Genomic DNA, 68,197 nt, shown 5'->3' on the forward strand with positions numbered 1-68,197 from the left:
AACAGGGCCCTGTGAAACCCCATAGCCTAGCTGCCAAGGCACAGGGCCAGAACCCCCCAGCGCTGTCTGCTGGCTATCTAAGTAGGAGCAGGACCTCAGCAGCACTGCTCCCAAACCAAACAACTTATCCAGAAAGACACCATGGCTGACGGTACCAAAAGCTGAGAGGTCCTGGGGAATCAAGAGAGCCACCCTCTCCCTGTCCCACTTCTGGGAAAGGTCATCCCACAAGATGACCAAGTCAGTTTCCTTTCCAAAACCAGGCCTGAAGTCTGACTAAGGGCCACCTGCTCCAGCACTTAGTATTTTTATTTCTTTATTTATTGCATTTATATACCAGCCCAACAGCCCAAAGGGCTCTCTAGACAGTTTACAAACATAAAACCCCCATATACAACCAAAATTAAAAAGCCAGATAAAACACAAAAACACTAAACTCAACACTAAAAAAGCAACCAGCAATCATTTTATATAAGAAATGTTCCACAATTCAGCAGTAGCAATACAATATTAAAATATAAATGAATAACATTTTCCAATTATTAATTTTTTAAATATCTGGTGAATAAAAAGGTTTTTGCCTGGTGCTGAAATGATAATAAAGATAGCGTCAGGCATGCCTCTTTGGGGAGCGTATTCTAGAGATGGGTGCCACCACTGAAAAGGCCTTTCTCCTGTTTAGCCCCCCTCCCCTTCACTTCTTTAGGGAGAGGTTCTCTGAGAAGATTCTCTGTAGCTGATCTTAGTCCAGGAAGGGTATGTTGGCTAGTGGTTTATAGTCGTTAACACAGCTTTTCTGGAGCAGCCTAATTATCACCTCTTTTAACGAGCTGGCACCACTCTCTCTCTCTCTCTCTCTCTCTGAGACCCAGACAGAAGTCGTTTCCTTCTCACAAAGGGCAAGGGTCAGGCACACAGATGGCTAGTCAGACTTGGCCAAGTCCTCTGCCCGCATCCTTGGCCTTCCACGACTGTCACTCCTTGGGAACTGGACCAGACAGTGCTCTGGGCATCTTTACTAATGGAACTACACTAATTCCAGTGTCCAATTCCTGACTATATCAACGTGCCATGGAAACCTGCCACAGCACGTCACCAGGGATTCTGGCTTCCTCTCCCTGGCCCAGAAGGCTGCAGGACATGAACCACTCGGCCCTGGAGGCCACAGTGACCTCATTTCATGATTAAATAATTCTCTTTTTAATTCACCCAATATCCAAAGTTTCTTGGTTATATAAACCTAAAAATGAATGGATAATCTCAGGCTGGGCCAATGTAACTCAGGGCTATATGCGGTCATTAGCACTGCTCATTGCTTCACAGCCGACTTTATAATATTGACATGGATCATAGGGAAATGAAGAAGATGATTATCTTGTGAATTAAGTTTAAGATGTTAGTTTTGATTGGAAGGACTATCTGTTGACCAGATACATATTTGGCAGTCCCAGTGGGTGAACCCAATGCAGCCTGAATTAAGATGTGCTTACGCAACGGGATCTCCCCTCTCTCTCCAGCGGTGTAAGCCTCTTTTGCTTCCTGGCATTTTCTGCCTGAAAAGGCAGCCACGCTTTCCTACTAATCAAAACCTGGCTCCAATGTCGGTTGGACCACACCTTCTATGCTTCAGGCAGGAGACCTTTTCTTAATTACTGCAAAAATTGCTGGCACACCAAAATTCTCCTTCCATTGGTAACCTGATTAAAGTCACAGTGCATCCAACAAGACAGCACGGTGTAGCACCCCTTCCCCCTACCTCAGGGGATGTGTGAAAAATTTAACAATAGAGGTGGTGCCCCCAGGTTTCATTGGACCTCATTCTGCATGGAGAAGAGGTTTAAATGTTTCTCCTCAGCTTCAGTCCCTACAAAATTGTCCCAGGACTGCAGTTAGTTTAGGAAGGGGAAGCTGCAATTGGTGCCAGTGGGAGTTCTTTTCTGAAGTTATTTCTCACACTGGGAAAGCAAATGCACTTTTTTGGTCAAAATAATGGTTAGGGTAGGAAAGGCCAACACTTTTCCTCCTCTACGCTGCACTCCCTGTTAAAAACAGGGCGTTTAAAAAGGTCAGACTTCATTACTAGCTATGCATTCTGGGTAATATCCAGTTTGACAGAGATATTTCTACATGAGATTGTTAATCAACTGTATCTAGTTTCTGTTTCATTTCAGAATTTTGAGCCAAGCACTACATGAAGTGTTTCCTTTCTTGCTTTTCATGACAGCACCACCAAGTCTAGGTGGCACTGCGGAATAATGCAAATATATAAATTTTAAAAGTGGTTTCTTTTATTTTTACAGTACATACTGCATTTTTCCTGCTTAAAAAAGCTTTCCAAAAGAGCTCTTTAGACACAGAAGAGGAACTGGCAGGTCATGATTGTTTTTTAAAATATTTTTTATTTTTTAAATACAAACAACTGTTTAAAGAACGCATAAGCATAAGCAGGAAGGGAAGAGTGCATAATAGATGCCTCATGTGCAAAAGCCCTCAGGCACGCTTCAGCTAAACTGAGCTCAGAAATTCCCAGCCTGCTGCTGCAATTCAGTGCACGATCATTAGTGAGGTTCATGCATTTCTTCCGGTTAGCGATAGCTACCTGATCGTTCTGATTTGGAATATTATTTAAAATAAGTCTATGCAGATTTAAGTTGCACAGGTTTAAGTGCAGAGTGTATCCATCTATTTCACATAAAGTAGAGACACAGAAACAGAGCAAGTCAGAAGGAGTCTCCCGGGCCATCTAGTCTGACCCCTGGCTGCAGCTGGCTCCACTCACAACATGCCCACCATATGCATGTCTAGCCTATCCTTGAACACCCTCACCATTGGGACCTCAACCACCTCCCATGGAACCCTATTGCATACCCTCGGGGTCTTAACTGTCAGGAAGTACTGCCTGGCATCTAAATTAAACCTTGGTTCCTTGAGCGTCATTCCAGCTTTCACTCTAGCCTGATCCTGGTGGTTCACTCCAATGGATTCTGTCCCGGTCCTTTCTGTCTCAAGGAATTTCTTAAGCCCTCCAGATGTTGCTGGACTCTGGCTCCTGTCAGCGCCAGCCTCCAGTCCCTGCCTTTGCTCCCAGATAGGAAGGATGATGTTATGGGGAGTACGTGATTCCCTGGTTACGGCTACTTCACTGCCTACCTGTTTGCTTCCTGACAGAATTCAAAGTGCTACTTATGACAGATAAAGCTCTTTATGGTCTGGAAGACCAGCTTTTCCCATCCCTGAAAGACCATGTTTTCCCTTACCAGCCTGCCAGGTCTTTAAGATCTTCTACAGAGGTCCTTCTTTTGAGACCATCTCCATCAGAAGTGTGTTTGGTGGCACTGTAAGAGAGGGCCTTTTTGGTGGCTGCTCCCAGGTTGTGGATCTCCCTCCCAAAGGAGACTAGGTTTGTTCCCCCTCTGCTACCTTTCCAAAGGCAGGGAAAGTCTGCTTTATTCAGGAAGGGCTTTGGCCTGTGAGTCAGTCTGTCACATCAATGCCTTTTTATTTTGCAATGTTATCTTTTTATACCATTTTAATGTGTTTTATGGTTTTAATCTATTTTAAGATGCCATGTTCAGCATTTTTTGGTAGAAAGGTATTAATCAGACAAATAAAATCCATGACTTAGTAAATAAATGTGAGTTATCATTCAGAGGGCTCTATGCTGGGGAAGGCTGGCTTAATGTATATGCAGAAAGTTGGTGGGAATTAATGCATTATATCTGATGTTTGCCTATATAGCTATTCATTTCAATAGGCCTGCTCTAAGTCTAAGTAATATTGGCTATAACCCAATAGCCAACCAGGCAGCACTCTGCACACTCTCAGAGTGACATACTCTGTTGTTAGTGCCTTACTTATGCATCCGCTCACCTTCACCTCTTTCTCCCCTTTCGCTTCCTTCCTCTGTCTCTTGCTTGTCATCATCCCTGCCTCCCCTTCCTCTGCTGCAAGCTATTGACAACTTTTAGATTGTAAACTCTTTGGGGCAGGGACCAGTCTTTGTGCTTATATGAGAAAGTACAACAAGAACAATTCAGCCCAGTGTGAACTTCATGACTTCCCTGCCCCATTGCTTCCAGAAGGGAAGACTTAAGCAAGTGCAGAAATCCATGGGGTGAAAAAGCACTTGACTTTGGATGGATCCTGCCCAGCAAACATTGATAGATCTATTGCAGTAATGCCAACCAGAATCTTTATTAAGGAAGGGCTGATCCCAATCTATCCACTGAGTAATAAATGGAGCACTTCTAATCCCCACTGAAGGCCCACGGAGTGGGTTGGAATGGGATGGAAGAACCTTCAGTTGGCCCCAGGGGGTTCCACCGCTGCAACAGCACAGCCACCCCTGGAGGCTTCACAAGGGTAGGAGTCCTGCTGGAGTTTCTGCTAAGAGACCAGATACAAAGTCCCATTGCTCCCCCAAACAATGCCCGATCCAGACTGAGAGAGGTATTTTCCATTGCCCCACACGTGCATACATGCACATGAAAGAAATGTTGGAAAGCAATAGGGAAAAACACACCTTTTGCTTCCCTCTGCCTGTAATAAGTGCTGCATTGTTCAGCACAAAACTTCACCCTCTGGCCACCAGCTTATATGGGGGAACCTATTTCTCCAGGGGATAGGAGGGGAAAGCAACTTTGTTTAAAGGAGACACACCTATGTGACAACAAGAGTCAACCTTAGAAGACTCAGGCCTCTCTCTCTCTCTCTCACTCTCTCTCTCTCTCTCTCTCTCTCTCTCTCTCTCTCTCTCACACACACACACACACACACACACATGGAAATACCTCTTCTAAGACAATTCCAGCCGTCTGCTCAGTTTTCAATAAGTTTTTCTGTTAGAAATAATTTCAAAATAACTTTAAAATCTGCTGTGCCTTTCACTCAGGGCATTGTTTACTTGATCATAATGCTTTAAGCAATTAATTGAATCATTTGATAGTTGAAGGGCTGCAGCTACAACATTGGTGCGGTCGTTCCTGGTATTAAAAGCAGAACTTGTCCCAGAGCCCCTGTTAATCCAGCTCAAATTATCAGTTTAATCTCTCTTTTCCTATGCATGTGGGTCTGTATTTCTCTATTTATTGTACCCAATCAAAACCGGCAATCAACTTGAAGCATGCACTGCATGGGTCAAACACAATTGCATAGATTCAAGCATGCCAAGCTGCTTTTCCATTACAGGGTATTTCACAAAAGAATTGATTGCATTTTTCTTCTACAAAATAATGAGACTCCTGTTTTTCAGTATATCAGTATTCCTGCCTAAATCAGAACAAGAACCCTTTTTAATACATGCCAGAATATAAAGGGGAAAATCTTACCTGTGCACATTAAACTCTCTTCTTGATGCTTTAAGTCGCTGGAGACTCATCCCCTTTGTGAATTCTTTGCTTTTCATCAGATGATGACTCTCTTGAAAGTATGTGGCTGTTGTCCAGACTTGCTTAAGGTCTGTATAAAGAAAGGACTGGAATTAGATTGTTCCTGCATTTTCAGAGAGCTTCAAACGACTCCTCCAGGTTTCTCAGCCAGCACTGTAATACTGGAAGTACATATTCACTGTTTAGAATCATATAATTAACTTTGGAAAATTAAACCATAGTAATACTGGAGAGATGGAGACCAAAGCAACAATTGTTCATAAATCCCTGGGAGATGGGAAATGTCATGGGGATGGGTCCTATCGAGTCCGTGAGCAGTATCTGAATTACTTGCTACTAATGATTGCCATTGGATTATCAGTATGGACCATGCTTTATAACAGGTGTGTATAACCTATACTCATCCTCTGGTGGTATCCAGGCTTTTGTGCCCTTTCCCCCCAATTGCAGAATATTAAAAAGCATCTCCTACAGTTGAACGATTAGCGATAAGAGATTAAAATACAAATATACTGGTATGTTGACCCCACCCTCTTTTCCCCTTTTGCCTTTGGCTTTACCCTCTAAGGGAGGGCAGCCTCCGAGATCTTCTCCAAAATGTAATTTGGTTCTGTAGCGGAAAAATCAGTTCCCCTGCTGCAGATGGGCATAAAACTGTTGTTTTAAAAGGCATATCTTTGTCCCGGGATGCTGATTATGTGTGTGGCATTTGTACCCTAGGGCAGTAGCAAGTAAACGTCGGGCCTGTGGGATCACTTTAAAGATTACTCTTTTAGTAGGACTCTCAGATTCAGTCATGAGAGCCTGTTAGGGTCCTAGGCTGGACATCACCCCCATGATCCCAGACTGCTAGCCACACATCCGCTTGGAAAGCAGCTCTTAAAGGGTTCCAGGGCACAATCCTATGCACATTTGGCCAGATAAAAGCCCCATGCATGCCCAATTCAAGAAAATGTGGCATACTTACCACCAGCTACTAGATGCAGGAAACAAACAAACAAACAGGGGGTGGTTAAGGCTACACACCCTGGTTATAGGCCACTCCCAGCGTTAACAGCATCTGGTGCTTTGGGACAAGTCAGGGTGAGGCGTACACAGTTCACCCCATGCCAGGCAGCCAAGTCTGCATGCTGACATGCCAAATTTCCCACAAGGCCCCACATACAGGGACCTGACCTTGCCAACCAATAGCTGGCTTCTAGAGAGCAACCTGAGCAAGCGTGCAGGTGTTTGCTAAATGCACTGTAATTCCATTTACATGTATTGATTTGTGTTTTTATTACATTTATACACTGCCTTTTATCCTCTTGCAAGAAACACAGTCTGGCTTTAAAGAGTTCCTTCCTTTTCATTTTATGCCCAAAACAACAACCCTGTGAGGTAGGTTGTTGCTCAGTGAGCTTCATGGCCAAACACAGGACTAGAAACTCTATCTCCCACTCTTAGCACTCTAACCACTACACCACATTGACTCTATTACCATTTAATGATAGCAATTATTTCTAAATTGGCACCGATAGATGTAAATTAGGATATAGATATTTCATTAAAATCTAAGATTAGACCTTGTTCTTGAGTCTGCAGATCCAGTCAGGAGCATGAACTACACAAAAACATATTTATCTTAAATTTTTGTATCCTGCCCTTTACAGTGTCTCAGGATGGCGATAACATAGATAAATAAGATACAGTATCACAATAAACTTGGCCAATACAGAGTAGAAATATATCCTTGTCTATGATTTTACAGTAAAGCTGGTGCAGCCTTTTCCAGTCTGTTTCTTTCAGATGTTTTGGATTTGCCTTCCTGACCATCAGCCTGGCATTGATGGGAGTTGAGATTCAAGATTTCTGGAGGGCAGCCAATCAGGACAGGCTTCTGTAGAGCACAGATAATCCCAAAAGTGTGAAAATGTTCCTGTTTTGTGTGCTGGTTCCCACCCTTTGGGCTGGGCAAGTTATTATCCAAACAGGAACTTTGAAAATAAGCTCTCCTCCCACACAGAGAAATCAAGAGAAAGGATTAGCTGGATCACTCAGTTAGGAAATCTTTTTTGATTGGCACTTGGCTACTGTGTAGGATGAGGCTGCAGAAGCAAAGTTGCCACACCTTATAAAACATTTCTTCATATGCCAAGGAAAATGTTTTCCTGCATACAAAATGGCTTCTTCAGTGAACTTTATATGGCGTCTAATGCTAGGTGCTTGGTCTTGGTTCTCCATGAAAAAATTATGTATTTTGGAAGGTAGCCTCCAGCTAAGCAATGGAAAAGGCATTTTATATTATAAGACCAGACTATTATTTCATTACAAGAATTAGATTATGGGAAATTGTTATGTGCTATTATGCTGATTAGCTGTTGAGTGACTGGCCTTGAAATAGTAAATAGCACACAGTCTGTCAACATATTGCTAAAACTTGCAAATTGCTCCGTTCAGATTATCAGAGCACCAGAGTGATGAGCTGTCAGTTTTGTAGCTGCCTTGGGATTATCTTGTTTTCTTTCTTCACTTTGCAGTGCTGAAAATGGATGTCCTTGTTTTTGTAATATTATTTCCCAGAATACATTTATGGAGTTTTAAATTTTTCTTCTCCGCACTTACTATTATTCTTATGAAACCAAATATAAGGATCATTTTTGAAAATACCCACAGGGTCCACCAAACATCTATCTGACATACCTTATACGTAAATGTATCTAGACATACATATCCCACCAGATGCCCCTAAGCCTGAGTTGGGCAACCTGGATACCTTTCTTGGTGATTGTCAAAATTCCTCAGCCTTCCTATTACTTTTTTAAAAGTAAATATATTTCCCTGCTGCCAGTTGGGATTCCTGTGAATCTGTTCTCTGTTGATGCTGAAAACTGTGGCTTCAAAGGAGTTGCTTAGTATGCTGGAGCTCAGTTTCCACCTCTGCCTTGTATTCAGCTGTGCTGGTTGTTTACCACTGGTTCCAGAGCAGCCATTTTGTGGTGGTGCCCAGAACAGTTTCTTAAATAGCCAAATGTGCCCATGGCCCAAAGGTTTACCTATGCTTGCTTTAAGCAAGCCACACTGGATGCATCCACGTCATGCTAGCCTCAACCTGGCAATAAGCCAGTGTTGTGCAAATGACTGAATTCATCACGGCTTGTACTCCCTCTCCCTCCTTCTGCAGAGATAACTCTATGGGAGGTCTGAGTTATCTCCACCCTCCTCACCGGAACTGTAAGCCATTTTCACCTTGCCCTTTTGTTTACCCTTTTTCCAGAGATCACATAAGCCACCTTGAGAGTGGTCTTTTGTGATCCCTGATTTGATAGCCACTAGTAGGCCCTACAAATTGCTCTAGCTGCACCAGGGAGGGGCTGTGAGAACCTTTAAAAATGCACAAAGTTTTATTTATTATTTTTAGTTGCACTTGTCTAACTACAACAGTTTGCAGGTCCCGCAAGTGGGGTCATTTGAAGCCGTGCTGATCCTGAAATAAGTTGTGGGGGAACCCAGTGCTAGCTGTCCTGACGTGCCACTTGGGCTCTTTGGAGGCAGCTTGTACCTGTGTTTGCCTGGGAGCCACAAGGCAAGAGTAAATTTGCTCCTGCTAAGCAGCTCTGCAGCTAATTCTCTGTACCCATGATAGGGCTGGTTGCCCGGGTTAGGATGACATGACGAGCCATTATACCTATAACATGACAAGCCACGGGCCTACGCAAGCCTGTGGGTTGTTGCACATGAACAAGTCACCTTGATGAAATTGGCCCGGATTCACACAACCCCATTACACACGACAACCCACTATGGGTTGTTCTATCATGCTAAGCCATGGCTCTGTTTCAATCCTCCTTCCCCAGTACAGAGACCATAATTTTACTTAGTCACTTCTGAATAAGCATATGAATTTTCAGAAACGGGGAATGTTCCATTACTTATTTGTTGTGCCTTCCCAGTTACCCTTGGAAGGGTCCCAGTGTAAGCTGAAACCGTATCAGTACCTCATAGAGCTAATTTTAATGTCTGCAGCACCCTTTCCATTCCATTCTCAAGGCTGTAACAAATGGTAGATTCCAGAGCCTTAAGATCAGCTGCATTTTTGTGCTTTGTTTACCATCTTGCCCCGAGTGTTCTGGTGAAGTTGAAAGTTCAGACAGTATTTTGTGACCTTTGAGTTAGCCTAATGAAAGTATTACATTAATGAAGATTTTAGCATTTTCCTTTCATCCAACATTGCTACTTTCATTTTTTATTCATTCATTCGTCATTAATTCATCTGCCTTACAGTCATTGTAAGGATTATTGAAATAATATACACAATGTGATCTAAACACACCATAAGAACTGTATAAATGTTAAATATTACCAGGAAGCAGGAAGTCTGCAATCTGTGGCAGTTCATCTGTCAAGGAAGAGTGGAAGCAGAAAGCCAACATGGCATGTCTTAATAGGAAATGAAACTTGACCTTTCAGAGAATTTTTCAGGGCTTCTGAAGGGTAAATGTTAGATCTATATATAAAAACCAACAAGTATATTAGCTGCATTTAAAATTGAGAGTTGAAACACACTGTTCAGTATTCCTTGCCACAATTTGAAATATTCAAGCGTATTTGTTAGGTGGAAAATGTTCTGCTTCAAGATGAAGCACTGCTGTCAGAAGAGCTGTCTAGGCCACACAGATTGCCTTAGCGAGGTGGCACAAGGTCCTGTGGGCTGAACGGGGAGATTCCAGGGACTGGATTCAGTGGCTCCAGCCCCAGTTTAGAAGCATGGTCAACTTCAAACCCAGGTGGAACTGTTCTGGCCAAGGCTGCCCACTGTGTGCAGAAAATATCCTGATAATTTTGGCTTTGGAGAACCATCAGGCTTGAGGCTTTACTGAGAAATGCACAAAAGTAGGTCTGTAGTGAGTTTGAATCCACAGTTACAACATGTTGAGAAGAACTTAATAGGTAGTACAGGTTGGTGAACAAGTTTGTGACAATGTGAAATTGTCAAAGGGCTGAGATACCAGTATAACAAGAAATAATGTGGGTATGGTTTTTAAATGCATTATATAGTTGTACATATGAATGTACTTGGGAGGTGGAGACTGTTGCACTAATAAAGTCGCTTTCATTTCTTAAATTCAAGTTTCTACCCCTTATAACCACCTATGATACCATGTTTCATAAGAATGTGTAACCAACATCTGCTGAAAGCTCAAAGGCCAAACTGATGGCATTTAAGTTGTCAAGATGACACTTTAGATTCCCACATGGCTCTTTTCTGTGTTCAAGAGAAGCAAAATACAGAGTATCAACACTGATGCTAATATAGAAATATACCCAAGTAGCTCTTAGCCAATAAAAAAGGTCCAGTATTTACATGCACATAGTAAATAACTTTAATTAGAAACACAACAGTTCAACAATATAAAAATAACCCTCTTCTAAAGTATTTGCACAATTTTAAATGTTTAAATCCAGTTGCAAAACTAAAAAAAAACCACTTTGAAACATAGATTTGTGCACATAAAATTTCCACTGAAGACATACAACTGAAATGTGGTTGAAAATCTTGCTCCCGGAGTGCTGATGGAGCAAGCCAATGATAAAGAATGCAAAACCTCCACACTTTACTCTTCCAGTGTCTGCTGCCTGGAGCTCTTGCTGCTTGGATCTGACAGAGAACAAAGTCCTTTTGAAACCAAGACTGGATGGCTCAGTGCTGTTCCCACGTGGCCACTGCCATCTCAAGGCCCCTCACAAATAGAAGAGCTTGTCCACAAGTTCCAGGCTTGGCTCATGGTGGATGCTCTGGCCCACAAGAAATGTCAGCTTACTGGCATACTGGCATGGTGCTGGGACTCGGATTAGGCCCTGGAAGACAAAAACCAGGAGATCAAAAAGCCTGCCCTGCCACGATTTGCTGAAGGCAGCAGCAGCCGTGCCTCAAAATCCCATGACAGCCTAAGAGATTCTGGGAACTATAGTCCTACAAGCACTAGGTTAAGGAAGACATTTTTAAGATCCTGGAAGTGCTCTTTCCTTGGCCAGTGGGATTTGGCTGTTTTCACACTTCCAGGCTAGCCACAAAGGCTGGTTGCTTATGAATTCCCTGCAAGATTACACGTTTGGCATGGAGAACTGAAACAGGCCTTGCTAGATTTAAAACAACTTTTGCAACTTGGCACCTCCCAGATGTGTTGGCCAGTAGCGCCCATCATCACCAGCCAGCAGAGCCAATGCCTGGAGACCCAGCAGGGCAGCTGCATGGTTAGACCCAGGCCTGAACAGTCTTCCATTTCTCCCCACCAAACCACACCCTCTGTAGGCAGCCATGTGCATTTGTTCTTCTATCAACCACTTGCAGTGAGAGAGAAAAATGATCATTGCGATTTCAACTTCATACCACTTATGACTTAAGCAGTTCTGTTCAGCAAAAGATTTTGCTGGGTTTGAGCCACTTAAGAGAAGATCTGATGGGTGTCTGCCTGCATTTTATTGCCAGCCCTTCAAACTCACTCTTGACTGAAACCAAGCTTGGCAAACAAGCCTTCAACTGTTACTAGCCCAATAAAAAAGAGTTTACAAGTCTGGCTGCCAAACTATGTTGGACACTAATGGCATGACAATGGCTTGAAAGGGGAGGAGTTAACAAAAGAATAAAATATCTCCCATTTTGAGGCAGTTTGCAAGACTGTACTCTATAACCTGAGCCTCCTGGTTATGCTAGCTGGGGATGCTGGAGGTGGTTGTCCAGCACATCTGGAGGGTGCCAGGTTGAAGAAAGCTGAAATAGGCCATTCTTCGCTGGACCTCATGGAGAGCGGGGAACCTGCCCGTTCATGCTGCTGCTAACAGTGTTCCTTACAGGCCAGTTGTAGTACAGGTGGCACATCTTGTATGTCAGGCGCTGCATATGGTCTGGCTTTAATCCACTGTCGTCATAGATCACGTTGTAATAGGTGGGGTTGACAGTCACCTGGCGAGCAACTTGGCTAATCAAGAAAAAGTCATACCTGTGGGGCAAGTTAGTGAGAAAACACCTGTGTAACATCAACTAATCAACAGCAATGCCAAAGGCACTCGTTTATCTATATTATGAGAAGCATATACCACCACCACCACCGCATTTTTATCCTGCCCTTTTCCCTCTTGTGAGGAGCCTAAGGTGGCTTACATAACTCCATGTTATCCTAACAACAATCCTGTGAGGTAGGTTAGGCTAAGAGTGAGCACAAGCCCAAAGTTACCCAGTGAACTGCATGGCCGAGTGGGGACTAGAGCCTGAATCTCCTGGGTCTTCAGCAATCACAACATTACTGCTTAATGAAAACACACTTGCTTTCCATCCTTTTCCAAAGGAAACATACATGGTCCCATCCTATCTGACTTTATCCTTACACCGATGGAGCTTAAGGGCCGAGTGGGGATTCGAGTCTGGGTCTACGAAATTCAAGTCTACCACTGTAACCACTACCCCATGCAGGCTCTCTCACACTCTTCTGGTGTCTGGAGCCAAGTATCTGCTGCAATGGGCTTTGTGTGTTCATTTGAATGCAAAGGAAAGTCAATGCTGAGCTGTGGCTTTTTTCAGTGATAGCCCCGTAAATTTTCAACTCTCAACCAAGTTAGCTATCCTTTTATTTATTCCTTGCATGTATATCCCAGCCTTCCTCTTTATGCTCACAACAGTCCAGTGAGGTAGGATAGGTGGAGTGTGTTTGACTGGCTAAAGGTCACCCAAAGACAGAGAGTCAAACCTCGTCTTTGAAGTCCAGCAATTTAACTGGTAGAGCACACTGGCTATTGACTGTAACCTAAATTGTTATATCCATCTCAACTAAGGTGCGGAAATGTTTTGTACATTCCAGTGTAGGTGGGATTCTAATCTCTGTTAGTGATAGTGCGTGTACATACACAACATTATTCTAGATTAATGCAGAATATATAGGGTATGATCATATGCTGGTAGCCAAAGGGATAGGGGAGCAGGGAGAGGTTCTCTCTTTGGTCACCAGTGATTTAAAAAGAGTGCTCTTCTTTCATTACACCATGCACAGTTAAAAGGTGACATTTTAATAAAAAATTTGGAAAAGGGTTTTGCTTTTTGCATAAGTCATTTGGGTGTTCACTGTCTGCACACTTCACCACTGCAATTCTTGCTGATAAAAAGGACCTACTAAGGACCCTCTTGTCTATCCCCTTCCCTTCAAATGCCTGCCACACAAAGCTTCAGAGCAACGCTCATTAAGAGAACTCCCACTGCATCATTGTACAGGGTAAGAAACCTCTGGCATAGGAGCTAAATCCAGCTGGCTAGAGTTCTAGGGACTGGCATATTGCTCTAACTTCTTTCTTCCAACTAACAATCACTAGACGGTTCCTGGATTTCGTGGGGTTTCCCTCACCCTCATTAAAAGGTTCAAAGACCTTCTCTTAAGGTTAAAGATAGGAAGAGTTAGTTTTAGGGTGACATATGCTAGCAATCTGGCCTCACCCCTTTTGCCATTGGCTGGCACCACCACTGGAATGTGGTCCCCAAGAGCTTTGCCAAAATTAAATGTTGCCTTGGCATGAAAAAGTTTCCCCACCCATCATGACATCTGGTTATCCACTTGTAGTCCAGAAAATCAAGCCATTATGATAATCGCAGATATTACGCGCTCCAACGGAGCAAAGCTCAGGGAACCAAGGTTCCATTTAGATGCCAGGAAGCACTTCCTGACAGGACCCTGAGGGTGTGGAATGGGCTTCCACGAGAGGTGGTTGAGGCCCCATCGGTGAGGGTATTCAAAGATAGGCTGGACGTGCACATGGTGGGCATGTCGTGAGTGGAGCCGGCTGGAGTCGGGGGTCAGACTAGAAGGCCCCGGGAGGCCCCTTCTGACTCGCTCTGTTTCTATGTTACTCTGAGCAAGCAAAGCAAAGCACCATGGAACAAGTCTTGAAGGGAAGGTTTTTTCAGGATTGGAACTGAAGGAAAACACCTGTTTAGTAAGGTTAAGTTCCCCTGTTCAGTTCATCTTGTGGCCGGAATGAAACTTCACTGTGTATGTTTATCCAAGTAAGTAGATTTAATAAGGCATGAACACCAGCAATTGCAAGAGAGAAACAGAAGCCCTTTGCTTATATACCAATCCTTGGTTATAGAGGGAAACAGAAGCCTATCCAATTACTGTGGATGTAAATTACAACCTGCACAATGCAGGAATTAACACATACTTTCCTTATCTCCTTGCTTTGATGTTGATTTACAACAGGCATAGACTCCATCTCGCATCGAAACAAAGTGTGAGATGTAACAGACACAGACTCCATTCTGGGTTATCACAGGTGTGATTTATTACATTCTGAGTCTTCTCAAGAATGTGTACTAATTGCCATTCACAACAGATACAGAGTTACTTTCCCATCTAGCTGACCAGAAAATATTCAAAGCCCGAACATCTTCTACTTTTACAAGCTTAACCTGTCCTCTCCACGAAGACAGCATCCTTTGGTCCTGCTCTTACAGCATAGTATACTTGCCATTCCGGTCGAGTGGCTTCAGTATCGACAACAGTCCCAAGGGGAGGATTTTGCAGGCTCCTGTAGGCTTCAGTGAAGAAGCGACATGGGCACCTCTTTTTTACTATAATCACAGACAGTTTGGGTCGACTGCTATGCAATGAAAGACAATTTTAAAAGGGAAACAAGACATGGCTTACCAGTGCTCTGCACTGCCACAATTGGGTTTATGGAAATGGGAGGACATGGCATCAGAGAGGAATGACATAAATGTAACATGGCCAGCAGATAATATGTATATGTTATTTTCATTAAAAACATGCATATATTAACCTTTTCTCAGAAGTGTTCTAGATGGCCATCAGGGAGTGTACCTATACCCTCAGAGGGCCCGGTGGGGGGCACTTCACCCCCACCCACCCAGAAAACATTCTGCACCCAATTTGCAAGGCTGCAAAATGCGGGCAAAGCACGGCCAGCGAAAAGGCTTGCACAAACAAGTGAAGCACTATGTATGAGTATCTCTGAAATACAACAGGAGGAGGAAGAATTCATGTGCAAGGGTGGAGGAGGAGGAAGAGGAAGAAGCTTGCAGGGCACTGACAGTTTCAGACACTGGGTGTGCACTGGGAAGTGGGACAAGGAAGTACGGATAACATTTTGGTTAGGCAAATGGTAGAGCGGGATCTATTTACCTGAAACTTCCACAGCATTCATCAAGCACAACTAGTAACTGTGGGACCTCATAATCCACCACCAGCTTGAGCTGCCCGTCCCCAACTCCATCACGATAGACGATGATGCGTGTAGGGAGCTGCCCATTACAACTTAGCCATTTGCTTAAAGCTCCTACAGAATTGCATGAAAGGAATATAGCAGGGCTTCGTGTAAATGAGCTTATCACGGCAAAGCTCCCATCATATTGAAAGGTGGTGCTTCCACGTGAGTTTTACTTTACTTCCACTCAGAAAGGATTCCCTATCACCGTCAATGAAACTTTGAACACTAACCAAATCGCTTGGGAAAATGGGAAGTCTCCTGATGACACTGAAAAAAGTAGGAGGCAGAGAGACCATTCAACAGTAAAGATGGCATGATCAAGGCATTCTTGACCATGCTTTGTACCATGGATGTGCACCTTTGGGCAAAACTCCCTGGAGAAGACAATCGTGCTGGCAGAAGTCAAAGGCAGGAGAAGAAAAAGGCCAGTGATGAGATGGACTAGATCCATAGAGGAAGCCACAGCCTTGACTAAGAAGAGCTGAGCAGGGCTGTCATGGACAGGTCACTCTGGAGGGCTTTCATTCACAGGGTGGCACAAGTCAGAGATGACTTGACAGCACATGACAACAGCAGCAGCAACACCTTTGTGAGGTCTGGGTGGGTGCCACTTTTGGCCCCAGACTCTCCCCCTTCCCACAGGTTGCACTGTGCAAAAGCACAAAGAAAAAAAAGGCAAGCAAAGTCCAACCCTTCTGATGCTCTGTAGCTGCTATGGATGGCACTTTTGTTATTGTTTTTTTTAAATAATTTGCCTCCCCCCCCCCCCCCGGAGACAGTGGATGCTCTATTGGGAGGTGGTGGAGGCAGCATGTGACTACGTGTCTGTTACCCACCCCAGGTTCAACCCACCATGACAAATGCAACTCAACAACCCTAAGTTGCAGCCCAGCTAAAAAATAAAGAGGAAATTCAAGGACGTGGCAGGCCACAGCATGTGGCTTCGGGGACTGTGCTTGATTCAGCAAGCCTGGTGTATACTGTGGACAAACAGAGCTCCAAAGCTACCCAGTCTGTTTCTGAGCCCAATTCAGAAAGTTGGTACTTACTTTGAAAATCCTACAAACTTTGGGACCTGGGTATCTGAGGGTCCTCCTACTGCCATATGAATCTGCCTGGTCCCTTAGAGTTATCTACCTAAATCCTGCTCCAGTTACCCCACATTTTCTGAAGTGAGGCAGGTGGTGATGGATCTTCAGAATTTTCTCTCTCAGAAGGCTCATCTGATGCCTTTTACCAAGAGTGAAAAAAAAAGCATTTTCACAGGCTTTGTGATCTGGTCTGTTTATAGCATTCACAATGATTTATGCTCATGGAAAATGCCTTAGAGAGTGATACTTTAGGAAAGCATCCAAGGGACCAAAATAATTTCAGTATTCCTCCTGTGAGACCATACACACCATTACGACCTAGGGAATGGAACTCCAAGCAGGAATCATTGCTCCCTCACCTGGGGTCGAAGCTCTGACCTCGACTGAGGATGCAAATCAGGGCGCAGGGAGAGGAGGCACCAGGGATATACTTGAATCCTCCCTGCTTCCACTAGAGGTGCTCAACAGTGCACCTGGTGAAAAACGGGACAGAAAGGAAGCACAGAGAAGAGACCATCTGCCCTGCCGCTGCTCTTGCTTTGGCGGGAGCCTGCCAGAATGCAGTAACAATGGAGCACCCCTTCCAAAGGCTCAGAGTTGCTCTGTTAATGTTATATGTGTGGTTTATTTTCCGTGTTTTACGCTCTCAGTTTTTACTTCGATGCAACCTTTAGTTTGATGAAATACCTTTCAGGCAGACCTTCAAACAATCTGCAGTGCTTGCTTCTGAACGCTGCAAAATGCAACGAGAATACCACCTGCACAGCAAAGGAAAGGAAAGGAGTTACAAGGCAATCAATACCATTCCAACAATGCAGGCTGACAAGGCTCCTTCTATCCCTTTTGTTCAGGTTCTGTACCTTCCTACATTATCCAGAACAGCCTTTCCAAATCTATTGCCTTCCATGTGTGCTAGACTACAACCCCCATGATCCTCAGGTAGCACAGTCAATAAGTGTTGATGGAAGTGCAGGCCCACACATCTGGAAGGCACCAGGTTGAAGAAGACTACTCCAGGGGAACTACCAGTAGGTCAGGGCTCTGCTAGCTCGGAGCTGTGAGAAATACTAACGGGCAGCAAATTATCACCCAGTGCATCCACAGAGCGGGAGAGGGTTGTGCAGGAACGGCCTTTTGGGACTGCGCAGCCACCAAGCTGCAGCTGCAATATCTGACATGCAGAAATCTTCCAGTAGTATCCAGTTTGTAAACAAAGAATCTTACCTAGTCATTGAGATGTTTGTGCTGGCCACGAACCCAACCACAGAGCTTCCTTTGGCCACCACATCCTTGTTGACATCAATGCCAACCACCATAAGTAACTTCAGCTGTTGAGAAAACAACAAACTCAGTCAGAGGCTCAAGGCAGGCCATCCGGGAGCCTGTAGGGAGCTGCCTTTCCTGCTCCCAGAAGAAACCTGAAACCAGCACATCACCTGCTACATCTGTGGAGACCCTCCCCCATCTGTCCTGTTTCAAAGGGTGATAGCAAAGAGACCTAGTCTGCACTCAGCTGCTGGCAGGTCATAAATCAAGAGCTGAGATCAGGGAAGAAGCACATACTGTGAAGGAGCTGAGGTCAGTGCCATAAAGCTGCCACTGAGAGGCAAGTATAAAGCAGGTGCAGAGTCAGTGAACAGAAGCCAAATGTTTCAAAGATGCCAAATAGGAGCACTGAGCCTGGAGGTGGGGACACAGAGTTGTCCAGTGTCAGTTCTCCTTTGAAACAAGCCTTTCATGCAGGGTTAGCTAAGCCATGCTCCTACCCCACAAGGCTCCTACCCCGCAAGGCTGCTTGCAATAACCTGAGCCCTTTATTTTTCTGGGTCTCTGGCTTACGGGAGAACATGCTGCCTGTGAGAAAGTGGCCGGTTTTCCAGTTAAGCAGGCCATCTCTGTCTAGGGCTGCAAGGAGTTACTCTTCCGGCTCTGACTGAAAGCTCTCCCGAGACAAGGGAGGATGTTGAGGGCCTGCTCTGGGGGGTGGGGGGGGGGGTCCTGAGGCCAGTGCTGCTGTCCAGTGAGTTCCGTTCTCCCTCTAAGCCCCTGGGGGAGGGAGGCTCCTGGGGCTTAGAGGGAGGCTCCTGAGGCAAAGACAGGTCCTCTCCATCCTGGCCAGGGGCAAGTCCTCCTTCTCTTCTTAAGAAGAGAGCCCTAGGGGTATATGACAGCATTCCAGCTGAAGATTTTGATCCTGCAGACACCGTAACTGCAACAATCTCGCTCCACTGTCTCCACCCCTCACCCACATTCTGCAAACCTTAGAAGCCTGCACATTTTTCCTGATCTTTCGACTGGTCTAACAAAGGCATCCTGATCGGCTTTTTGGAATGGATCCACACATGCTTTGTCGGCAAAGGAAGACAAGGAAGGTTAGAAACCCCTTACTGGTATCTCAACTGCCCACAGCTCTCCTCCGAGCTTGCAGGTGATCAGCATTGCAAGCTTTGTGGCCACGCTCATCATCATCCCTTGCTTGCTCAAGGTACGAGCGAGCACACACTGGCTCGGAACAGGACGCTCAAGACTCAAGAACTTCTTCACGGCATCGTAGCAGTCCTTCTGACTGGAAGGCAGCACACAGAGCACCTAAAAGTGAGACACGGGACAGGCAAATCCCCTCGCTGAATTCTGTTGACAAGGCCGGCCTGTGTCCTGCCATGAGGGACCCCATTGGAACCTGAGTTGTGGGGGCGAACAATCTCAGCAGAAGATGTAGCTAGAAGTCTTAATCTGCCCCACTGCCTGCTAATTGCCTCATCCTGAAAGCAAGACCTCAGGGTTTTCTTGTGCACAGTGTGCATAACATGTAGTTTTGTCATGAGATTAACTGAAAAGATTTTTGAGGAAAGTTTGTTCCAAATGAGCAAGCTGCAAAAATAATGAGTGGCTACTTACAAAAGTCATCAGAACTTTTTGTCTCTTAATCACAAACCAGGAGCAGAAATTCCCTGATAGCTGATACCTATCATCTTTTCTCCTTCCAATTTATCTACACTAGTTTTAAACCAGACCTTTAAAAACAGAAATGTCTGTGAGCCCAACAGGTTCCTCCAGGCCACAACTGAGAAAAGACAGGCTCCTGCTAGAACTTCAGAAGCAAAACAGTTTTTGGCATCTCGTGTATTTCACAAGACATCTCTACAGAATATAGTGTCTGGTGCAGAATTAAGCATCTGGAAAAAACAAGTTTTCATTTAAAATTATGTCCTTATGGATATAAGAAATCAGGCACAGTTCTAATGAGCATGGGATAGAATTTCAGAGGTCTGTATCTCTCCGTATCAAATTGAAACAGAGTAAATTATATAAAAGTTTTTTTCCACTATCAGCTTAAGACTTTTTTAAGTTAAAAAGGCTTCTGATCTGCTGAACTGATACAACTTTTTATTTATGGCTTCTTATTTTTCTTAAGGAACAATCGTATCCCTGTGCAAGCTTGGACAAAAGAGGCCTACAACTCCCAGCATGGCTGACTGTGGCATCCTGGGAGATGTAGGCTTTTTTCCTACCTAAATGTGCATAGGAATGCACCCTAATGGTGCCCCGCTGGCATCTTTAGCTGTTTTGTTTCTGATTTTCTTTTTTACTTTCTCCTTACTGAATTCTAAAAATTGGTCCATGATATTGTATGACTGTTGTTAGCAACGCTGAAAGATGGGATATAAATTGAAATAATAATTGTTCAGTTTTCTTGACTTTGTATATCTTAAACCAGTCCTGGGATTTGGCTTCCTCTGGCATAAATTTTGGGTTTTCTGTGTAAAGAATATAATTCCCTCTGTTTCTGGTATTTAGATTGTTACTTAGTCAGAGGAGCACCACCTGCAGGTATCCGGGAAAGATCATCAGTCTTACAGAAGTACAAAAACGCAAAAGACTGCAGAAGGGGGAAGTGATACCTACTAGGGAAGTTCAGAGAGAGCTGCTCTGCCTATGCTCAGTGGCCCTGGAATGCCAGCTGCTGGGGGCGGGGGCGGGCAGGGGGAGCAGAATGTAGTAGCTGGGATCCTGAACAGCAGTACTCCACCCTACCGCAGTTCATTTGTTTTCACTTGTTCAGTGTACCGGGGAGAAGGGCCTGTTTTAGCCTAAGGGCCCAATTCCCCAAAATTCCTTAAGGTTTTGGGTGATGAATTCCAGTGGAGAGTGGAAGGCAAAAGCGGGCAGAAGTCCTAAGCAGAAAAACCCATTTTTTGGCTCTACTCACTTTACTGCTGGAACTATAATCTTAGAAAAGACATTTCAACCATTTAGGATGGGGGAAAACCATCTAAAAGCCAGAAGTCACCAAATAATTGAGAGAAGGGGTACAGCCAGGGAAAGAGAAAGAAGCCCTCTGGGGTCCACAGGCCTCAGTTTAGCTTCTAGGCGTGAAGTTCTGAACCTGATATAGGCAGTCCTTGACACGTCAGCATAATTTGCTAATTTATGATTGCAAACTAGTGCAGAGAAGTTATCAGGAAACTGCTGACCATGAGGACATCCAAATATGTACATACATTTGTGTCATCTGTGCTACCTTCTGAGGAAGGTCCATTTTTCAAGAGCTCCTCATGCCATCCTTCAACAGTTTTGAACATTAGCAAGTGACATGCCTCCCTTCAAACCCATTAGAGAAGTTGTGCTTCTCAGGCCTTCATACATACCAGCTGCAGCTCAGGACTGACAAACTGTTGCAGGACGTGCTTGAAGGCCATGCAGCTCTCTTGTACTTTCACGCTACAGAACACAAAAGCACAGAAAACACGGCTAAATGTTAGACCTGCTAAATACTGTTCAAGTGGGAGTTTGAAGGACATCTCTTAAAAGGACAGCCTGCTGCTAGTTTCCCAGGGTACAACATTGAATTTAAGGCATGACTCATCAGCATTTTACCCTCATGCACCTTAAACATTTCTGCAGGGTTTAAGATGCTAAATTATCTTACAGGAATGGAAAGAATGGTTCCTGGAAATGTAATTCAGAGAAATTCCAGCACATGCATGGAAAAGCTAAAATGTCATAAAGTCATAAGCAGTAAAAAAGGGGGGACCCCCCATCACAACACAAAAGCCAGTAATTTTAGGATCAGTGGTTTTTGGATTCTTTCCCCTAATGGCACTTGAAACTTCAGGAGTCCCCAAGAAAGAAATGATGGAGATATAGCACCTTTCCCCTTATCAATGGGATATCTTGGGTTTATTCATGGGATGCATCTGGATGAGGCTTTTATTGTGAAATTCTCTCATTTGCAGCATTTTACTACCAGCACCCCACCAATCATTAAAGATGCAGTGCCATTTCACAACAAAGACTGAACTAGCACGACGTGGTCCAGAGGACATGATCTTCTTCCACCTGTAAACTTCCCCCATTTTCCCATCGCTTCATTTCTCTTTCCACAAAATATCCATAGACAAGAAGAAGGTGGAAGAGCTGCTGCACCATGAATTTTGACTGGTAGCATGAGGGGCCCTCCACCTAGAAGCATTTCCTATATTTTACCATTCAGTGTCCATTTAAAAAGTTGATGAGGTTTCCAGTTGTGTGCTAGTCATGATTTGCCACTGTATATATTTAGCAGGCCCCTTAACTAAAATAGAGGAGGGGGATAGAGAAGCTATTTTGAACGGATTTTGACCCAGTTCTGGACGGAGTAGCACTCCCTCTAAAGGACAGGGTCCGCAGCTTGGGAGTGCTCCTTGACCCAGAGCTGTCACTGGAATCCCAGGTGGCGGTGGTGGCAAGGAGTGCTTTCCTACAGCTTCAGCTGATCCACCAGCTGCACCCTTACCTGGACAAGCAGTGCCTAGCAAAGGTGATTCATGCTCTGGTAACCTCCCAGTTGGATTACTGCAACACGCTCTATGTGGGGCTGCCCTTGAAGACGGTCCGGATATTTCAGCCGGTACAGAACAGAGCTGCCAGATTGCTGACGGGGACCAGTCATTATTCTCACATAATGCCGGTCTTCTACCAGCTCCACTGGCTTCCAGTTGAAGTCTGGGCCCAATTCAAGGTGCTGGTTTTGACCTATAAAGTCCTAAACAGCTTGGACCAGTATACCTAAAGGAACGTCTCCTTCCTTGTATGCCCTCATGTCCCTTAAGATCTATGGGAGAAGCCCTACTCTGGGAACCCTCTCGGAAGTAAAAAGGGCATCAACTCAGAGTAGGGCCTTCTCTGCTGTGGCACCCAGACTCTGGAATGTACTCCCGAGAATGGTACGCCTGGTGCCAAGTTTATACTCTTTTCGGTGCCAGGCCAAAACCTTTTTATTTAAACAGTATTTTAAACTCTAATAGTTTTTTAGTTTAGTCGCTCTGTTTGGTTTATTGTTTTGTTCTGTTTTATTATGGAAATTGTTGTTTTAATTGTCCTTTTAAAAATTGTAAGCCATCCTGAGATCTTGTATAAGAGGACGGCATACAAAAGCTTTTAATAAATAAATATCCTTAGGGTTTACCTATAGTCTGATATGGAGACATTTTGGCAATAATCGGTCATCATTTTAGAACTTGTACACTGCCTGCTATCCCCACGAAAGATGAAAGCCTCTCATCTGTCCATACTCTTTCCAGCAGATGTGGATGCAATTTGACAGCTGCTAGATGGTTTTGTAGGGATAATGTACCACCTAAGAGAAAACTTGTTTCCTTCATAGGTATATTGATTAATAAAATAATGGAGTTCAAGACAGTGCACTAGACATCTTCCTCTGATGTCTTGCCTAGGACATTCTCCCATACTGGTATGTAGGACAGAGTACCTTCACAATGGTTGTTGTGGTATCTTAGAAATAAAGAATATTAGAACAAGGTGCCCATGTCGTTACATCCATAGTAGGCCATTGACTGCATGTGAGATGTGAGACTGGATCAACATCATACTTGCATGGATTGATGCAAAGGGATGCAAACCGGTCTTTAAGACAGCCACACTGGGAGCGAGAGTTCTCCTGATCGAATCATGGGAAGGCAACTTGTAGCCCATGCTGGTTACAGCTGATGGAATGCGTAGGTCAGTACACACAGAGGGCCGGAAGAGCTCAACCCTCACTTAGCAGATTTATTTCTAATTGTGGGCTAGTATGCACCCTGAATTCCAGGTGGCACGGAACTAGTACCAGCAGAAACAGAACAGGATCTGTAAATCTCTGCCCAAGTTCCTGATTACTCATCCTGCCTGAGTAGGATGCATTTGGGTCTGCATCTGGTCCACATCAAGAGCTCTACGTGGAATTTGAACGAAACAGCAGCAGAACAAAAATCAAGCAAGTCCTCTTTAAGCATTTAGCCTGCGAAGAATCCCTTGCTTCAGCTGGTGAAAAGGTACTTTTTGCACTAGGACCTAATGGATTTGTCTGCACTTGATGTCTGTAGATATGGCACGGCCATTTAGAGTGGGACAAAAATTTCTGGGAATGTATTCATCTATGCCGTTGTTAGCCTCACTCACTATGATAAAATTATCTGTATTCAATTTCTGAGTAACAGAATGGATGTGTGAGAGGATGGATAGCTGTAGAATTCAGATACTAAAGGGAAAATGTGAGAACCCAAATCTCTTTAAAGCTTTGTGAACCACAAAAAAGGGAAATTTATGTTCCAAGCTGAATGATAAACAGCTAATTTATGGCTTTGTAGTCTCAAGATTTTCCAAAGACAAGTCATAATAAGATTTCCAGTAGTTCTGATGTTGTATTGGTTATGCAAAGTTGTTGTGCTTATGTTGGCTGAGAAGAGACCCCCACTTTCTGTTTTGCATGGTAAACTCAGCTGCCTTGGAAGGACTGACCAGTGTGCAAACCAAAGGGGAGCAGTTCAGTTGCTAAAATGTACAGGAGTGAACAAAGGTGGAAACTTTGCAGGAAGGCAATTTTCATATCTTTATATATGGTATCTTCAGAATAGAACTGCCAGGATGTTAATGGGGACTGGCAGGTACTCACTTATAATGCCTTATAATGCCAATCCTCTATTGGTTATACTGGCTGCCAATTGAAGTCTGGGCCCAATTTAAGCTGCTTGGTGATGACCTATAAAGCCCTAAGTCTGGGATACCTGAAGGAATGCCTTCTTCCCTATGTGCCCTCCCACCCCTTGATTTCTAAGGTGGAGGTCCTGCTCTGTGAGTCCTTTTGAAGGACATCAGGAGAGTGACTACCTGGAGGAGAGCCTTCTCTACAGTGGCGCCCCAACTATGGAATACGCTCCCCAGAGAGGTTTGCCTGGCACCGATGTTATATTCTTTTCGGCACCAGGCGAAAACCTTTTTATTTTCCCATCATTTTAATGTTTAATTGATTTTAATTGGGTTTTTAGTATTTCAATTGTTGGATGCTGTGCTGTTTTGTTTTACTCTACTCGTTTTTTATAGTAAGCCATCCCGAGAGGCTAGCGGTGGATGGGTTAGAAAAGCGTTAAATGAATAAATAAATAAATTGCAGAACTCAACCAAAAGTATACATGTGCCATGATTCAGAATAGTACTTAGAAGAGAGTCCTGAAAATTCTCCAACCTTGGAAGGGTCTTGGGAGATCATCTAGTCCAAGGAGATCATTTATCCTAATGTTGGCCAAAATCTGCTTCCCAACAATTTCCACCTGTTGGTTCCAGTCCTGCCTTCAGGAACAGCTGAGAACAATTTTACTCTTTTTTGTTTGAAGACTGCCATCTTCTCCAGGCTAAACATGCCTAGAGCTTTCAACTGTTCTTAGTAGGGCGACTCCCAAGCAGGATCATGTGTTGAAAGATCCATCCCATGGGTGCAATACTACTGAAAATTCCACCAGTTCAAAATGGTTGTATGAATCAGCCACTACACACAAGTCACCACCTTCACTGCTAACATAAGCACAGAAGGAGAAGGTGCACGTTTCCTGTGGAAGAGGGTTTGTGCATTTTGACCTGGATGTTCTTATTTACCTGAAATATCAATATTCCTCATGCAGAGAGAGCAAGGCTAGAGCTGTCAGAACAAATTAACCTGCCACTATAGAGAAATGGCAGTATAAACTTCATTGTAACTGACATATAAACCTGATTCAGACATCCTGGCAATGATTTCAGGACCGTTTATCTTAGGAACTGCAGAGCATGTAGGCCATTTCAACTTTTAATTAACAACCCAGAAAACGCCCATGGTTTGTTGTTAACCTGGGGCTGTTTAATCCATATACAACCCAGAATATCTGGGTCTCCACATCACAGAACCACCCAGGAATTGCAGGGCCAAATGGAGCACATGAGATTTTCTGCTTTCTATGTAATGTGAGAACTGGGCCCACATTACAGGAAAATGCCACAGGGATCCATTCCATACACAATGCTAGGGTCTGTCCGCAAGTCTTCATTGACACAGTGGACCTTGGTCCCCAGTGAGTTTACCAATTGCATTTTACTTACAATTTCATGTTTACATGTGCACGTATTAAAAATGTGGATGCATGAAAAGACCTTGAGGAATAAGGAAAAAAGTAAAAGCTTATGGTCTGATATATCTCACACTCTAGGAAATTCAATGTGAAAGCCCATGGGACCTCCCACTCTCCTCAAACAGCTCACGAGATTATGGGGTAGCTCGAAGTTTCGGATGCTGGACACCACTAGCCAGTTTTCCAGAGGCACAACACCAATTATCTTCATATTGCGCATATCCCTGAACCAATCAGCAGCATTCATTGGCAAACACTGTCAGAAGAAAATGGAAATGCAAACACATCAGTCATTTAAGGGACAAATATTAGGTAGGAACAGTCCTAATAAAGTTGGAAACTTTAAATGGCATTCCAATTGGCATTGAACTTAAATTCAGCTTCTCCCTTCATAACATTGTACACAAGTGCGCTACAGGTGTTCAGTTTGGGCTGACTGTGGAATTATCATGGCTGTAATTCATACACTTACTAGGCCCTAAGGCAGTCTTCCCAAGCTGGTGTCCTCCAGGTGCTTCAGATTTCCATTTCCACTGGTCCTTGCAAATGTAACCAATGGTCAGGTATCCTGGGAATTTTCATGCAAAACATCTGGAGGAAATCAGGCTGGGGAAGACAGTCCTAGAGAGTCGACGCTATAGGATTTACTGAGTAAACCAGCACATGCTTATGCTAGAAGAGTTACCATGGTAGAGGTGTTTATAGCAAGACTAAGCCCCTGACTGAGAGTGGGTGTGGCAGATGTTATCAGATCTAACAGAATGGAAACAAAGTTTATTTAAGCGAGTGATTAGATCTGCCACCTGCAAGTTTCCCAGTCCTTCATATTTTTATTTTATCTCTTAACATTTCTAATGTTTTTTTTTTAATCAGGTGCAGAGATTTCTCCTTCACACATTCAAAAGCCACAGACCTTTCTTGCAAAGGATTCTTTATTGACAGAAATGCACAAACACAATGAGCCTCTGAACATGCATAGAGTGGTTTGTTGAACCCAATCTAATATTCACCTTCAGGAACTCTCCTCATGAGCATGCTTGGCCCCCATCCCTTTGGGAGGGGCCTTCTGAAAATAAGCTCACCTCCTTTTCTCATGCCAGTCCTCTAACTGGGACACCTTCATCTGCTGATATGTGTCAAGAGCCAGGACTGCCTCATCTGTGTCTGAGAAACTGCCCTGCTCCAAATCAACTTCTGCCAACTGTACATATTGGTTATTCCCAGTGACTGACTGACCACCTGGGGAATCTGCCCTTGAGACAAATGTCTCCACTTCTCTCATCTCAGTGTCTCAGGATGGACCACACTCCCAGGTTCCCACTGCTCCCTCTTCTCATTCTGATTCTTCTGAAGATCAGCCAGCAGCCATCTTACTCACTCCCGACAGGCTGGCATGTTGTAAACTGAATGGCTGCCCTTTGGCGCCATCTCTATTTGGGTTCAAGGGAGTGGTTTTCCAGCTCAGATTCCATCTCTGCCTTGTACTTAAGTTCTCCCACAGGTTCCTTTTCTTTTAGTCTCACCAGCTCGCCTTCTGGGAAATTAGTGGGTTGTAATGACCTATCCCCTACTATGACAGCCATTTTTGAGGGGAAAACCCCCCCAAAGGCCTCATGTCACCCCTGCAGCTTCAAAAGATTGCTAGGATCAGGGGAAGGAGCAAGGAGAGAAATGCAATGTTTTGCAGTACCTGAAGGCAGTGCTTGGAGCTCTGCCAGAGGCCACCCGCCCTCAGAGACCACATTCAACAGTGGTGTGAAGTAGAATAAGAAAATGCGCCTCTGATGCTTACCATCTCATTCTGCATGAGAATTTTTTCCGAGGTGACCACACGGCCAGTCAGGGAAGCCTGACACCCAAGCTGCAACCCCCAGTTTTCCAATTCCAAGCGAGCATCTCTATTTCTGCAAGGAAATGTATACCCCCAGTATTATGTGTGTTAAATGGAAAAAGGACGCCCCATCTCCCAGCACAAATTAAGCTGAAGTGAAAAATTATGGGTTGTATTTAATTGTGACACTTCTCCAGCGGTTAGAGTACTGGACTGGGATTGGGAATATCCAGGAGGGAACAGTTGGCCAAATTTGCTCCAGAGTGAGAGCTGCAGGTAGGAAGGGAAGGAGAGGAGGTTGTGGAAATCCTGTCACAAAGTGGGCATCCATTCATCATCCATTCATGTGAGTGCTGGATCCAACGCTACGTATTTCATAATATTCTGATTTTTCTCAGAGGTCCTATAAAACGGTGACAGGTCATCACATTTGTATACAGCAAGTTATAGAGCTCAGTCTAGAAGTTCACAACTGTTCTGGCTCCAAGGGTCACATCTGCACCTTTAGGGTGGAAGATAATGTGTGCTGGTGAGAATGCTGGGCTTGGGCTTGGAGGATCTGAGTTCTAGTCTCACTCAAGCCATGGAGCTCACTGAATGACATTGTGTCGGTCATGGACTCTCAGCCTAACCTACCTCACAGATAGGGGCTTCTGAGAACAAAATAGAAAGATCAAGGGGGGCTATGTAAGCTGCTTTGGGTTCTCTGAAAGAGGAAAAAGAACAAATAAAAGGTGGTGGAAAGCAACTTGTGGCCCTCAAGGTGTTTTAGCCTGCCCTTCCCACGATCCCTCAACCTTTGGCATTACTGTCTAGGACTGAAGAAAGCTGCAGGTCACATCTTGAGGGCCACAGATTGCTCAGCACTACTTTAAGATATGCACTATGCCAAGCACATTATACTTCTCAGTCCTGGAAACAACTCCAGGGCATGAGTGACCGTGGCCAGGTTCAGTTTCCATGGAAAAGAATGCAGCTGGCCAATGAACAGAAAGGTGGTCACAGAAACATAGGAAGCGGCCTTAGACCATAAAGATCTGGGCAGCTTTGAGGCTCCATCTGGTGGCCAAGAACCAGAACAACCACCATGGTATTTACAAGATTGGTCCTAGACACGGCTGGAGCTCTCTGGGAAGGGATATATAAGACGGAGCTCTTCCTTCCAGAAGCTGCCTCACTGATGCAGGTTTTCTGGCTACCTGTGTTGTGGCTCCTGTACCTTCCCACATCTGGTTCCTGCCTTGCTGTGTCCTGCTGTACCTTACTATCTCACCTTGCCATGCCGCGCTTGCCACACCTGCTGCTGCTCCTGCATCCTGCCTTGCTATTCTGCCTCATGTACCTGTTGCCTGCCAGGTTTGTCTTCCTGCTTCTCAGCCTTGGTCTTGCTCATGACTATTATTTATTTATTTATTAAAACATTTTTATGCCGCCCCATTCGCCGAAGCCTCGGGGCGGCTTACAACAATAAATAAAACCAATAAGTTAAAATATACATATAAAATAATCATAATAATTTAAAACACACATTATAAAATAAGCCACCCTGGCCAGATAAAATTCAGTGGTATTAACATTTAAAATGTTGCTTAAATAAAAAGGTCTTTGCCTGGCGCCAAAAAACAAATAACGACAGCGCCAGGCGGACCTCTCTGGGGAGCGCATTCCATAACTTAGGCGCCACCGCTGAGAAAGCCCTCCTCCGAGTAGCCACCCTCCTAATTTCTCTCACGAAGGGCTCCCGGAGAAGGGCCTCTCCCGCTGATCTCAGGGGGCGACTGGGCATATATGGATGTAAGCGCTCCTTCAGGTAACCAGGACCCAAGCCATTTAGGGCTTTATAGGTCATTACCAACACCTTGAATTTGGCCCGGACTTCAATGGGAAGCCAGTGAAGCTGACGGAGAACTGGAGTCATGTGAACATAACGTCCAGTCCCCGTCAGCAGCCTGGCAGCTCTATTTTGGACCAATTGAAGTATCCGGACCGTCTTCAAGGGTAGCCCCACGTAGAGCGCGTTACAGAAGTCAAGACGGGAAGTCACCTGTGCATGAGTCACTGTTGCAAGGCAGTCGTACTCCAGGTAGGGACGCAACTGATGAATCAGCTGATGAAGCTGGAGGAAAGCGCTCCTCGCCGCTGTTGTCACCTGAGCTTCGAGTGAAAGCTCCGGGTCGAGGAGCACTCCCAAGCTGCGGACCTTGTCCCTAGGAGGGAGTGCAACCCCGTTCAGGACAAGGTTCAATTCACCTTCTCCGAAGCCCGAACCGCCAACCAACAGGACCTCCGTCTTGTCTGGATTGAGCTTCAGTTTATTGGCCCTCATCCAGCCCATTACCTCGGCCAGGCACCGGTTCAGTACAGCCACTGCCTCACCCTGACTACACCCTGGACTTGTTCTGATATGCACTCCCAGTTCCTCACCTGGGCCCATTTCTAGACCCTGACTCTGCCTCCAACCCAGCTACCCACCTCTAACCAGTTTGTGGACTTTGCCCTGCCCTGAGCTTTGCTGCCTCGTGCATCTGTCATGAGTCCTGCTACACATGCCCCGACACAGACCTTGGCCAATTGTTGTATAGATCATTCAAATATTTTTTTCAAGCTGTGCTTGAAGCCGTCTCATGTCAAAACATGGCAGACATGTGAGTCAGACTGGAGAAGCTTAGAAACAAGTTTGATGTGACATTACCTCTGAATGTTGTCAGCAAGTCCACCCAGCTGTTGGTATCTGCGTTCTGGGGACAACTGAGTTTCTTGGGCCAAATCCTTCATCAAACAGAAGTCAGAAGTTGCACGGCGGCTTAAACCTAACAAATAATGTGGGGATCCTTTTATAGAGGTGTGAAATTGCAGGAGGGAGGTACAAAAAGGCATCCCATCTCTCACCTTTTTCAGCAAGTGATCTTTTTGTATTATTTTGAACAATCTGTACCCAGAAAGCCTATGCCTACACTTTCAGAGTACAGGCAGTTCCCAGGTTACAAATGAGTTCCATTCCAGAGAAAATGGAAATTCATATTTCAGTCAAATCTGTATGTAAGTCAGATTGCATATGTAAGTCAGACTGTTGGCCCTCTACATTTGTGGTAGTTAAGGGCACAGGATTCCCAAGAAAGTGGAGAAACCATGAATATTTCCAGCCCTGTCCCTGTCCAAACTCAAAAGTGCCTCCTTTTTGCAGCAATGAAATCCCAGAGAGATCTCCCTCTCTGGATGGGTGGGGGCAGGAAGACCCTTTCACTTCCTCTCTCTCTATGGTGATGCTTTGAAGGCCCTCTCTCTCTCCTCTCTCACTTCCTTTCTATGGTGATGACAATTTTCTGCAGTATTTTTTTAAATTAACAGGCTTTATGGCAGTTCATTCATAAGTATGGGTTATTCATAACTCGGACATTTATAACACAGGGACTGCCTGTAATTCCACAGTATCATTTCAGAATACAGTTGGAGGAAAGTCTGTTTTAAATGCTTCCATGATGTAATTCCAAACAAAAATAAAAAACCAATTCTGCCTGAACTCTGTAAACTAACATATTACAGTGGAGTAACCTTGCTGTGGTCCAAGCAAGCCCTACTCTGCAAGTGTGGGCTTCTGCTAGCAGTACAGTATCAAGGGCACTAGCAAACTGCCAGTGTTGGATCCTTATGTTTTCACATCCACAGAGGTCGCTAGGAGCAGCAGAGAGACTTGCAAAAGTGAAAAACTGCCATATACTGTATGCAGACTGTGGAACTGTCTTGGTCAGTATTGTCTTGCTCTGAAAAGGCAGTAGCTCCCCAGTGGTTCAACCAGAGCCCTTTCCCAGCCTTCCAATTTCAAATCCTTTGCAGAAAGATGCCATGGTTTGAATGCAACCATGCAACCTTCTGCATGCAAAGCACATGCGCTATCACTGCGGCTGCTCTCCATGTGAAATGTACTCTACATTAATTCCACAAACATATAAAAGAAACTTGTCCAAAGCATATTGCCTCAAAACCCACTTGGCCATGAACTGTCTCTAAGCCTGGCCTGGGGGACCAATCCAGCCCACTCATATGGCCATTCTACCTTCTTTCAGCCCCAGCTTTTTCTCTCACGCAGCAATCACTGGGTTTCTATGCAGTTTTCACCTTCCCATAAAGGTTTAAAGGCTCTCCTAAGGTTATGTTATTCGCAGTAAGAAGAACTTAATACTACTGTTTGCCTTGTCCACCACTGCAATACAACCTCACCTGCAAGAACTTTCACATGATGGAATTTAACCTTCAGGCTGAAAGAGATTTAAAACCCTTGCTATGAGCCTTGAATACCGAGGAACTCGACAACATTCAGATTGGATGCTTTATGTTCACCACTCTTGACATAAACTGCTGCTCAGACCCCTGGAGTTAACAGCTGTTTTACCTGTCAGATAGCAGAGTTCAGGGATCAGGTGGACCACACGAGGTTCAACGGTGCTGCCAGCCTTAGTCTTCAGAAGGCTCATAAGCAGAGGCTGATTTAGGTCAGTCAAGACAGCATCATACTGCTGCTCAGGAAAATACAAAATCAAAGGTAAGGGAATGACGCTTGCTCTGCATCCAAGGTACTTACTGCCATTACACGACAAAATGGGACCTTTGAACAAAGGGCTTTTTGCATTAATAAGGCCAACTATCCCAGAGGCAGTCAATTATATTTATTTATTTGGGATATTTCACTATGCATTTCTGCAAACAAATACTATATTTGTTTATAGTATCTGCATACAGCTCCCTATCTAGGCAGTGATTTACTAAAGCAGTGAATTATGAAAAGATAAAACAGACAAAGAGCAAAGACAATACATTAAAAACAGGTTCACATCAAAACCATATCCAGTCAGCATGGAAGCCTTCCTAGAACAAAGATGTCTTCAACAAAAACAGCAGTGCTGATGCCTACCTGATCTTAAAGAGAAATGAGACTGCCACAAGGAAGGCACTTCTTCTGGTGCACTCCAGTTGGACTGTATGACCATGGGGAACAACTAACTCATATCTCTACAACAGGGGTCCTCACACTTTTTAAACAAGGGGCCAGTTCACTGTCCCTCAGACTGCTGGGGGCCAGACTCGGGGGGGGGGGGGACTGGCGCGATCACGGGCGCACTCGGGGAGGAGGTGGGTGTGATCGTGGGTGCGCTCGTGCAGGAAAGGCGGGTGCGATCACGCCCATCTCCCCCTCCCCCCAGCATGACCAAAATCGCGCCCATCTTCCCTGCACGAGCGCACCTGCAATCGCGGCCATCTCCCCACTGAGTACGCCTGCGCCACCTCAGAGCTTTTGGACTCGCTTGGAGATCGTTTTCTCCAAGTGAATCCAAAAGCTCTGAGGTGGGCAGGATCTGGCCTGCAGGCCGTAGTTTGAGGACCCATGCTCTAGAGCACCCTTCAGGGTAGTCCCACATGAAACACATAACATTAATTTTACAGTTACCAGCACCTGTATTACTGTGACTAAGCTACTTTGGCCAGGAAAGGTAAAGCTGGTTGGCAAGCTAACTGAAGATGGTAAAAGAACTCCAATCTACCACAGTCACTTTGGATTCCAGCAAAAGATGTAAAGGTACTCCCAATACCATGAATTTGGTTGTTCAGAGGGAGGGAACCCCAGTCAGTACTGATAATGACTTGGGATGATGATGCCAGGACTTGGGAACCACTCAGTTCCCTCATCAGTATTCAGCTTCAGTTTACTGGCATTTGTCCAGCGCATCACTGAGTCCAGGCACTGATCCAGGAGTCACACAGCCATTCCTGATTTTGTTAGGTTTGTGTGTCATCAGCATACTGATGGCAATTGGCTCCAAAACCCCTGATAACCACTCCAAACAGCCTCATATAAATATTAAGCAATACTGGAGACAAGATGCTACCCCACTAAAGGAACAATCACCCATTGTTGCTTTCTGAAATGGACCTGCAGGTAAGACAATGCCTCCAATACCCAACCCACAGTCAATCGAGAAGAGTGCCATGGTCAATAGCACTGAAAGCTGATGAGCAGCCAAGTAGAATCAACAGGGTTGCACCCCCACAACCCCTCTCCTTATAAAATTCATCCCTCAGGACAACCAAGACCGACCGGTCCTCCAAGAAAGGGCAAAACCCAGACTGAAATGTGCTTGTGCAATTGGTTTCCTCCAACAGTGACTGCAGATACACTGCTTTCTGCTAGAAGTGGTTCTCAGCAGCTAACAATAATGAAGCAAATGTTAAAAGTAGATGGCACCTGATCAATGCAACCCTATCAGCAACAAACAGCTTATAAGCCAGAGCCCTGTTTGAACAAAAATGACTTTTGTCAGCTGGCTGGCTGCAGAGATGGAACCAACTTCGCATGGAAGCGGCCACAAAGAAAGCTCTCTCCCATGTCCCTATCAAATGTGCCTATGATGGTGGTGGAACCAAAAGAAGGCCTTCCCCAGAAGATCTGTAAAAAAGGACAGGCTCATGTGGGAGAATATGGTCTTCAGTCAGGCTATATAGGAAACATGGATTCCATATCCACCGTTCTCCTATTTATCCAATATTTTACAACTGAGCTCTTCCCTGTTTTTCTCGCATAGTTATTTCGCATTTTGTCCAGACATAACAACGAAGGGTAGCATCTTCCTGGTTATTTACCTGTTTGTAGTAATCTTCATAAGAGATCTGAGTGCCATCACGTTTCTGGAATGTATCTGTTGGCTTCACAGACCATTCAATATCATCAATGCGGTAGGTCTTGTTGTTGTATCTGAAAGAGTTAAGTACACAAATATTCTAAATAGGGATGTACAAGAATTACATTTCTGCTCTCAAAACCTGCCCTGTTCACAAACCTGCATGTGAGCCTAAGAACCAGTCCCCTGAAAGTATTCATTGCACAACTTTTCTGCGAATTGCCAATTGGTGCTAATTTTAAAGTTATGCCAGTTCAGTGATTTCTGCACAAATCTCATGTCCATTTTGTGCAATTTTCATGTTTGAATAAACAAGCAGTGATTACAAACATAAATTAAGTGGGAGACAAATGGCAACCAGCGGTTTGAAGAAAACTGGTGAGTTCAAATATTCTTATTCCTAATTTCAAATGCCCGCTGGTTGGTTACAGACCCCAGCAGATTCAGCAGAATTCTCTCTCCCATTAAGATGCAGTTCCATTGACATGCTAAGGAAGATTTGCAGTTAAATAAAATGGTCTACTTCTGTTAGCAATATAATGGCTCATGCAGGACGGCAAGTGGGAAAAGGTTATGGCAACATGGCAAAACATGCGCTTTGCATGCAGAATGACTCGGGGACAATTCCCAGCATCACCAGACAGAACTGGGAGAAAATCCTGCCTGAAACTCTGAACAGCCAAGACCAATCACTGTCAACAATACTGGGCTAGATGAACCAATGGCCTGACTCAGTATAAGGAAGCCTCCAGCTCACCTTCTGTGAAAGGAAAAAAACATGTTGCCTCTTTCTTTCTAGGAAGGGAGCAATAATTATGCATGAGCGTTTGCTTGCTTTGAAAAAAGCTCAGGTTAGCCCCATTGTATTTATTCATTTATTTTATTGAATTATTTAAAAACTATCATTCATCTTTGCAGATGCCAGAGTGGTACATAAAAGTGTGATTGGCAAAAAACAAAATACAATAAAGTCACATAAGATACATGATATCTAGGGAATGCTGGAAGTTGTAGTATTTTTCTCTGTCCAAATGTGCAGGGCATTATGCTCTAAAAACTACCTACAGCACAATCCTGTTAATTTCTACTCAGAAGTAAATCCCACTAAAATCAGTGGGGGTTCATCCCTGCTGGTAAGCGAGTACTGGGTTGCCGCCTGAAACAACATAAAACTCTGCAGATGTTGCTTCTGCTCCTGAGCAGGAAAACACTCTGTCACATCCTAATACTAATCTGTCTAGATGGTAGAATGGACAGAAAGTAGATTGAGATCTATTGACCACTCTCTGGATGGTTTGCAGTGAATGGTCAAAGCTTTTCTGGCTCCCAACTGTTTGACGACAGCAACAACAAAATGACATTTTTCTTAACTGAGGTTGTTACAATAAAGAAAGCTTGATTTTGGTTTAAAAGAAAGGAATGTGGGGTCAGTTCAGTTTTCCCTGCTCTAAAAAATCCTGCTGAAAGTGCTGGCAAAACAAGAAGAGAAACCAGAAGGTCACAATGCCACATAAAGAATCCGTGAATAAACATGAGCAGGGAATGACAAGTGCACCGTAAATGTGTAAAAAAGCCCTTTAGGAACTTGACATGGGCATCCATTTGCAAGGCAACACACAATTTCCGAAACAGTCAACGTTACCTTGTGAGAACAATCAGTCCCACCAGTTCTTTTTCACACGTCTCTGCAAAATGTGCCGGGTCCACCCTATTGTATAGGTCTGTCATGAATTCCAAAACATTCTCATTGCGCAGGACTTTGTGGCTCACATCTGCACAGAGCATCACTCTGTTCTCAAACTGTCCAACAGACACCATGAAACCTGGCCAAAGTTAGTCTGAAAGAAAAAGACCAGTCTAGGTTGACCTGACTGAAGGCTATGGATGAATGAGTAGTCCTAGATCAGGGGTCAGCAACCCATGGCTCCGGAGCCGCACGTGGCTCTTGAATCCCTCTGCTGCAGCTCTGCCACTGATCTGCAACACGCGCCGGCACAGCCCCTGATCTGCGACCTGCACCGGCACAGCACAGCCCCGATCGGTTTCATAAATGCAACACACTATATTTTTTTATACATAGCATAAAGGTAAAAAACGAAATATGCAGTGTTATTTTCATTTTAGAGGTCAAAAGAGTTTTGCGGCTCCCGGTGTTTTCTTTTCTGTGGGAAACGGGTCCAAATGGCTCTTTGAGTGTTAAAGGTTGCCGAACCCTGCCCTAGATAATAAAGAGTTTCTAAACCTATTGGAACCCTCTTAATCAGATTGGCTGGCATCTAAGGGGCATTCAGGGGAACAAACAAATTCAAGGGAACATCACCAAAAAAGGACAAATCTCCAAATAAAAAAGGAGAGGCAGCTATATTCACTATTGCCTTATGGCCAATGGGGTGCGATAAAAGTTGAATAAATAAATATAATTAATGCCCACTTCCCCAACTCAAGGGAAATGTGTGATAGTTCGGGAATGCATCCTAGCCTTTGCGCCATCATTAATGGTCAACCCTCTGATAAGCCTCTAGAGAACTCAAAGTTTCTGATGAAAACACATGGGAAACCACCCACTTGCACCATCGGCAGGTAGATTAAAAAACTACTGACAAAGTAATATTAATATTATAGTAATAATATTCCTGTGAATAATATTCTCACAGGAATTATGCTAGAGCTAGGGAAATGTTAAATTGCATGCATGGCTGAGTCTAAGGTAGTATCTCCTGAGCTAGCCTAAAATTGGATAGAATTTAACAGCTGAAGTTTAATTTCACTGCAAAATTATTAAGGCTATAAAAGATACTCAGCTGTAGAATTGGCCAACTTACTTGTGCTGAGGGATTTCCACTGGTTCTGATGGAGTATAGAAGTTTCGTCCCACTTGATACATGGACAACTTTTTCAAAACCCTAAACATTGAAAGTGTACATTTAACATCCTATAAAACACAAGCATAATTTTTGGAACTAATTACACTTACACCCGTATGTGCCTACCTGGCCTTTAAGATCTACACAGGGAACCCTCCTGTGTGAGCCGTCCCTTACGGAGGTGAGAGGGATGGGTGCTAGGAGGAAGGCCTTTTCTGCAGCTGTTCCCCATATTTGGAATGCTCTACCCAAGGAGATTCGCCTGGTGCCTTCCTTATATTACTTTTGGCACCAGGTGAAGACCTTCCTTTAAAAAAAACATTTTAATAATTAATTGCCATTTGACCTTTGTTTTGTATTGTGGCTTGTGTTTTATTGTTATTCTATTTTAATATGTTTTTATTGGTTTTTACAGTGTTTTTACTTGTGTTTTTATCTTGTAATTGTGAGCCACCCAGAGGTGTTATGGCACAATTGGGCAGCATACAAATGTTTTAGAAATTTTTAAAAAATGATACAATTCCCAAATCTAGCTAGATGTGCAAACTAAAATTTACCTTAGTGAAAGTCAATCAAGTGCTAGAACTACAGAATGTAGCTATGCTTTTCAACACATCTTCATCATTTGAACAAATGGAACAATTTTCACCCAATGAATCTAATGGAACAACAATGGGGGGGACAACTTATAGAGACGGATGGATCAGATTATCCTTGGCTTCTGTTCATTTCAGATGTGTTCATTCTTAACTGCAAAAATCAGGCTGAAATTCAGCTCTCTTGCTCTTGCTGGACTTCTCTCCCATGCTCAGCCCTAGCAGTTAAGCAAGTCACACTGAGGTCAAGTCTGCAAACTCTTAGGAACGCTAGTGGCTTCTTTGTACAAAGTATGCAAAGTACATAATTCTTTGCACAAAATACACATTTGAGTATACAATTCCTTGATTCTATTTATAGCATGGCTTTGGGGGCCATCTAAATTTAGGTCCCTCTTTCTCCCCTCCCCCCCCACGCACTTACTTCTTAAAGACAATGTTTAAGAACTGAAGGCACACAGGGTTGCTGGGTATCAGCTGGTGGATGAGTGTAATGGTCATCTTCACAGTTTCACCTCTGTGTGTTTCACAGGACAGTTCTGTGACCTAAGGAGGAAAAAACGTGACATGCTTTCTCTTTTGGCAGTCATCCTCTCTTTCCCATGAATTACTTTATGTAATTGGCAGTTGTAATGTCTGTGAACCACCCTGCTTGGACAGAGCATAAGTCTTGGAGTGAAAGAAGACTGTGAGCTCAGTTCTGCTACTGAAACCTGGGCTGAATATGGCCTCAAATGCACTCTGATCCTATAGTCTTTATGTACAGAAGCCCCTGAGCCACCAAGGGCACAATCCTTGCATGTTTAGAAAGCAAAAGGTCTGACAACTCTCAGCATTCCCCAGCCAGCCTTGCCAATAGTCAGGGATTCTGGGAGGTGTAATCCAAAACATCTGGCAGAAACTAGAGTGCTGCACTGCCACAGCAGGCACTGCAACCTGTTGTACAATGCCCTCCTATGTCTCACAAGAGCAACCTAAAGTGACCCTGTAAAAAAGCTGTTGCAGGAATGTCCCATCCCTCAGCAAAGTGGGTACCACAAAACACATCCTTAGTTAAGGTACTCCTACAAGTGTGCCAACTGTGGGAGTGTGTGGTGTACTGGGTAGGGTTGGACAAGCCTATGAAGACTCAAGTTCTCATTCCCACCTATGCCATGAAGCTCACTGGATGACTCTGGACCAGTCCCTGATTCTCACCGTAGCTGACCTCAAAGGGTTGTTGTGAGGATAAAATGAAGATGAGAAAGGAATGCAGAATGTAAACACAACAAACGAGTTTGCTCAGAACATAAAGAGAATGAACATATAGGCTTTTGTTAATCCCTGCCTTTCAATATTTCTTTCTCCCCAACTCACCTTCTTGATTCTGGAAAATTTTTAAATAGCTTTTAAGCAAACACTGCAAGGCACATTTATTTGATTTCTAGCCCGTCCCATTAGCCGTACGTGAGCTGACAAACAAGAGTGGGTATGGCTGAAAGGTGATGAACCTGGCAGTCTGTGTGTCTGGGCACAAACTCATCTCTCATAACACAACACTGGTTTTAAAAAGAAAGATTCCATCAGACTGGGGCCAGAAACAGCCTGAACTATTGGTGAAAGACAGCAAGACTGCTACCAGTTTGTTATTTAAAATCCAAACCTTGAGAAAGAATTCGTGCCTACCTGAAAGCAATCTCTTACAAAAGGAGGGGTGGGGCCACAGTAAGCTGTCAGGAGCAAGGCCAAAACCAGCAGGGGGTGGAGCTGCAACCCAAGGTGGACATGGCACCTTTTTTTCTCGGGTGCATTTCATCGGACATGCTGGGCCCACCATGGGTTAATTTAACTTATGCTGAGCCAGGAGCCAGTTGCTGTTTTGAATCTGCAGTACCCAGTGGGATTGTGGTATGTCATGTCAAGCTAACCATCAGGGTTAACCAAGGTTTGGCAACAAACCAGGAGTTATGCAACTATTGTCCATCAACATTTTTAGAAATGGTTAGAAAATAAAAGGGAAATAAACTCTAAAAACACATCAGATTTAGCTTAGGCAGCAGTTAAACAGAATTGGCAGAGTAATCCACAAGTAAACCAATCTGATGAAGCTTAAGACTGCAATCTCTAATTGCCTAGAAGAAAGTCCTACTGACTTTGTTCATTGACTCTCTGGCAAGGAAACAGCTGGTAGGAATGAATGAAAAGGAGAAGCCACAGAAGGTGAAAGTGCTGGTAAGCAAGTTCACAGAGGGTGTCTCGTCCAACAGCCCTCAAATACCTGGAGCTGGCACTAACAGTGCTTAACCACATGTTCGGGGGCAGCCCACAATCAAGACACAAGGCCAAAAGCAGATGTCCACTGTTGTTCCTCAGCATATTGTTTCTAACACTGGAGGTAGAAAATAGTCACCATGGTTAATAAGCAGTGATGACCCCATCCACCTTCCATGAAATTGCCAAAACCCCTCACAGCAGCATGGAGAAAGTCAATGGGAATTCCCTTCTCCCCTAAATATTCGCTGACTGCCACCATTGAAATTTCAGGGGAAGTAACAGCAGTTGTTGCATTGTTCTTTTTGCATGCTCGCTCTCGCTCTCTCTCTCTCTCTCTCTCTCTCACACACACACACACACACACAGAACCTTACTCGGTTTTCCAGTTTCTTTGCAAGGAACAGTGTTGCTCCATCAAATACTTTGGTTGTTCCCAGAAGTTCAGCATGGCCATACAACAATGCAACCCGCAAATGCCTTGATTCCAGCTCTGGGGTAAATGTTACACGGTACTGGTAGAGCTGCCATTCCCTGGGCAAACCTAAACTGAAGAGGTTGGTTATCAGTTTCACAGGAATTCCACTGGAGCCTAAAATAGACAAGAGGATTTAAAATTAACTTTGGACTAACCAATATGTATAACTGCAGATTTCCCAGTGTTGAAAAGATTAGATAGTTTCTTGAAGCCACGTTAAAGCCTTACAGTCTTCAGCTTGTTCAGAGGCGCATCACAGTTGCCTTCCTCAATCATTCTGCAGGTGAGAGCTGCTTTTGTTATAGGAGTAAAGCTGTCTGCCTCACTGAAGCAGCCTTCCCACCTCCTTCTGGGCAAAAGAGGAAGGAAGGAAGGAAGGAAGGAAGGAAGGAAGGAAGGAAGGAAGGAAGGAAGGAGCGAGCAATTTAAGCTGAAAGCTCCATCCCACCTTGGGCTGAAAGATCACAAGCCCAAGAAGCCACCCACAAGCCAGCAAAGGTCTACTGGAGAGGCCAATCTGGCAAGGGAGCTGGCCCTTCTTCCTTCTACATGACGCAAAACAAGTTCAACATCAAGAGGTAACAGAAGCATCAGAGGAAGATGCCCTCACAGAACCGCTCACCTACTAAGTAACTATTTTGAGTTCAAAAGATTGCCTGAACTCACTCTTGCCTTAGGAAGCTCTTAAAAATAGGCAAAATGGTTAGAATCATACACTGTGATGAAGCGTCTTCATTTTCTTCACACAGTGCAGTTAATCTATGGCATTCACCATCGCCAGCCACAACTCCGAATGGCTTTCAGGGGGACTGGACAAGTTCATGGAGGTGGCTATCAATGGCTGCTAGCCCAGATGGCTATATGCTACTTCCAGTATCACAAGCAATATGCCTGTGCACGCCAGCTGCAGGGGAACATGGGTTTCCCATGACAGTTGGTTAGCATTATGTGAACAAAATGCTGGACTAGAGGGACCTTGATCTGATCCAGCATGGCTTCCTCAGGTTCTCCATGGGCAGTGCTGCCCTCTGCAGTAACACAGGATGGGAGATCTTGCTAGAGTTGCCTTTTCCAGTGCTAATGTGCACATGAAAACATCACATTGCTGTACCTGTTTTAGACTCTTTAACATGGGCCATTGTCTCCCTGGTTTTTAGTCCCATGTCTTGAAAATGACGATGGATCCTTCGCCCTCTTTCCATCACTGTATAACCAGAACTTCCAACAGAAAAGCCATCTTGATGAGGAAAAAAGAGATAAATCTTTGAGGCCTCAACGAGAATGGGAAAAAGGCATCATGAACATAAAGGTATCAAGAAATATAAGAAGTGTTGATTGCACAAAATGTGATCAGTTTTAGTGAAGTGTAGTTAATGGTGTACTGGCCAGCCTGTCATGCATTCCTTCACCAAAAATTTGTTTCATCATGCCAATTTTGTAGCCAGTTCTACCTTTCAATGTAGAACTGTTTGTTTGTTTTGGAAGTCTAAAGTTTATTATCCCATTTTCCTGCTTAGCAATGGCCAGTGGTTACAAGCAAACCCTAAATACGCTGGACTTCAAAGCTAATTATCAGTGCTTTGAATATTTCACCATGCTCTGAAGACAACCATTTTCACTATATACACTTTTAAGTTGTACACTTACATTTTGGTGGATTCACCCCAGCACTTGTTTGACTATTTGTGGCATCTTCCACATTCTGAAAAAACAAGGGAATTGTTATTCCACAAGTAACCATATACGGTGGAGGTGGCAGAAAAATATTTGAAAAATAGAAGTTAAACATATCCTGCTTTTTTCGCTTCACCGATACAATTCCTTTGTTAAGAAAAAGGGTATTCATCAGTGGTGCACCATCTTTTTGGCCCCAAGTGCCGTATGTGATACTGGCCTGGGGGTTGCCTGCACACATAGACACACGCCCTAGTAATCCAGACAAGGTACACAGTGCCAAGTGTACTGGATCCAGGCCTCACAGGGTGAGAGAGCACCAAAACCTTTTGATTAGCAGGGATGCTGACATCCCCTGCCACCCTGCTCGGGCTTCCCTGTTCCATCACAGCTTAGCTGTAATCCATACAGCAGCTGGCAGGAAATGAGCTTTCCCACCAAAATACGCTGGTGTGAGCTATTTCTGTTATAATGCAAAGTTTTTGGGGTAGCCTCTTCTTGAATAGCCAATTTAGACCACTAACTTTGGAGGACAACCTACACGTAAAATACTAATGTGCTAATGAATTAAAGTGTCCATCCAATTATTTAATTTCCATCATTATGCACATATGAAGACATAATATTGAACATGTATGCAGTACTTTAGGATGTTCTACATTCAGTTAATCATCCTTAAAGCAAACCTGTAAGAGACGTTCTTGTTAAGGCCAAGTAGGAGTATGAGACAACTGCTGCCTAAGCCTAGGTCACCTACCTAGTTGAAAGCATAGACGAAACTGGAACAGTGAAGTCCCAGGTCCAAACCCTGGTTCATTTTTGCCTTCCTCTGGTCTCTATTTTTTTCTGCCTCTTTCTTAAATCATGGTGCCCAGAACTGGACACGGTATTCTAGAGGAGGTCTGACTAGTAAAAAATACAGGGGAACTATTACTTCTTATGATTTAGAAACACAGAAACAGAGTGAGTCAGAAGGGGCCTCCTGGGCCATCTAGTCTAACCCCCGGCTCCAGCCGGCTGTGCTCACGACATGCCCACCATGTGTGTGTCTAGCCTATCTTTGAACACCCTCAGCGAAGAGGCCTCAACCACCTCCCATGGAAGCCCATTCCATACCCCAGGGGTCCTAACTGTCAGGAAGTGCTTCCCGGCATCTAAATGAAACCTTGGCTCCCTGAGCTTTGCTCTAGTGGAGCACATCCTGCCTTCCTCTGCGGGGGGGGAACAGGTCTCTACCCACCTCCGTGTGACACCCCCTCGCATACCTGTCGCCAACAGATCCCTTCTGAGTCTCCTCTTCTCCAGGTTGAATAGACCAGGCTGGAACTAATACTTCTATTAATGCATCCCAAAATAGCATTTGCCCTTTTTGCAGCTGCATCGCATTGTTGGCTCATATTTAGCCTGTTGTCCACAAAAACTCCAAGGTTTTTTTCCTTTTCAATTCTGGTGAGCCACCTATTCCCTATCTTGTACCAATGCATTTGGTTTTTTTATAGGTAGAGGACCTGGCATTTGTCCCAACTGAATTTCATTCTGTTACTTTCAGCCCAGGGTCCAAGTTTATCAAGATCACCCTGGATCTTCATTCTATCTTCTAGATTAATCAACTGTATTAGTTTCAGCCATTTAATGTAAACAGGTGAGGGTTCTTTATGTCTACCCCAAATAGTTTGATTCGCAGTGTGCACTTAAACAATTTCTAAACACACAGCTATTAAAATATGAAAGGATAGTATGTTGGAAGAAGTGTTGCATATCACTGCTGGACAGGGCTAAAGCCAAAGGTAGGTAGGGTTAAGGTTGCTGTTAGGTTACTGTCTCTCTTCCCTACCTCCAAAGGGATGTCACAAGAGGGACAGATCACTTGTACAAAAGATTCCAACTGATTACTTGGAGAGGGCTTTTGAAGTTGGGCTGAAGGTTACAGGATGCTGACTCCTAGTGCAGACTGTACTGTACTGGACCCTTCCTCCAGTACAGTTCCTACTAGACCCAACACCTGTGAAGCTCAGGATTTAAGGGCCAGCTCTCCAGATGGACCAAACTGTATCAACCAGGTGGGATTCCTTTCTATCTTCTGACTGGTATGTACAAATATATGAATGGTATGGTGTTTTGTTTTGTTTTTTGCTTTTTGCACTGGCAGCACAAAAGAATCGAAATAAATTTACTGCACAAAATGTCGTCAGGTTTCACGGGGTTTACCTATCAGTGTACAGGCCAGCCCATTTGATAATAATGCAGTATTAGATCCTTTCACACTGTTTTATAATGTAAATGTTACATCAGGTTCCACACTTTGTTTGCTCACTTGGCAAGACTACAATGGTTTATTATTAAACTGTATCTGCTAACAAGCCATCTTGATGGTATCCAGCAATTCAGAACAGCAAAGTTTTAGTACAATAGAAATGGTTTTACTGGAGACATTGAACGATACATTTTTAAAGACTAAATTAAAGATACATTCTCTGTTTAGTAATACGGTTAACAAGCAAATGCTTAATGAGAAATTGACAGTAAGACCAGATCTTGCAATTACTGTCTGACATTTGGGGGCATGAGAAATAAAGTCCAAAAGGTGCCCTCCCTACCCCCACAGTGAGAAAAATATCACATACAAATAAATGAGACTTTGTTCATGTTTAATAGTTCTCTAAATCTGCTGCTTGTCATAGGCTGCCTCACCCTGTCTCTGGCCAGGGCTACGTCTGATGCATTTGACAGAAAATACATTGTAAAGGAGTCACAAACATACTGAAATGGTAGTTCCAGGTTGTTCAAATGTTTCTTCTCCAGAAAGGATCTGCCCTCTGGCTCTTACTCTTGCCCGTCCTGCCATTTCTTCAGGTCTTAAATCACTGAAATAAGCAAAACAGTACAGTGAAATTCAAGTGTATGCAGAGAGCCAGTGTGGTGTAATGCTTAAGAGCGTGGGACTGGGACTCAGACGATCTGGGTTCTACTCTCCACTCAGTCATGGAGCCCACTGGGTGACTTAGGGCCAGTCACAGACTCTCAGCCCAACCCACCTCAAGGCATTGTTGTTATCGGAATAAAATGGAGAGCAGCAGCAGCAGAATTATATAAGCTACTTTGTTATTTGTAAAGGGGGGAAGGTGGAATATAAATCTAATAAATTAATATTACTCTGCTAGCTCCAGTTCAACCAGTATAGGTTCTACTGGTAGGAATGCACGTGAGAGAAGGGGCTGTGAGTATTTCAAAGACTGCCTGTTTCTTATATGAACCTGCCCACTCCACATGCTGCAGTCATTCATGCTTAGTGTTTCTCAGTCATCAGAGGAACAGCAAGTGATTGAGCAGGTTTGTACATCATACTGACCCAATCTGGCAATATGCATCACTGGCTTGCTTGTTACTCAGACAATCCATGGTGTACCCAACAGAAGACCAGGCTCACCATGGGTTCTTCCCGACCCCATCTCCTTCTCAGTTTTCCCATGAGTATCCCAGGGATATCTATGGCAAGATCATCTTGTCTCCTCTCATCCTTCCACAATAGCAAAACTCTTCTCTACTGTTGCAGCTCTGTTTCCCCTCTGGGAGTATCTATCAGTGTCTGCCAATTCGGAGATCACGGTTCATGATCTCTTGAAAAAGGGATAAAGTTGTAAAAGCTGCAACAAGAAAAAAATAGCTTGCCATCATGGGGGCAGACACTAAACCTCTGTGAAATACTGCTGTCCCTGATGTTGGCCTGGGCAAGCTGATAAGAACAGCAAGGGCTTTTTGCCAGTTCCTGGGACCCACAACCGGGTCTGATGCCCAAGTTCAGGCAAGATGACAACGTATCATGTGTACACCACCACCTGGAAAAAGTGTGGGTTTACACAACATGACAATCCACTATGGTGTGCCATCCACAATGAGTTGCTGTGTTGTATGAACTCCCTATGAGAAGGGTCTTTCCCTAGTGCACACCCTTTACACTGTTGCCTAACCCCAGTTAGACAAGTTAGTGATGGATGAATGGCAACAGTCCTGATAGCTATATTCTTCCTCCAGGATCAAAAGCCATCTGTCCGTACACAGCAGCTGCTGGGAACTTGAGTGGGAAGGTGCTAGAGCACGCAAACCCTACTGATGGGCTTCCCACAGGCACCAGGATGGTCACTGGGGTGAGCAAAACATTTTGGACTTTGGTCCAGCAAGTCTCTTATGTTTTTCGGTTTGGCGATGAACTAGAGCGAGGTCAGAAAAGCTTCAATTTCAGAGGGACTTTGGCATTAACCAGTCAAACTGCTGGCTATGTCTTAAATGTTGCTTTCACCAACTGACAAAAATGTTTCTTCCCAACCTGAAGGAGCCTGTTACCATACAAGGTGGTCTGCTACTGAAAGAAGCTTTAACATGGACACTGCTATTTCTTTCATTGCTATTGTTTTCAGTTTGTTTGATTTTGCTATTTTTTTAGGAAGACCTTGTGTTTAATCTGAATTTGTTAACCTCCTTGAGTGCCATTTTTAGGTGGAACGACAAAACATAAATCTAGTAAAGGCTGGATCTTTTGTTTGTTTTCCTCAATTGTTTTAGTTCATTGTTATGGTTTATTTTTATACTGTTCCTATGTCTGAACTATGTTGCGAGTTGTTCTGTGGAGCTCTGGATAAGAAAGTGAAACATGAACCGACATACAAGAAGGAATGGGGGGGTTAAAATAATATCTAATGTGTCTATGCCAACAAGATGTGCGAATTCCCCACCACAAAACCATTTCTAACATCAAGCAGGCTGCAAGTTCAACAGACTGAGGAAGAGTTGAATTTAGGGTCTAGGGAAGAGATGGGCAACATGTGACCCATAGATGGCATGTAATGTCCAGCACTACTCCCCAGTGTAATCCTCGTCCCCCAAAATAATGTTACAATTTTATTTCACGGAATGACAGCATCTGTAATCAGGTCTAAGGGATTAAATGTAATTTAGAAATCCAGCAGCAACAAAGTGATCTTGGCTTTTTGTCATGTTCCCATAGATTGTAGCCTGCATTGGCGGTCTGGGGGTTGGAAATGGTCCATGGACTTCCAGAACCTGCCCACCAGTGAGCTAAGGCTTCATTTCAAGCAAAATTCCAGGCCAATACTCAAATTACTTTTTCTTGAGTTTTCTCTTAAAAGCATGAATTGTGAAAAGACTTCATCATCCCCACATGTATAAGCTGAACAACTGCATGTCCGATTGTCACAGTCTCTGGTTGTTTGCAGTTCCAGTAGTATGCTAATTTTTATTAGCATAAACCACTCTCTATTAAGATGGGACACACTAAGGGCTTGTGGGATTGCCTTTATTTCCATGCGAGATTTGTTTGTTTGCTTTTACTAGCACCAAGTGCAAGGCAAGAGGCTTGCAGAAGCTGAACACACAGTTGGAAGTAAGCCACAAGATGATTCCCCACACTTGAAACTTGCTTTCAGTAAGTCATTTCACAAACAACAACCCCAGTCATGGTTTTCACTTTGAGGTTTCCTGATTTCAGCATCCTAACTAAAGAATCTTGGTTGGCTGAGGCAGCTGGGATTTGCAAGGGTTTTTTCTATCTAATCATGTATAGGACTGTGCCCTAAATTGTTGCTGTTGTTAAACAAGGGGGAGCCAGGAACCCTGTTGGAAAAAAATAGGAGAAAAAAATAGAAAAACCCTGTGCTGAATCAGACCAAAGGCTTATCTAGCCCAGCATTCTGGCCACATAGTGGTCAACAAGATGGCGCTAACATACTCTCTCAAGCTGGACATGAGCACACTCTCCTGCTTGGGCTCCCCAGCAACTGGCACATGTACATGCGCATACCACCTAATGCTGGTAGCATTTAATCCCCATAACTAGAGCTTTGGCTATGGAGTGGTATTGAAATGTCACAGAAACATCAAGAAAATACTCTTATGCTTTTAAAGCCAACCAACTTAATGGCTCTATCTTGTGGTGACAAATTGCATATACTTCGTGATGAAGTACTTCCTTGCATATGTCCAGAATATAATCAATATATCACCAATATAATCTCCAATCAACTTCATAGAACTCGGGTAGGTTCTAGTGTTATAGACAGGAAGAAAAATTTCTAACTATCTACTTACTCCATTCCCTTTCTAGAAATGATGTCCCAGGATTAAGGAAATGGCGAATCACTGATAATATATTTACACAGCTTTCTGACTACAGTCCTCAAACAAGATCGTAGATTATGCACCTAACACAAACCAAATCATACTTACCTAACAAGAGCTCATGTGTGAAACAAAGGCAAATACTGTTAACTGGCTGGTGGGCAGGCAGAGCGTTGAAATATTTTCAATTTTGGAAATGCCAGCTCTGCAATTCTAAGTAAACAAGTAACAATTGTTTTTAAAAGCCACTGTGAAATAGCGCTCGGAATGTTAGATTTGGATGGGCGAGACCCAGATGCAAATCACTGCTCGGCTATTAAGAGTACTGAGTAACTCTGAGCCAATCCATTGTGCACCCCCTTGACTTTTCCTGCGTTTTTCTTCTCAAATCCGGCATCTTTAGAAAATAGGATCCTTTAACGGCAATCGCAAACTTCGGATCATATGCTAATTCACATATGCGTTTTTTTTTTTTTTTTTTTTTTTGGACCTGCGGCCGGAGCCCAGGATCTTTTCCAGCACTTCGCACCACCCTTGGAAACTACTCGCATAAAATTAAGAAAACCTCGTCTTCGTGTTCGGCAAAAAGCTAACGCCCATTTGCAGGGACGGGGGGAAATCAAGCTTTGCAAGAAGGAAGCATCTGAGCCGGAATGTCTATTTCTTTTCCTGGGGAGCTTCGAAATGTAACCTTCGCACGAGCATCCAGAACCCGCCTCCCTGGCGAGGCTTTACCTTCGGAGACGCAAATTCGCGCCTTCCCTCACCGCCCTTCCCGCTCACCTGGCCGGAGCCACGCCCACCCGGGAACGCTCCGCCGCTGGGCACGTGGGCAGCCCCGTGCGGCGCGGTCGGAGCCACGCCCAGCCGGAACGCTCCGCCGCTGGGCACGTGACCAGCCCCGTGCGGCGCGGTCGGAGCCACGCCCAGCCGGGGCCCCATCTTCGCGCGTTCTCTTGCTGCGGTTGGGTGGCTTCCCCAGGTGCGACGTTGCTCCACTCTCGGCTCGCCTTCTGTCCATTAAGCGCTCACATCCTTATGAGTTCTATAGATTTACTCCCAAGTAACAGTGAGCATAGGATTGTAGCCGTGGCTTTCGATACCATCGACCATGGTATCCTTCTGGATAGACTTGCGGGATTGGGGGTTGGAGGCACTGCTTTGCAGTGGTTCCGCTCCTATCTCGACGGTCGATTCCAGAAGGTAGTGCTGGGGGACCATGTCTCTACGTCATGGCAGCTATGCCATGGGGTACCACAGGGCTCCATTCTATCCCCTCTGCTGTTTAACATCTACATGAAACCGCTGGGAGAGGTCATCAGGAGGTGTGGGCTGCGGAATCATCAATACGCTGATGATACCCAGCTTTACCTCTCGTTCTCCACTAATCCAGGTGAGGCAGTGGCTGTGCTGAACCGGTGCTTGGCTGAGGTAAGGGAATGGATGAGGGCCAATAAACTGAAACTCAACCCAGACAAGACGGAGGTCCTGTTGGTTGGCGGATCGGGTTTCGGAGAGGGTGGATTTGACCTGGTCCTGAATGGTGCAACACTCCCTCTTAGGGATAAGGTCCGCAGCTTAGGAGTACTCCTCGACCCGGAGCTTTCTTTGGAAGCTCAGGTGACAGCGGTAGCGAGGAACGCCTTCCTTCAGCTTCGGCTGATTAATCAGCTGCGCCCCTACCTGGAGTACGACTGCCTGGCGACAGTGACACACGCGCTGGTGACTTCCCGCCTAGACTTCTGTAACGCGCTTTACGTGGGGCTTCCCCTGAAGACAATCCGAACACTTCAATTGGTGCAAAATCAAGCTGCCAGGTTGCTGACGGGGACGGGGCATTATGCTCACATGACTCCAGTCCTCCGTCAGCTTCACTGGCTTCCCATTGAAGCCCGGGCCCAATTCAAGGTGTTGATTATGACCTACAAAGCCCTAAACGGCTTGGGTCCTGGCTACCCAAGCGCTTACGTCCGTATATGCCCAACCGCCCTTTGAGATCTGCGGGAGAGTTCCTTCTCCGGGAACCCTCCATGAAAGAAATTAGGAGAGTAAGTACCCGGAGGAGGGCTTTCTCTGCGGTGGCACCCAACCTATGGAATTCACTCCCCAAAGAGGTCTGCCTGGCACCGTCGTTACTGGTTTTTCGGCGCCAGGTAAAGACCTTTTTATTTAAACATCATTTCAATTGTTAAAACATATGATCTGGCCAGGGCAACTTCTTCTTCCTTCTCTTTCTCCTCCTATATTTTTATTTTATACTGATAATTTTAATTTTATTTTTGTAAATCAATGTATTCTTTGTATTTTTATATTTAATGGTAATTTATTATGTACTATTGTATTTCAATGTATTTTATCATGTTGTAAGCTGCCCCGAGGTTTCGGCAAGGGGCGGCATAGAAATGCTATAATAATAATAATAATAATAATAATAATAATAATAGCCTCACTTATACGGAGCCAATTATTGTTCCTGGAAAAAGGAGAATGTTACGCAGTTTTCCTGAATCTGGTGCCCTACAGATTGGCTGGACTATAATACCTATCATCCCCTACCACCCGGCGGGCTCGTGGGTGGGGAGTAGGGCGCAAGATATGAACTGATAAAACTAGATTTGCAGAGCTGCTTGAGGATATTCATATAAATTAAGCTAGTACATGGGTCCTCAAACTAAGGCCCGCGGGGCGGATCTGCCCGCCTTGCCCTTTTAACCGGCCGGCGCCACGTGTTTTGCACTCGCTGGGCACGCGCGCGGCTTACTCGCGAGGAGGTCGTTTTGGAAACGCTTGGAGAAAACGATCTCCTCCTGAGCGAGTTGGCACCTCACCCTGTGCGCGTCTGGCAGCAACTTGCTCACAGGGAGATCTGTTGCCTTTTGAACTTGCTATTAGTTCACCCTTATAAAGTGCCCAATGATATAATTGGCAAAGACAATGTGTCAAGCATAAATAAATGCATGGAACAATCTAGTTCAGGAAGCTCCCAAGCATGTATTAAAGACACAGGATTCTGTGCAGGAAATAAAATTTCTCTTCAAGGCTCTCCTGCTTACACACGCTCTGGTGTGCCAGTTCTCATGCTTTCAGCAGGACAGAGAACACACCCTGACCTTCTAATGCATCTTGAGAGGTTTATACAACCCTAATGAAAAGCTGGAGAGGCCTGGAGATAAGTTTTATTTCCTGCAAAGAATCCTGTGTTTTTACTACATGCAAGGTAGCTTCCTGAAATAGATTGCCACCTTTTCACATTTCCCAGTCTCCTGTGCATTTCATAGCAACATGTAAACAGTTAGTGAACAACGCTCCTGCCCCAGTAGAAAGAAAACCAGACAGGAAGAGCTTTGCCTGCTAAATATCTCTGTGTGAGGTTGCTGTTGAAAAAGCACAGGTGCAGCACAAATCCTGAACACACCAACTCTCAGTGTTGCCTTGTTTTCCAGTTACAGTGGCTTGCAGTCACACACTGAAAAATATCTGATGCAAACTTTTCAGACTAGGTTTGTACAACACAATATCCAAAAGTTGCTTGTTTGGGTTGGCAGGCCATGGTGTCATGTGAATCTGGCCATGGTGACTGGCCAGAATGAATTAGGGTGGTTGTCAACCATGACAGAACAAAGCAGTCTGTTCTATAGCTTGTTCCACAAGTCTGATGTGGACAGCAGGTCCCAGAGTGGCTGAAGCTTCTTGGCACGGAGTATGACTGAGTGCTGCATGCTATGTACACACCCATTTACCACAATGGGTTGCTGTTGCATGGGAAACCTACCCACAGGGTTTATTTATTTAAAACATTTCTATGCCGCCCCCATCGCAACAAAGCCTCGGGGTGGCTCACTAAAATACATAAAAACATACATAAATAAAAATAATATAACAATTTAAAAGAAAAAAAAGCATTTAAACCCCCCCCCCCGTGCATTCTCGGCTAATTTTAAAATCCTAATTAAGTCAATAATTTAGCAATTAAAATAAGTTTTAAATAAAAAGGTCTTAGCCTGGCGCCGAAAAACAAATAATGACAGCGCCAGGCGGACCTCTCTGGGGAGCACATTTCATAGGTGGGGCACCACCGCAGAGAAAGCCCTCCTCCAGGTACTCACCCTCCTAATATCATTCACAGAGGGTTCCCGGAGAAGGGCATCCGTTGCTGATCTCAAGGGGCGGGAGGGCATATATGGGCGCAAGTGTTCCTTTAGATATCCAGTTTACTTGTAGGATTGGTTTGCATTACCTCCTGTCCTGATTTATTTATTTGATTTATACCCCACTCTTTTCTTATGAACTCAGAGTGGCTTACATTCTTCCGCGGCTGCTCTCAATCTCATCCTCAGAACAATAACCCTGTGAGGTAGGTTGTGTTGAGAGTCTGTGACTGGCCCAGGCACCCAGTTGGCTCTAAGGCTGCAAAGGGACTAGAACCCCGATCGGCTGAGTCCCAGTCCCATGCTCCTAACCACTACACCACACTGGCTCTCATTACCTCACATGTGGACACCCAGCAACAGGTGCAAGGTCTGCTTTAGCACAGCCAACCGTGACTGGCTGCCATCTTGAGAGTAAATTAACTCAGCCTTCTTAGCCCTCAGGTACTCTTGGTTCCTTGGGAAACCACTGGGTCTCTCATGCTGGGCTTATTTGCAGCTCCTTCATGTCCTTTGGAGAGCACAGCTTAGGTTACACGTTCTCCTCATTTCACACTGTGTGGAACATAGTTGTTCAAATCAGCATTAGCATGACCAATAACATGGTTCACCCCCTTGGGAAATTCCCTCTTTTAACCTGCAAAACATCCATTTGATTTTGGTGAAAACAAAGTAAAAGTTTTATTAGGGATTCAGGCAAAAAATTGTGTGTCTGCGTGTGTGTGTGTGTGTTTGTGTGTTTGAATTGAGCCACATAATCTGTTAAACCCCCAGAGAAACATGAGAAGCTCCATGTGTTAGATCTACACAAGGACAATTTCAGGGAAATTGTGTGTCATGCTCTCTATAAATGCAAATCTAAGAAGCTACTAGGATCTGCATTCTTCTGTTATCACAGGAGGCCACATCAACAGTATTCACACATGGCACATATAGTGAAAAACACTCCCAAACACACTTTTGAAAGCTGTTCAGGTGACAACCAACACTTTGGCCGTGTATGTAGATACAGCAGGTACTTTGTTTCTTTGGCGATGCACCTTTTCAGCACTGCCATCCTAGACCATGTGGTGCCTCATGCCTCTCCTTGACCCTCCTGCCCTCTGTTTCTCCGGCTTTTGAATACCTTTCATTTGTCATTTTGTATTGTTTTTGTAGCCCTGTTAATGACTGAGATCCACAATCTCAGGACTGTGTGATATATTGCGGCTACATATAGTGATTTATTTGTAGCCACAAATCTGATCATTTAGAAGATGGGACAGACTTGATCTCCATTAAAAATATGAGTCCATCTAGTCCAGCATTCTGTTCACACAGTGGCCCACCATATGCCAATAAGTTCCACAGCATCTGGGTTCAACAGCATCTTCCCACCCACATTCCACAGCAACTGATGTACATAAGCATCTTGCCCCTCATCCTGGAATCAACATACAGCCAGCAGCTGTCTAAGTCTATCTACCTTCTCATCCCAATGAGAGGACTGTCATTGTCCTGGGATGCCTCGTGAAGGACGGGTATAAAATATTGTTAATAAATACATAAAATTTATTTTGTAAGCTGCTCTGGGAGCTCTTTTTGGTTAAAGGGTGGAGTATAAATGCTAGCAAGAAATAAAAAGGTATGTTTGCTTTGCAATCAGTCCTGTTGAGCTTGAATGGACTGACTCAGATGTGAGAAGCCTTTGTGAAATTCAGCCAAATGGCATGGGAGGGTGTTGAATGGAGGATTATAAGTCACAACTAACTGGACTGAAAGCTGAACTAAGAAAACAGGAAGCAGCACCCAAGATTGTGGATCCCTGAAGGGAAATTCCTTTCTCAGTCTCTTACATGGCTGAGAGATTTGAGGTGTAGAGCCAAACCAGTTTAGTGGAATTTCCTCAGAGCTAAACTTTCTTTCTTCTTTGGGCTTCACATAATTCTACCTTGGTTGATGCCCCCAAACCCTTGAGGCAAAATATTTCTATAAAGCATCTGTCATCACCATCACAAAACTAGTTTCCAGAATTCCCCAAAGAGCCTTTGTATTTTAACAGGCTGTCTAACAAGTTTCGGTGCTGTTTTCGCGTGAATTTTAAAAATGGCTATTATTCCTCTGTTTTGTGACTTTTCTCATGACCCTTGCAAGTCATGGGGAGGGTAAGATAATTCAGATTCTGAGGTCTGAGACTAAGCATGGTTCCCCCCATTGCATACACCAGTTACTGAGAAGCTTGGGCAGGGTCAACTCTTGCCCCCATCCTGCTTGAGGGGCCCTGTGGGCAGCTGGTTTGCCATCGTGTGAATGGAGAACTGGACTGAATGGGCCGTTGGTCTGGCCCAGCAGGGCTTGCCTTTTGTTCTTATGTTCTCTTCCCCTTGTGGCCAGGGTGGAAAGACTCATGCTGGCTGCCTCCCCAGAGCTGGACAATCCACCTCAGAGAATAGAGAAAGGGGGTATTCCAGGAGATGGGAAGGGGAGGGGACTTCCTAGGAGGTATTCAGATGCTGCTCAGATCTCCTTCCTCTCTCTCTAATGCAAGGGTACTCAAACTTCTTAAACAGGGGGCCAGTTCATTGTCCCTCAGACTGTTGGGGGCTGGACATATTGAAAAAATACGAACAAATTCCTATGCACACTGCAAATTAAAATTAATTAAAATTAAAATAAATTTAATTTAATTAATTTTTTTAAAAATAATGTAAAAACATTTGCTCTGCTCACTTGGGCTGCAGGAGAAGCCCAAGAAGAGGTGGGGAAGAGCATGTCCATATTCAAGGGGTATAGCTACAATGTCAGTGATCGTACTGGTGGGGGGGGGGAAGACAGGTGCAATCGTGCTGCTGGGGAGAGAAGCACGCCTCGTGAGCTTTTGGACTCGCTGAGAGATCATTTTCTCTCCAGATAAATGGATTTGGGCCATAGCTTGAGGACCCCTGCTCTAAGGCATCTCAGCTGGACAGTGCTCCAGTTCCTCTCCATCACTGCTCCCACTCTGCACTGGATGATCTTAAAGCTCTGAGTTCGGGGCGGGGGGGGGGCTAGGGACATCAAAGGCATATTCAAAAGGATTATGCCCTTTGTCACTACGGAGCTGTGCTTTCAAAGGGATCTTTTTGACTAGAGTTTTGTTTTCTCTGCTGTATTCCACACTGCAGAAACAGGGAGAGGATACTGATTGTAAAACATTTATGTATGCTAACTTGTATGCATAGATGCAGATGTCTAAATAAGGGCTTTAATTTAAATAGAAATATAAGACACACCACCATAGTGACAAGTCAGTGGCTGGGTGACTTGAGTTCCCGCTCAGTCCACTGCCCAGGCGCTAACTGTGAATGGGCGACTTCAAGACTCCTGCCCTACTTTCCCCGCCAGCAGAATCTTTCTTTTTAAAGTGAACTTGGACTCAGATGAGTCCTCCCTTCAGCTGAAGGACATTTTCAAACAAAAGACCATTCTCTGTAAAGTAGGACTCATGGCCAGATAAGAGAGAGACAATTACACTATGGACCAGGAACTGTAAAAACAAAACACATATTCACAAAGTACGTGCAGCAGGATCTGCCAAACTCTTGAGCAAATATTGCTAATGGAAAAATGTTTTGGACCTAGCAGCAGAGCCCTAAAGGGCCATATGTAGTAATAATGCACCAAAGGGGTACAGGAGATCTGTATCTGATATACTGAGAACCCATAGTTCCCTTAGATAAAGTTCTTTGGTTTTATCAGATGCACAAAAACCCTAAAGCAGTTGCGAAGAGACTACTGCACAGGGCTGAGTAATCATTACAATGCCCATCTTTAGAAAGCACCCTGAAAATGCTGCATTGGTCCTAACACTTTTGAATGCATATATCCATTAATTTGTTTTAGAAATCTATATACTGTATTGCATCTCCTAAAACAGTTTCAAGGTGGAGCACATAAAAATTAAAATTTAATACAGTACACAACTGAAATTCTAGAAAGAAAATGAAATCTAAAGAACAGAAAGCTATTTCAACCGGCTTCCAAAAGTACAAATTTTCATTTAATAGTAATATTTTTAAAACTACGTGAGCCAATAAAAATATAAAAATAATGCAGTGTTGGCACCATTCCTTGCCAGCACTTTCATTTGCAAGAGTCTTTCCTTCCACAAGCCTGAAATGTGACTTACAATGTGTCTTTGAGCATTTTTCAAAATGCACTGGAATGTTCCAGAAGTGAAATCCATCTGTTGGTTCTGTTTAGAAACATAGAAACAGAGCGAGTCAGAAGGGACCTCCCGGGCCATCTAGTCTGACCTCCGGCACCAGCCGGCTCCGCTCATGACACGCCCACCATGTGGACGTCCAGCCTATCCTTGGACACCCGCACCAATGGGGCCTCAACGACCTCTCGTGGAAGCCCATTCCACACCCTCGGGGTCCTGACTGTCAGGAAGTGCTTCCTGGCATCTAAATGGAACCTTGGTTCCCTGAGCTTTGCTCTGTTGGAGCGTGTCCTGCCTTCCTCCGCAGGGGAGAACAGGTCTCTACCCATCTCCATGTGACATCCCCTCACATACCTGTTTGTTTGTTTATGTTTTAGTGTGACGAGTACACAGCCCTCAGTGTGAGTTGAAAAAGGGAGCTTTGTACCCAACTTCGGAAAGATTTAGTTTCAATAGCTATGTGCTAATCTCTTTCTCATACACTCTTAAGAGGTAAGCGGCAATGCAATAAAGCTACTTGCAGTGGCCACATGGGACTCATCTTCAAGCCTACATTTTTTTTCTGATTTCATGTGCATTTTGGAAGATCTGTAGGGGAATGCATCATCCAGATTTTCTGCAAGTCATTCACTATACCCCAAGCTACGATTAGGCATCAGATTCCACCATTAAGGTTCTACGTAATACAGTGGAATATGCACTATGAAATCTGCCCAGCCCTATTTTAGTAGATGTCTCAGCAGGAAAAGTCTTGGACAATACCTCCGCGGCATCTCATATAGCAAACAAGCTCCTGCAAAGTGATTTCAAATTATATTGCTAAACTATGTGGACGCTTTAGTATGCTGCCCTAGTAGCAGGCTCTTAGCCTAACAAGTTTAGTGGTTTATAGCATTCTTTACTTAATTTGATGCTGGAATGTTGGTTTTTCAACTGAATGATGCATCAGCCAAGTCTAACCCTATATCTGTGAAGTTTCCATGCCACGGGATAGTTAAGTATTCTCCATGATGTCTGTGGAAGGAAAGAAAGAGGTCACCACTGGGCACATAAGTGACATGGCTGAAATGAGGCCAGAATCTAGTTCTGTAAGATCAAGAAAAAACTGCCCCGATCTCACCAAATGTTTTTTCCTCCAAAGAAAATGTTCACTGAAGGCTAATCTAAATGCTATGCAAAATTTGTAGCATGTAGCAGATCCTCGGTTTAAACTACTGTGCTGCTGGGCTGGTTGATTGAAAGGTTGCCAGTTCGAGTCTACACAACAGGGTGAGTTCCCGTTGCTCCGCCCCAGCTCCTGCCAACCTTGCAGCTCGAAAGCATGCAAATGAAATTAGATAAAAAGGTACCACTTTGGTGGGCAGGTAACAGCGTTCCGTGTACTTTGGTGTTTAGTCATGCCGGCCACATGACCGCGGAGACTGTCTGTGGACAAACGCTGGCTCCCTCAACTAGGAAACGGAGATGAGCACCGCCCCGTAGAGTCATGCATGACTGGACGTAACGTCAAGGGGAAACCTTTACCTTTACCTTTTAAGCACAGATCAGCACCACTGTGCACTGGGAAGGAAGGCACCCAAACTCTTTTTTCTTTACATTTAAGAGAGTGAGAGTGAGAGTGAGAGTGAGAAATGAAGAGAAGAGGAAGAGGAGTCCATTGGAAAACACAAATGATCTGGCAGAGGGGCCATTTGTAGGAAGAATCAGCAAGGAGGAGAAAAATGAACGAAATCCTACCTCCTATAAATAATCCTTAAGGTCATTTTCCCCTAAAGTTGGGTGTATCTCTGGTTTCAGGTCCAACTAGGGGGGACAGAGGTTTAAAATATCCTATGGACATTTACAGGGGAGAATCAGAGGGCAGGAGAATGGGTAGGTACCTCCAACCATCACCTCAAATTCCAAACACTTTGTATTATGAAGAACGAGTAATATAAGATTGGATACCTCATTTCCTATGGCAGCCCCCAAAGCCCCTCATGGGCTTCTTAGTGTCTGTGTGAGGGTCAGGGGAGGATGAAAGGGAAACAGCAAAGAAGAAACAGGAAACATGACATCCCCTGAGCTGTTTCTTTCATCAGAGCAGAATCCCACATTTCTACAATGGCTCTGCCTTGCATTGTGTGCATGGTTCTGTGGACCAAAGAAAGAATGGGATGGCTGTAATGCAGTTCAGTAAGTTTAGACTATGGGGACTTAATCCAGGGAAGGGTGCGATCTCTGGATCCTCACTTGCTTCAAAATGCTATCAGCCAGCCCAACCATGTCTGAGAATCCTCCTGCCCATTCTGTGAATGAGGCCCTAGACTTGTTCCCCAAAGTGCTGCCCAAACAGCTCCAGAATGAATGCGATCAACTGCAACAAACAAATAGGCAACTCCTAACAATCTGTGGTTTGGCATTACATGATCGAGCATTAGGCTTACCTTCCCAGTTTACAGCAAATGTATGAAACAGCAAGAGTATGGTTTATGCATTGTGCTTGCACTACAAATCTGAATTGTAAAACAAGGTTTTTGAATCTTGTTTGTCATTCTGATTTGTAAGGCAAGAGCAAGACCTCCTTTATGGTTCAGGTATCATGATAAACTACGCGTATGATTTGTCAGGAAGTAACTGGTGCACAAGGGAAGAGGGAAGAGACCAGCACAAGGCTTTATGCCTTTAGTGAAGACAGATGATGTGGATTATGTGTGGAGCAATCCATTGTCTTCCCTCCCCTCTCACTGGACATTTGGCAGGTGCACACCAAAAGAAAGGAGGGCTTTAGACCAGCAGCTTTAAAACTGGTTGCTGAGAAAAGTATCACTGTTCATAATGAAATAAAAGAATTTGGGCAGCAAAATCCAGTGAGGCTGCCCTTAACCTGCTGAATGTGGGCATCTTATGGAAGGTAGAAGAATTGTGGTCCTCCTGCCCTGCAGAACACTTAGCTGATGTCAGCCATTTAAGTATTTTGCTCCAGAGTGTAAGGAGAAGACACTGTTCAAAGACAAATGAATGTTCCTCCAATACCACATAGCCCTTTGGAGTTAGTCTATTGAATAAAGGCAATGAGCCAAGCTATAACAACATCCATACAACAAAAGGCAGCTTAGAAATATTTTAATAAATAGGTAAATTCACAGCTGATGCAAGTACTGTATTCCATAATCAGGTGTCCCGTAGCAGAGTATAAAATGTGATGGGAAAATCAAGGTACTTTAGAAAGAAGGGCCTTTCTCACATTCTGCGTCACATATTTTTGTTCAACACCCTTGCCATATAGCTGGGAGGCTCCACTGAAAGTACAGACAGAGGCCACTGCCCAAAGGACTGCCTTTGGCATGCCCAAGGCATGACCCCATGAAATGCATTTTTTTCTATTGCACAACTTCCTCCATTTTGAACAGCAGAATCTCAAATCCATGCAAAGTATTTCTGGCATTTCTCTTAGCTTTAAAGGAGTCTGAAATGTGCCACTTATGTTCAAGAAGCTACCTTTGCGGCAATAAGTCGAGAACTTTGCTGGGATTCAGTCCATGGAAAATTATAAGCCATTTCATGGGGTGTGTCCTTGGGCAGATACTGCCCACTGGCTCCATTTTAAGCATATGGTTGGTGCCGCCTTCCCTCCATTTCTGATGTTCAGAGGTGAGTGTTGGTGTTAAATAGCCAAAACAGTGACATCCAAAAAATCCAAGCTTCATAGAAGTATAAAAAAATCTTTAGTAGGGGGTGGCAGAACAAAACATTACAGTCCAATAAGAACAGAGTATTCCACGGGCAGGACAGAAAACCAGTGGAACAGGAATGGTGTATTATAGAAGAGGGCATGGGCAACTGACCGCAATACACAAAGCTGCCTTATACAGAAGTCGGATTGTTGGGCCCAGGGTCTGGGAGGCCCCTGTGTCTCCCCTGCCCCTTCTGGGGGTCTGCCCTCTCACCACCAGCTGCTCTTGCTTCTCATCAGGCCCCAGCATGACTACCACCATCTCAACAGGCAGAAAGCCAGTGATTGAGGAAGCAGTGGAAGGCACAGCTCCTCCCCACCAGCACTGCCAAGGCTGGTGAACAAGCAGGTTGCCATGATGAAGAACAGCACGTCCAGGGAGTGCGTTCTCCGTGGGCCCCTGCTGGTGTGTGGCAGGTACCCAGTCATGCCCTGCAGGCCCAGATTGGCCTTTTTAACCCGGTACTGTCAAAACTGATGGGCAGCAATGGCTTGCCAAGGTTGCCGGTGCCCCAGCAGCATTTGCAGGTGACTCCGGCTCCCCACAATCTCTGTAACTACCATCATCCCTGGAAAAAAGGCTTCTGATTGTGAGGGCTGGCTCTCAAGCCAGCTTGTGCAGTCCCCCTTTTGACAGGTATGAGTTGCTCTTCTGAGATGCCCCGGTGGGCCTACCTCCCCTTGCCATTGAAAAAGATCCAGTCTGGCTCCATTCGTTCTTGCCATTAGTTATTATTTTTATTGCTGCCTGTCCACAAGGTGACTGAAGGAGAGTGGCAGCATGAACCAGGTGCGTAATGGCTGTGGGGGGTTGCCTGCTGCAAAATCACATCATGCCACTTCTGCAGCTACAGAAATAAATATAGAATGTGCTTCTGTGACCCACATGCTTGCACTGCCTGCGACTCTCAGCATAGTGGTTAAGGGGGCGCAGGGAGGGCTAAACTGCAGGGTCTTGACTTTGGTCCTGTTTGGACCATCGCAGCCTGTTGCTATGCTTGATTGCAAGGGCAGAGGTGGAGAAGGACCACTGCAGTGTTAGGGGACAGCCTGCTAGGCCAGGGCTCCGAATCTTTCACTTGGAGTCTCAAATTTCTGGGAGGCCACCCACCCCAAGAGCCTGCTATCCTTGGGCTCTTGCTGAAATAAAGCTACAGGGGCCCTGTTGCAGCTGATTCCCCCCCCCCCCCCCGCCCCATGCTGGCTTTTTAACCACATGTGTGTCACCTCCTGCTGTTTCCCACTGAATCTTTCTGTCTTCCAGATGTGTTGGACTACAACTCCCATAATCCACCAGCCAGCACCTCTGAAGAGCACTAGGTTGGAGAAGGATAGTTTAGTAGAACATTGTTACCATTTTAAAGAGAAATAAAAGGTTCTGAAATGACACAGTTTACAGACATAAAGCAGATGCCCCATCCAGCTGAAGTTAATCCATTTTAAATTCCCATGATTTCAGTGGATGAGGTTCAAGAACATGTATAGTATCCCCAGTGAAACCAGTGGGGCTTAAAAATGTTTGATTGCAGTTGGATTGTGTCCAAAATGATGAAAAAATTCAGCACTGTCCTCTCTCTACAGAATTGTTTTTTGACCCAATATGATTAAAATGTACCCCAGATCTGTGATTCAATCATTTTCACTGCTTATTTCCTTATGAACAATTTGCAAAACAGTGGTCAGAACTGTTCATCTTCTGGTAAGGATACAATACATAAAACAAAAATGATTAATCAACAGGGTCTGTGTTGCTGTAGCTACACTGTAAAGTATGTGGATTATGGAATTCTGCACAGAACTCAGCAAACACAGGCAAATCCCAGACCTCTGAGTTGACTTCCACTGTATTTCTTGAAAATAAGTAAGTAGTCCTCATGATTGTAAAAACCAAGTGAAAACACATTGATAGTTTCTACTGAAACAGATCTTTTATGTACACATTGTAACACTCTTTTCCCTTTCAAGTCCACGTAATAAGCCCCCTAAAAATATCTACATTTGCTCCTAGGCAAATTTTGTAATGAATGGATGAAAACTGGCTATGTGAACTTGCTGATTTGCACAATGCCTTCTAATTGCAGCCTCTTAATCCAGGGTCTCTGATTGGTCATTTCACAGTTATTATTCAAACCACTAATGCCAACACAATAAAGGTGCAATTCTATACAAGTTTATAGAGGAAAAAAGGCTGACAACTCCCAGCAAGCCAGAAACTGCAGGCCTTTTACCTGTTCAAAGAGGCACAGGATTGTATCCTAAATAAATAAACCACAGCAGTAATGTACACGTTTGTTCAGATGTAGATCCTATTGTATTTAGTGAGACTTACTCACTGGTAAGCATGCTCAGGACTGCAGCCTTCATCCTTTATAAATAAGTCTTGTGAAGTAAGAGATCCTGCACAATTCCCATGACGTTATGGGAAAACTGCATAAATGCCAGTAAACACAAGCAATTTCCAGCTAATTTCCAAAGGTATGTTTGCTTCTTTCTTGGCTCTTTTTGCTCCTTTCTGGGCACAAGTACCGTTATTTTTAGTGAAAGAAACTCTATAATTTCCAGAGCTGTGAGTTGTCACTGCTCATGCACTGTTTTTGAGGGGGAGGCACAATTCTTTTCTGCCAGGGTTTATCTGAAGTTTCATAAACAAGGATGGCACTTTCTGTTTAAATTATTTTCAAGAGTGTGGATCTGTGAGAGTCAGTGTTGACATTAAATTGGCAAGGAAGTGTTGGCAGTGTTGACATTAAATTGGCAAGGAAGGGTTTAAACCCACAAGGTGAATACGCTCTTGGAGCATGCAGGAGGGTGTGATAACCACAGCAACCCAAACATCTGCCCATGCACAGAAAACACATAGGAAGCTGCCTCATTCTGAGCCCAAACATTGGTCAATCAAGATCAGCCTTGCTCAAGCTGGTATGATGGACTACACCTCTCATGTTGACGGGGAGAAATGGGAGTTGTGGTCCTTTACACTCAGAGGGCACCCAGTTGGTATAGGCTGATTATCATCAGCACCTAGAGAGCTACAGACTTGGAAGGGACCTTGGAAAGCATCTAGCTCAGCCTCCTGCTCTGTGCAGCCTTTGCAATGCAGGATGCAGCTGCAGCACCTCGGGTGGTCATCTAGTCTCTGATTACATACCACCTGTGAAGGTAAGCCCAGCTCTTTCCAAGCAGGTGTAGTCCTAGATACCAAAAAAAAAAAAAAAAAAAAAAAAATCTGGTGCTCAGGCCCATAGGCCCAAAACAGAAAAAAGGGGCCAAACTTGCATGTGCTAATTTGCATGTGCACTAAAGTCTCTCTCTGTGTGTGTCTGCATGTCTTTAAAGGACCTTGTCTCCCAAGGACATCCCATGTGAAAAGGGATGTTTGGACAAGGAACACAAGGTCATTTAATTTCAGGAAAAAACACTCAGATTCAAGGGTGTACGGGGCAGGACAGGAAGCGCATGTGGGCAAAGCACCAGCCCATCCCGCAGATGCCATGGAAGGGTCCCTGTACCTTTATTTCAGCAAGTGCCCAGGGACAGCAGGGTGGTGGGGCAGATGGCTTCCTGGAGATTTGGGGTTCCAAAGGAAAGTCTTGGGGCTCCAGCCCTAATGGGCCGTCTCTTAACACTGCCTCTGGAAGATTATCCTAATGTTTAGACCATGGGTCCTCAAACTATGGCCCGGGGGCCGGATGCGGCCCGCCATGCCCATTTATCCAGCCCGCCTCAGAGGTTTTCAACGTGCCCGTGTGCCACACGCGCACTCACCACTGCCGCCCACCTCGGCTCCCACACGGGGAAGCAGCAGCTTGCTTGTGCGCAGATCGTTTTGGACTTGCGTGGAGAAAACGATCTCCCAGTGAGCAAGCCGCTGCATCGCGCACCCGCCCCGCCTCGCCCCGCCCCTCGCTTTAGTGCGTGCATGCGCATGCCCCATGCCCACGCTGGCCCACGCGGCCTGCCAGCACCTTTCTGGCCCGTGCCCAAGCACTGGCACCTTCCACTTGGCCCCCTGGTGAAAAAGTTCAAGGACCCCTGGTTTGGACAGTATTGCTGCCTAGCTCCCAACGACTGGTTCCAGCCCTGTCCTCTGGAGCAGCGATGCAATCCGCTGAATTTTCTGCATGAGGGTCTTTCAGCTATTTGAAGACTGCCATCAAGTCACCCTGGGATCTTCTCCAGGGTAAACATACTGAGCTCTTTCAACCATACCTGATAGGAGCTCCCAAGGGTCTCAGACAATGATCCCCTCCCCACCTCCTATTTCTTTTGAGCCACCCATTTTCTTTAAAGTAAAGATACCAGAGATGCAGCCCAGAAGGTTCTGCATGCAAAGCATGTGCCTTACGGCTGAGCAACGGTTTTCTTCCTCTCTGTATACATGGGTTTCTATCAGATGTTGTCCTGTGTGAGTTAAGGGTGATGACAGGCATAATGAATGCAAAGCAGCAGAACTGGTCTTAAAGCATCTGCGCTGTAATGGGCACCATGGGATGACTCCTCTCAAGAGCTGAATTTGTGGGTTGGGGCAGGGGGCACGGTGGTTCCATATTTTTGCAGCAAATGCCTGGAGGGGGGCACACAGCACTCCCTCCCTTAACCCAAGAGGCAGTTTTGGAAACACACTTTTAAAGCAGGTGCATTTAAAAGGGAGGAGTGAAGTATGAGCATAGGAACAGGCACGAGTCACTTAATATAGAATAGATATCCTAAATAAAATATAGAAGTAGAATAGGCAACCTGGTACCCTCCATATGTTTGGGAGAACAACTTCCATAAGCCAAAGATGGGATTCATATTCCAAAAAGTATGACAAATACCAGGTTGTTCTCTCTGGCTTCATTGGCATGTTGCTCAGGGAGATCTAAAAGACAAGAGGAGTAACTGCTCTTTAAGTTTCTCTTTGACCTAAGGGTGTGCCTGGAACACATATACACATCCTTACAGCCTGCACAGAGGAAATCAGTAAGGGTGGAGAAGTGTCTTTTTGGAGAAGCTGTCCCACTCTTGCTGAGCCTCACACTAAGGAAGCTCTAGGAAGCTGCTACAGAAATCTAGAGTCCCAAGGTACACAATTTGAAAATGATCCATTCAAATAAACTTTAGGTGTGATGGAGACAAGCAGTCTGAAGAGCTAACAGTAGTTACAGTGACGTGTGTGTAGTTCCTTGGCATAGCACATCCAAGCTGTTCAGCAGCCATGGGTGCAATAAGCAAAGGTCAAGACCACTTCTGATAGTAGAGTCTCAGCTCAGAAGCAGCACTGCGCCTATTAATGCATGGCAAAGAGATTTTATGTAGCTGGACTTTGACTAACTTAGAACAGTGAGTAAGATTTTGCTCAGTGGTAGATAACATGCTTTGTCTGCCAATGGTCCAAGGTTTCATTCCTGGCAACTCTGATTAGAACTTGGCCAACAGACATGGCTGGCTGGCGCTGCAGTCCAGCCTATCTTAGGGTCCTAGGTTGGGAAACATTGGTGCAGAGAAGTGGGCAGAGAGTAGATCTCCAGATTTTTGGACTTCAGTTCTCACAATTCATGAATATCAGTCCTTTTACCAGGAGCTGAAGTCCCAAACATCTGGACTCTTCTTACCTTCTGCCTTCTTCTGTTGTAGATGATACTGAGTTAAGATGGACCAATAGTCCAACTCACTATAAAGTAGCTTCCCACAAGCCCACATGTTTTAGTATCAGAAAACTACAGGTGTGTTGCAAAATGAATATACTGGGCCTACATTTCTGATGTAATGGAGAGCTTGTGTGCTGATCTTTCCAGGTGATTTTGCTGGTCTTGTGTAACCATATGTTTCCATGGCTCATGACGACAACGAAAAGCTTCAAAATGTGGGTAACATCAGGAGATAGCAAGTAACCATCTCAAACCACCTGTCCATTCTCAAGATATCATAATAGCCAACTTGTGATAATAGATCACTATAGATCACTATTTCAACCACCCTCTGCAAAGTAACAGCAGAGTGACACGTTCAGCAAATTGGCAGGGTGCTTACGTGGCTCTTACATGTCGTATTTCTTGTGCATGGACCACATTTTTAATGTTCTCCACATTAAAAAAAATCCCTATGTAAGAAAAGCTGTAAAACATCTGTAAGAAGAGCTCTAGCTTAAACCTTTCCCTATCCCACCAACTGTCTACATGTGATGGGGGGGCAGGGGGAGAAATGGAAGCATTAAAATACTATCCCTCCACCAGCACCTACATGGTAGAATCTAGATGGCGTAAGGGGATTCTCCTATGTATAGTCAGTCATCATGCAAATCTATGCCTAAGAGCCAGAAAGGGAGGCAATGAAAGTTAAGATTCCTATGGCACTTTGCTGTAACTTTGCGAATCTGATTTAAAATAATAATATTTTTTTAAAACCCTGAGACTTTACTCCTGTAGGTTGTGTGCAAGGACTTGCCGAGTCCCGTTCTCGGCTGCCTCGTATTCCCTTCCTTCACGCTTTGTCCTCTGGAAGGATGCGTCCTAGCCATCTGCGCGCGGTCTCTCAAACCAGTTGGCTAAATTCTGGATGGTCTTGCGCTGCTTCCCCGCAGTCCGGACCGCATCGCAAACCCTGCAGCAGTGCTCGTTCCAGAAAGACGTCTCCTGCACGCTGTACCGCTTCCTCCAGGAGAAATAGCGCAGGTACTGGCGCTTGTTCTTGTCGAGGAATTTCAGGTACGTGGCCAGCTGCGAGGGGCTGGAGAAGTCGTCGACGTGGATGAAGGAGTCCGCGGGCACAAAGAGCTCGTAGTTGGACCGCGGGGGTCCCAGCACGATGGGCACGGCCCAGGCCTTGAAGGCGTTCCTCCAGAGCTTCTCGGTGATGTAATCCTGGTGCTGCGAGTTCTCGAAGGACAGGTAGAACTTGTACTCCGAGATGGTCTTGACCACGCTGTCGTCCTTCAGCCCCAGGCCCCGCGACCCGTACAGGTCGATGGGCAGGTGCTCCTGCAGCTGGCGGTAGTAGCGCACCCGGGCGTGCTCCTCGTTCCAGTTGCTGATGACCCAGGCCACCAGCTTGGTCTTCCTGGGCAGCGCCAGCGGCTGCCCCGGGGCGCGGCTGGGCCGCAGGTAGCCGTAGGGCACGAAGACGTCCGAGTCCGCGCGGTAGGTCATGGTCCAGTTGAACAGGCCGGCCAGGTGGCGCAGCCCCGGCGAGTGCGAGGGCGACTCGAAGTTCATCCACACCCAGCGCTGCGCGGGCGGCCGCAGCCGCGGCAGCTGCCCGAGCCCCTGCAGGACGAGGTCGCGGTGGTGGAAGAGCACGGCGTGCGCCTCCTGCTGGCGCGCGCGGTCCGTGGTGAGGCGGCAGGCGCGCACGCCGAAGCGGCGCAGGCAGTCGCCCAGGCGCCGGCTGCGCCCGAAGGGCTCCCACCACAGCAGCACGGTCACGGGCGTCGCCTCCTCCTCCTTCTCGCCGGCCCCGCCGCCGCGCCCCGCCGGCCACAGGTGCCGCTGCCAGCCGCCGCCGGCGCACAGGGCCAGCGCGGTGCAGC

The 68,197-nt window shown here is 44.9% G+C and overlaps 2 protein-coding genes across 2 annotated transcripts in view; both read right to left on the reverse strand.

Annotated features, from left to right (window-relative positions):
• Positions 1-11,108: 11,108 nt before the first annotated feature.
• PIWIL4 (piwi like RNA-mediated gene silencing 4) lies at positions 11,109-42,067 on the reverse strand. Its single transcript, XM_044442251.1, has 19 exons — positions 41,950-42,067; positions 40,738-40,952; positions 38,535-38,656; positions 37,473-37,553; positions 37,345-37,352; positions 36,293-36,482; positions 34,613-34,724; positions 32,370-32,493; positions 30,672-30,789; positions 27,941-28,052; positions 26,220-26,404; positions 21,379-21,451; positions 19,118-19,318; positions 17,954-18,057; positions 17,417-17,487; positions 15,554-15,707; positions 14,880-15,011; positions 12,220-12,367; positions 11,109-11,225 (listed from the first exon to the last, which is right to left on the reverse strand). Exons 1-19 carry the CDS (start codon positions 42,038-42,040, stop codon positions 11,109-11,111), a joined length of 2,358 nt encoding a protein of 785 aa, XP_044298186.1. The 5' UTR covers positions 42,041-42,067.
• Positions 42,068-67,181: 25,114 nt separating this feature from the next.
• Positions 67,182-68,197, reverse strand: part of FUT4 (fucosyltransferase 4) — a 1,320-nt gene continuing 304 nt past the window's right edge. Inside the window, exon 2 of the mRNA XM_044441838.1 lies at positions 67,182-68,156. Coding sequence (XP_044297773.1) covers positions 67,182-68,156 — 975 coding nt within the window. The remainder of the gene's footprint in view (positions 68,157-68,197) is intronic.

The sequence above is a fragment of the Varanus komodoensis genome, unplaced genomic scaffold, assembly GCF_004798865.1.
Source record: "Varanus komodoensis strain SLA01 unplaced genomic scaffold, ASM479886v1 scaffold4, whole genome shotgun sequence".
Lineage (NCBI taxonomy): Eukaryota > Metazoa > Chordata > Lepidosauria > Squamata > Varanidae > Varanus > Varanus komodoensis.

What these genes read in the sequence shown, in the direction of transcription:
- PIWIL4 (XM_044442251.1), bottom strand. Translation starts at nt 42,040, where the DNA reads ATGGAAAGAGGGCGAAGGATCCATCGTCATTTTCAAGACATGGGACTA. An exon ending in TGTGGGCAGTTGAGATACCA is followed by an intron (nt 18,058 to 19,117) that starts GTAAGGGGTTTC and finishes TTTTCTCAACAG; the next exon opens with CTGAAGTTACTTATGGTGGT. An exon ending in ACCTGTACTACAACTGGCCT is followed by an intron (nt 11,226 to 12,219) that starts GTAAGGAACACT and finishes TTTGTCTTCCAG; the next exon opens with GGCCTAATCCGAGTCCCAGC.